We start from the raw sequence: 72,089 nt of genomic DNA on the forward strand, positions 1-72,089 counted from the left end.
CGATCATCACGTGGTGTCTCAGCACGAAGAACTTTCACAACGGTGCATACTCAGGGAGAACACTTTTATCTTGAAATTTTAGTGAGAGATCATCTTATAATGCTACCGTCAATCAAAGCAAGATAAGATGCATAAAAGATAAACATCACATGCAATCATTATAAGTGATATGATATGGCCATCATCATCTTGTGCTTGTGATCTCCATCTCCGAAGCACCGTCATGATCACCATCGTCACCGGCGCGACACCTTGATCTCCATCGTAGCATCATTGTCGTCTCGCCAACTATTGCTTTTACAACTATCGCTACCGCTTAGTGATAAAGTAAAACAATTACATGGTGATTGCATTTCATACAATAAAGCGACAACCATATGGCTCCTGCCAGTTGCCGATAACTCGGTTACAAAACATGATCATCTCATACAATAAAATATAGCATCATGTCTTGACCATATCACATCACAACATGCCCTGCAAAAACAAGTTAGACGTCCTCTACTTTGTTGTTGCAAGTTTTACGTGGCTGCTACGGGCTTAGCAAGAACCGTTCTTACCTAAGCATCAAAACCACAACGATAGTTTGTCAAGTTGGTGCTGTTTTAACCTTCGGAAGGACCGGGCGTAGCCACACTCGGTTCAACTAAAGTGAGAGAGACAGACACCCACCAGTCACCTTTAAGCAACGAGTGCTCGCAACGGTGAAACCAGTCTCGCGTAAGCGTACGCGTAATGTCGGTCCGGGCCGCTTCATCTCACAATACCGCTGAACCAAAGTATGACATGCTGGTAAGCAGTATGACTTATATCGCCCACAACTCACTTGTGTTCTACTCGTGCATAACATCAACGCATAAAACCAGGCTTGGATGCCACTGTTGAGGAACGTAGTAATTTCAAAAAAATTCCTACGAACACGCAAGATCATGGTGATGCATAGCAACGAGAGGGGAGAGTGTTGTCCACGTACCCTCGTAGACCGAAAGCGGAAGCATTAACACAACGCGGTTGATGTAGTCGTACGTCTTCACGATCCGACCGATCAAGTACCGAACGCACGGCACCTCCGAGTTCAGCACACGTTCAACTCGATGACGTCCCTCGGACTCCGATCTAGCTGAGTGTTGAGGGAGAGTTTCGTCAGCACGATGGCGTGGTGACGATGATGATGTTCTACCGACGCAGGGCTTCGTCTAAGCACTGCTACCATATTATCGAGGTGTAATATGGTGGAGGGGGGCACCGCACACGGCTAAGAGATCGTTGATCAATTGTGTGTAGAGAGGTGCCCCCTGCCCCCGTATATAAAGGAGCAAGGGGGAGGCCGCCGCCAAGGAGGAGAGGCGCGCCAGGAGGAGTCCTACTCCTACCGGGAGTAGGACTCCCCACTTTAAATGTTGGACTAGGAGAGGAAGGGGGGAAAGGTGGAGGGGAGGAAGGAAGGGGGGCGCCGCCCCCTCTCCTTGTCCTATTCGGACTGGGGGGGGGGGAGGGGCGCGCGGCCCTTCCCTGGCCTCCTCTCCTCTCTTCCACCTAGGCCCACTAAGGCCCATTAAGTTACTGGGGGGTTCCCGGAACCCCCCGGTACTCCGGAAAAATCCCGATTTCACCCGGAACACTTCCGATGTCCAAACATAGGCTTCCAATATATCAATCTTTATGTCTCGACCATTTCGAGACTCCTCATCATGTCTGTGATCACATCCGGGACTCCGAACGACCTTCGGTACATCAAAACATATAAACTCATAATATAACTGTCATTGTAACGTTAAGCGTGCGGACCCTACGGGTTCGAGAACTATGTAGACATGACCGAGACACCTCTCCGGTCAATAACCAATAGCGGAACCTGGATGCTCATATTGGTTCCCACATATTCTACGAAGATCTTTATCGGTCAGACCGCATAACAACATACATTGTTCCCTTTGTCATCGGTATGTTACTTGCCCGAGATTTGATCGTCGGTATCTCGATACCTAGTTCAATCTCGTTGCAGGCAAGTCTCTTTACTCGTTCCGTAATATATCATCCCGCAACTAACTCATTAGTTGCATTGCTTGCAAGGCTTATAGTGATGTGTATTACTCAGTGGGCCCAGAGATACCTCTCCGACAATCGGAGTGACAAATCCTAATCTCGAAATACGCCAACCCAACAAGTACCTTTGGAGACACCTGTAGAGCACCTTTATAATCACCCAGTTACGTTGTGACATTTGGTAGCACACAAAGTGTTCCTCCGGTAAACGGGAGTTGCATAATCTCTTAGTCATAGGAACATGTATAAGTCATGAAGAAAGCAATAGCAACATACTAAACGATCGAGTGCTAAGCTAACGGAATGGGTCAAGTCAATCACATCATTCTCCTAATGATGTGATCCCGTTAATCAAATGACAACTCATGTCTATGGCTAGGAAACATAACCATCTTTGATCAACGAGCTAGTCAAGTAGAGGCATACTAGTGACACTCTGTTTGTCTATGTATTCACACATGTATTATGTTTCCGGTTAATACAATTCTAGCATGAATAAGAAACTTTTATCATGATATAAGGAAATAAATAATAACTTTATTATTGCCTCTAGGGAATATTTCCTTCAGCTTGCCGATCATCGGGCAAGTCAACCAAAGTCCATACTTTGTTCTCATACATGGATCCTATCTCAGATTTTATGGCCTTAAGACATTTCGCGGAACCTGGGCACATCATCGCTTCCTCATAGTTCGTAGGTTTGTCATGGTCTAGTAACATGATTTCCAGAATAGGATTACCGTACCACTCTGGTGCGGAACGTACTCTGGTTGACCTACGAGGTTCAGTAGTAACTTGATCTAAAGTTTCATGATCATCATCATTAACTTCCTCACTAATTGGTGTAGGCATCACTAGAACTGATTTCTGTGATGAACTACTTTCCAATTCAGGAGAAGGTACAATTACCTCATCAAGTTCTACTTTCCTCCCACTCACTTCTTTCGAGAGAAACTCCTTCTCTAGAAAGGATCCGTTCTTAGCAACAAAGATCTTGCCTTCGGATCTATGATAGAAGGTGTACCCAACATTTTCTTTTGGGTATCCTATGAAGACGCACTTCTCCGATTTGGGTTCGAGCTTATCAGGTTGAAACTTTTTCGCATAAGCATCGCAACCCCAAACTTTAAGAAATGACAGCTTAGGTTTCTTGCCAAACCATAGTTCATACGGTGTCGTCTCAACGGATTTAGATCGTGCCCTATTTAACGTGAATGTAGCTGTCTCTAATGCATAACCCCAAAACCATAGTGGTAAATCGGTAAGAGACATCATAGTTTGCACTATATCCAATAAAGTATGGTTATGACGTTCGGACACACCATTATGTTGTGGTGTTCCAGGTGGCATGAGTTTGTGAAACTATTCCACATTGTTTTAATCGAAGGCCAAACTCGTAACTCAAATATTCGCCTCTGCGATCAGATCGTAGAAACTTTATTTTCTTGTTACGATGATTCTCTACTTCACTCTGAAATTCTTTGAACTTTTCAAATGTTTTAGACTTGTGTTTCATCAAGTAGATATACCCATATCTGCTCAAATCATGTGTGAAGGTCAGAAAACAATGATACCCGCCGTGAGCCTCAACACTCATCGGACCACCGCATACATCGGTATGTATTATTATTCCAATAAGTCAGTGGTTTGCTCCATTGTTCCGGAGAATGGAGTCTTAGTCATCTTGCCCATGATGCATGGTTCGCAAGCATCAAATGATTCATAATCAAGTGATTCCAAAAGTACATCCGCATGGAGTTTCTTCATGCGCTTTACATCAATATGACCTAAACGGCAGTGCCACAAGTATGTTGCACTATCATTATCAACTTTGCATCTTTTGGCATCAATATTATGTGTATCACTACGATTGAGATTCAATAAACCATTTATATTAAGTGTATGACCATAGAAGGTTTTATTCATGTAAACAGTGTTGGGGATCGTAGCAGAAATTTAAAATTTTCTACGCATCACCAAGATCAATCTATGGAGTCATCTAGCAACGAGAGAGAGGAGTGCATCTACATACCCTTGTAGATCGCGAGCGGAAGCGTTCAAGTGAACGGGGTTGATGGAGTCGTACTCGTCGTGATCCAAATCACCGATGACCGAGCGCCGAACGGACGGCACCTCCGCGTTCAACACACGTACGGAGCAGCGACGTCTCCTCCTTCTTGATCCAGCAAGGGGGAAGGAGAGGTTGATGGAGATCCAGCGGCACGACGGCGTGGTGGTGGAAGTAGCGGGGATCTCGGCAGGGCTTCGCCAAGCTCAGCGAGAGGGAGAGGTGTCACGGGAGGGAGAGGGAGGCGCCAGGGGCTGTGGTGCGGCTTCCCTCCCTCCCCTCCACTATATATAGGGGCCCTGGGGGGGCGCCGGCCCCTGGGAGATCCAATATCCAGGGGGGCGGCGGCCAAGGGGGGTGGCTTGCCCCCCAAGCCAAGTGGGGCGCCCCCACCCCTAGGGTTTCCAACCCTAGGCGCAGGGGGAGGCCCAAGGGGGGCACACCAGCCCACTAGGGGCTGGTTCCCCTCCCACTTCAGCCCATGAGGCCCTCCTGGATAGGTGGCCCCACCCGGTGGACCCCCGGGACCCTTCCGGTGGTCCCGGTACAATACCGGTGACCCCCAAAACTTTCTCGGTGGCCGAAACTGGACTTCCTATATATAATTCTTCACCTCCGGACCATTCCGGAACTCCTCGTGATGTCCGGGATCTCATCCGGGACTCTGAACAACTTTCGGATTTCCGCATACTATTATCTCTACATCCCTAGCGTCACCGAACCTTAAGTGTGTAGACCCTACGGGTTCGGGAGACATGCAGACATGACCGAGACGACTCTCCGGTCAATAACCAACAGCGGGATCTGGATACCCATGTTGGCTCCCACATGTTCCATGATGATCTCATCGGATGAACCATGATGTCGAGGATTCAATCAATCCCGTATACAATTCCCTTTGTCAATCGGTACGTTACTTGCCCGAGATTCGATCGTCGGTATCCCAATACCTTGTTCAATCTCGTTACCGGTAAGTCACTTTACTCGTACCGTAATGCATGATCCCGTGACCAAACACTTGGTCACATTGAGCTCATTATGATGATGCATTACCGAGTGGGCCCAGAGATACCTCTCCGTCATACGGAGTGACAAATCCCAGTCTCGATTCGTGCCAACCCAACAGACACTTTCGGAGATACCCGTAGTGCACCTTTATAGCCACCCAGTTACGTTGTGACGTTTGGCACACCCAAAGCACTCCTATGGTATCCGGGAGTTGCACAATCTCATGGTCTAAGGAAATGATACTTGACATTTGGAAAAGCTCTAGCAAACGAACTACACGATCTTGTGCTATGCTTAGGATTGGGTCTTGTCCATCACATCATTCTCCTAATGATGTGATCCCGTTATCAATGACATCCAATGTCCATAGTCAGGAAACCATGACTATCTGTTGATCAATGAGCCAGTCAACTAGAGGCTCACTAGGGACATGTTGTGGTCTATGTATTCACACATGTATTACGATTTCCGGATAACACAATTATAGCATGAACAATAGACAATTATCATGAACAAGGAAATATAATAATAACCATTTTATTATTGCCTCTAGGGCATATTTCCAACAGTCTCCCACTTGCACTAGAGTCAATAATCTAGTTACATTGTGATGAATCGAACACCCATAGAGTTCTGGTGTTGATCATGTTTTGCTCTAGGGAGAGGTTTAGTCAACGGATCTGCTACATTCAGGTCCGTATGTACTTTACAAATATCTATGTCTCCATTTTGAACATTTTCACGAATGGAGTTGAAGTGACGCTTGATATGCCTGGTCTTCCTGTGAAACCTGGGCTCCTTGGCAAGGGCAATAGCTCCAGTGTTGTCACAGAAGAGAGTCATCGGGCCTGACGCATTGGGAATCACCCCTAGGTCGGTAATGAACTCCTTCATCCAGATTGCTTCTTGTGCTGCCTCTGAGGCCGCCATGTACTCCGCTTCACATGTAGATCCCGCCACGACGCTTTGCTTGCAACTGCACCAGCTTACTGCCCCTCCATTCAAAATATACACGTATCCGGTTTGTGACTTAGAGTCATCCAGATCTGTGTCGAAGCTAGCATCGACGTAACCCTTTACGACGAGCTCTTCGTCACCTCCATAAACGAGAAACATATCCTTAGTCCTCTTCAGGTACTTCAGGATATTCTTGACCGCTGTCCAGTGTTCCATGCCGGGATTACTTTGGTACCTTCCTACCAAACTTACGGCAAGGTTTACATCAGGTCTGGTACACAGCATGGCATACATAATAGACCCTATGGCCGAGGCATAGGGGATGACACTCATCTTTTCTCTATCTTCTGCCGTGGTCGGGCATTGAACCGTGCTCAATTGCACACCTTGCAATACAGGCAAGAACCCCTTCTTGGACTGATCCATATTGAACTTCTTCAATATCTTGTCAAGGTACGTACTCTGTGAAAGACCAATGAGGCGTCTTGATCTATCTCTATAGATCTTGATGCCTAATATATAAGCAGCTTCTCCAAGGTCCTTCATTGAAAAACACTTATTCAAATAGGCCTTTATACTTTCCAAGAATTCTATATCATTTCCCATCAACAGTATGTCATCCACATATAATATGAGAAATGCTACAGAGCTCCCACTCACTTTCTTGTAAACACAGGCTTCTCCATAAGTCTGTGTAAACCCAAACGCTTTGATCATCTCATCAAATCGAATGTTCCAACTCCGAGATGCTTGCACCGGCCCATAGATGGAGCGCTGGAGCTTGCATACCTTGTTAGCATTCTTAGGATCGACAAAACCTTCCGGCTGCATCATATACAATTCTTCCTTAAGAAAGCCATTAAGGAATGCCGTCTTGACGTCCATTTGCCATATCTCATAATCATAGAATGCGGCAATTGCTAACATGATTCGGACGGACTTCAACTTCACTACGGGTGAGAAAGTCTCATCGTAGTCAACCCCTTGAACTTGTCGATAACCCTTAGCGACAAGTCGAGCCTTATAGATGGTCACATTACCATCCGCGTCTGTCTTCTTCTTAAAGATCCATTTATTTTCTATGGCTCGCCGATCATCGGGCAAGTCAGTCAAAGTCCATACTTCGTTTTCATACATGGATCCTATCTCGAATTGCATGGCTTCAAGCCATTTGTTGGAATCCGGGCCCGCCATCGCTTCTTCATAGTTCGAAGGTTCACCGTTGTCTAACAACATGATTTCCATGACAGGGTTGCCGTACCACTCTGGTGCGAAACGTGTCCTTGTGGACCTACGAAGTTCAGCAGTAACTTGATCTGAAGCTTCATGATCATCATCATTAACTTCCTCCCCAGTCGGTGCAGGCACCACAGGAACATCTTCCCGCGCTGTGCTACTTTCCGGTTCGGAAGGGGTGACTATCACCTCATCAAGTTCCACTTTCCTCCCACTCACTCCTTTCGAGAGAAACTCTTTCTCCAGAAAGGACCCGTTCTTGGCAACAAAGATTTTGCCTTCGGATCTGAGGTAGAAGGTATACCCAATGGTTTCCTTAGGGTATCCTATGAAGACGCATTTTTCCGACTTGGGTTCGAGCTTTTCAGGTTGAAGTTTCTTGACATAAGCATCGCATCCCCAAACTTTTAGAAATGACAGCTTAGGTTTCTTCCCAAACCATAATTCATACGGTGTCGTCTCAACGGATTTCGATGGAGCCCTATTTAAAGTGAATGCGGCAGTCTCTAAAGCATAGCCCCAAAATGAGAGCGGTAGATCGGTAAGAGACATCATAGATCGCACCATATCCAATAGAGTGCGATTACGACGTTCGGACACACCATTTCGCTGAGGTGTTCCAGGCGGCGTGAGTTGTGAAACTATTCCACATTTCCTTAAGTGTGTACCAAATTCGTGACTCAAATATTCCCCTCCACGATCTGATCGTAAGAATTTTATTTTTCTGTCACGTTGATTCTCAACCTCACTCTGAAATTCCTTGAACTTTTCAAAGGTCTCAGACTTGTGTTTCATTAGGTAGACACACCCATATCTACTCAAGTCATCAGTGAGAGTGAGAACATAACGATAGCCACCGCGAGCCTCAACACTCATTGGACCGCACACATCAGTATGTATGATTTCCAATAAGTTGGTTGCTCGCTCCATTGTTCCGGAGAACGGAGTCTTGGTCATCTTACCCATGAGGCATGGTTCGCACGTGTCAAATGATTCGTAATCAAGAGACTCCAAAAGTCCATCTGCATGGAGCTTCTTCATGCGTTTGACACCAATGTGACCAAGGCGGCAGTGCCACAAGTATGTGGGACTATCGTTATCAACTATACATCTTTTGGTATTCACACTATGAATATGTGTAACATCACGTTCGAGATTCATTAAGAATAAACCATTGACCAGCGGGGCATGACCATAAAACATATCTCTCATATAAATAGAACAACCATTATTCTCGGATTTAAATTAGTAGCCATCTCGCATTAAACGAGATCCAGATACAATGTTCATGCTCAAAGCTGGCACTAAATAACAATTATTGAGGTTTAAAACTAATCCCGTAGGTAAATGTAGAGGTAGCGTGCCGACGGTGATCACATCGACCTTGGAACCATTCCTGACGCGCATCGTCACCTCGTCCTTCGCCAATCTCCGCTTATTCCGCAACTCCTGTTTTGAGTTACAAATATGAGCAACCGCACCGGTATCAAATACCCAGGAGCTACTACGAGTACTGGTAAGGTACACATCAATTACATGTATATCACATATACCTTTGGTGTTGCCGGCCTTCTTGTCCGCTAAGTATTTGGGGCAGTTCCGCTTCCAGTGACCACTTCCCTTGCAATAAAAGCACTCAGTCTCAGGCTTGGGTCCATTCTTTGGCTTCTTCCCGGCAACTGGCTTACCGGGTGCGGCAACTCCCTTGCCGTCCTTCTTGAAGTTCTTCTTACCCTTGCCTTTCTTGAACTTAGTGGTTTTATTCACCATCAACACTTGATGTTCCTTTTTGATCTCCACCTCCGCTGATTTCAACATTGAATATACCTCAGGAATGGTCTTTTCCATCCCCTGCATATTGAAGTTCATCACAAAGCTCTTGTAGCTCGGTGGAAGCGACTGAAGGATTCTGTCAATGACCGCGTCATTCGGGATATTAACTCCCAGCTGAGTCAAGCGGTTGTGCAACCCAGACATTTTGAGTATGTGCTCACTGACAGAACTGTTTTCCTCCATCTTACAACTGAAGAACTTGTCGGAGACTTCATATCTCTCGACCCGGGCATGAGCTTGGAAAACCATTTTCAGCTCTTCGAACATCTCATATGCTCCGTGTTGCTCAAAACGCTTTTGGAGCCCCGGTTCTAAGCTGTAAAGCATGCCGCACTGGACGAGGGAGTAATCATCAGCACGTGACTGCCAAGCGTTCATAACGTCTTGGTTCTTTGGGATGGGTGCGTCACCTAGCGGTGCTTCTAGGACATAATCTTTCTTGGCAGCTATGAGGATGATCCTCAGGTTCCGGACCCAGTCCGTATAGTTGCTGCCATCATCTTTCAGCTTGGTTTTCTCTAGGAACGCGTTGAAGTTGAGGGCAACATGGGCCATTTGATCTACAAGACATATTGTAAAGATTTTAGACTAAGTTCATGATAATTAAGTTCATCTAATAAAATTATACAATGAACTCCCACTCAGATAGACATCCCTCTAGTCATCTAAGTGAAACATGATCCGAGTCAACTAGGCCGTGTCCGATCATCACGTGAGACGGACTAGTCAACATCGGTGAACATCTTCATGTTGATCGTATCTTCTATACGACTCATGCTCGACCTTTCGGTCTTCTGTATTCCGAGGCCATGTCTGTACATGCTAGGCTCGTCAAGTCAACCTAAGTGTATTGCGTGTGTAAATCTGGCTTACACCCGTTGTATTCGAACGTTAGAATCTATCACACCCGATCATCACGTGGTGCTTCGAAACAATGAACCTTCGCAATGGTGCACAGTTAGGGGGAACACTTTCTTGAAATTATTGCGAGGGATCATCTTATTTAAGCTACCGTCGTTCTAAGCAAATAAGATGTAAAACATGATAAACATCACATGCAATCAAATAGTGACATGATATGGCCAATATCATTTTGCTCCTTTGATCTCCATCTTCGGGGCTCCATGATCATCTTCGTCACCGGCATGACACCATGATCTCCATCATCGTGTCTTCATGAAGTTGTCACGCCAACGATTACTTCTACTTCTATGGCTAACGTGTTTAGCAATAAAGTAAAGTAATTTACATGGCGTTATTCAATGACACGCAGGTCATACAAAAATAAAGGCAACTCCTATGGCTCCTGCCAGTTGTCATACTCATCGACATGCAAGTCGTGATTCCTATTACAAGAACATGATCAATCTCATACATCACATATATCATTCATCACATCCTTTTGGCCATATCACATCACAAGGCATATGCTGCAAAAACAAGTTAGACGTCCTCTAATTGTTGTTGCAAGTTTTTACGTGGCTGCTATAGGTTTCTAAGCAAGAACGTTTCTTACCTACGCCAAAACCACAACGTGATATGCCAATTTCTATTTACCCTTCATAAGGACCCTTTTCATCGAATCCGTTCTGACTAAAGTGGGAGAGACAGACACCCGCTAGCCACCTTATGCAACTAGTGCATGTCAGTCGGTGGAACCTGTCTCACGTAAGCGTACGTGTAAGGTCAGTCCGGGCCGCTTCATCCTACAATGCCGCCGAAACAAGATAAGACTAGTAGTGGCAAGAAAAATTGACAACATCTACGCCCACAACAAGTTTGTGTTCTACTCGTGCATAGAAACTACACATAGACCTAGCTCATGATGCCACTGTTGGGGATTGTAGCAGAAATTTAAAGTTTTCTACGCATCACCAAGATCAATCTATGGAGTCATCTAGCAACGAGAGAGAGGAGTGCATCTACATACCCTTGTAAATCGCGAGCGGAAGCGTTCAAGTGAACGGGGTTGATGGAGTCGTACTCGTCGTGATCCAAATCACCGATGACCGAGCGCCGAACGGACGGCACCTCCGCGTTCAACACACGTACGGAGCAGCGACGTCTCCTCCTTCTTGATCCAGCAAGGGGGAAGGAGAGGTTGATGGAGATCCAACAGCACGACGGCGTGGTGGTGGAAGTAGCGGGGATCTCGGCAGGGCTTCGCCAAGCTCAGCGAGAGGGAGAGGTGTCATGGGAGGGAGAGGGAGGCGCCAGGGGCTGTGGTGCGGCTGCCCTCCCTCCCCTCCACTATATATAGGGGCCCTGGGGGGGCGCTGGCCCCTGGGAGATCCAATCTCCAGGGGGGCGGCGGCCAAGGGGGGTGGCTTGCCCCCCAAGCCAAGTGGGGCGCCCCCACCCCTAGGGTTTCCAACCCTAGGCGCAGGGGGAGGCCCAAGGGGGGCGCACCAGCCCACTAGGGGTTGGTTCCCCTCCCACTTCAGCCCATGGGGCCCTCCGGGATAGGTGGCCCCACCCGGTGGACCCCCGGGACCCTTCCGGTGGTCCCGGTACAATACCGGTGACCCCCGAAACTTTCCCGGTGGCCGAAACTGGACTTCCTATATATAATTCTTCACCTCCGGAACTCCTCGTGACATCCGGGATCTCATCCGGGACTCTGAACAACTTTCGGATTTCCGCATACTATTATCTCTACATCCCTAGCGTCACCGAACCTTAAGTGTGTAGACCCTACGGGTTCGGGAGACATGCAGACATGACCGAGACGACTCTCCGGTCAATAACCAACAGCGGGATCTGGATACCCATGTTGGCTCCCACATGTTCCATGATGATCTCATCGGATGAACCACGATGTCGAGGATTCAATCAATCCCGTATACAATTCCCTTTGTCAATCGGTACGTTACTTGCCCGAGATTCGATCGTCGGTATCCCAATACCTTGTTCAATCTCATTACCGGTAAGTCACTTTACTCGTACCGTAATGCATGATCCCATGACCAAACACTTGGTCACATTGAGCTCATTATGATGATGCATTACCGAGTGGGCCCAGAGATACCTCTCCGTCATACGGAGTGACAAATCCCAGTCTCGATTCGTGCCAACCCAACAGACACTTTCGGAGATACCCGTAGTGCACCTTTATAGCCACCCAGTTACGTTGTGACGTTTGGCACACCCAAAGCACTCCTATGGTATCCGGGAGTTGCACAATCTCATGGTCTAAGGAAATGATACTTGACATTTGGAAAAGCTCTAGCAAACAAACTACACGATCTTGTGCTATGCTTAGGATTGGGTCTTGTCCATCACATCATTCTCCTAATGATGTGATCCCGTTATCAATGACATCCAATGTCCATAGTCAGGAAACGATGACTATCTGTTGATCAACGAGCCAGCCAACTAGAGGCTCACTAGGGACATGTTGTGGTCTATGTATTCACACATGTATTACGATTTCCGGATAACACAATTATAGCATGAACAATAGACAATTATCATGAACAAGGAAATATAATAATAACCATTTTATTATTGCCTCTAGGGCATATTTCCAACAAACAGAACAACAATTATTCTTTGACTTAAATGAATAACCGTATTGCAATAAACATGATCCAATCATCAACGCAAACACCAAATAACATTTATTTTAGGTTCAACACTAATCCCGAAGGTAAAAGGAGTGTGCGATGGTGATCTTATCAACCTTGGAATTATTTCCAACACACATCGTCACCTTGTCCTTAACTAGTCTCTGTTCATTTTGCAACTCCTGCTTCGATTTACTACTCTTAGTAACTGAACCAGTATCAAATACCGAGGGGTTGCTATAAATACTAGTAAAGTACACATCAATAACATGTATATCAAATATACCTTTGTTCACTTTGCCATCCTTCTTATCCGCCAAGTATCTAGGGCAGTTCCACTTCTAGTGACCGTTCCCTTTGAAGTAGAAGCACTCAGTTTCAGGCTTAGGTCTAGCTTTGGGCTTCTTCACGGGAGTGGCAACTTGCTTGCCATTCTTCTTGAAGTTTCCTTTCTTTCCATTGCCCTTTTACTTGAAACTAGTGGTCTTGTCAACCATCAACACTTGATGCTTTTTCTTGATTTCTACCGTCGCCGATTTCAGCATCGCGAAGAGCTTGGGAATCATTTCCATTATCCCTTGCATATTACAGTTCATCATGAAGTTCTAGTAACTTGGTGATGGTGACTAGAGAACTCTGTCAATCACTATCTTATTTGGAAGATTAACTCCCACTTGATTCAAGTGATTGCAGTACTCAGACATTCTGAGCACATGCTCACTGGTTGAGCTATTCTCCTCCATCTTGTAGGCAAAATACTTGTCAGAGGTCTCATACCTCTCGACTCGGGCATGAGTCTGAAATACCAATTTCAGCTCTTGGAACATCTTATATGCTCCATGTTATTCAAAACGTTTATGAAGTCCCGATTCTAAGCCGTAAAGCATGGCGCACTAAACTATCAAGTAGTCATCATACCGAGCTTGTCAAACGTTCATAATGTCTGCATCCGCTCTTGCAATAGGTCCGTCACCTAGCGGTGCATCAAGGACATAATTCTTCTGTGCAGCAATGAGGATAATCCTCAGATCACGGACCTAGTCCACATCATTGCTACTATTATCTTTTAACTTAGTTTTCTCTAGGAACATATCAAAAATAAAACAGGGAACTACATCGCGAGCTATTGATATACAACATAATTTGCAAATACTATCAAGACTAAGTTCATGATAAATTAAAGTTCAATTAATCATATTACTTAAGAACTCCCACTTAGATAGACATCCCTCGAGTCATCTAAATGATCACGTGATCCATATCAACAAAACCATGTCCGATCATCACATGAGATGGAGTAGTTTTTCAGTGGTGAACATCACTATGTTGATCATATCTACTATATGATTCACGTTCGATCTTTCGATCTCAGTGTTCCGAGGCCATATCTGCATATGCTAGGATCGTCAAGTTTAACCCGAGTATTCTGCGTGTGCAAAACTGGCTTGCACCCGTTGTATGTGAACGTAGAGCTTATCACACCCGATCATCACGTGGTGTCTCGGCACGACGAACTGTCGCAATGGTGCATACTCAGGGAGAACACTTATACCTTGAAATTTAGTGTAGGATCATCTTATAATGCTAACGCCGTACTAAGCAAAATAAGATGCATAAAAGATAAACATCACATGCAATCAAAATATGTGACATGATATGGCCATCAGCCTTTGATCTCCATCTCCAAAGTACCGTCATGATCTCCATCGTTACCGGCATGACACCATGATCTCCATCATCTTGATCTCTATCAACGTGTCGTCACTTGGTCGTCTCGCCAACTATTGTTTTTGCAACTATTGCTATCGCATAGCGATAAAGTAAAGCAATTACATGGCGCTTGCATCTTATGCAATAAAGAGACAACTAAAAGTGCAACTATCCCTGGGTGGTTTTGGTAATTCCTAACAACATATATCTCATTGAGCTAATGCTACTTCAAGTTAAATATTTCAGGAAAGCTCAATGACTGGCATGGCATGGATGAGAAAAGTGGATCCCTCAAAATACTAAGGACAAAAGGATTGGCTCAAGCTCAAAGCACAAGACTCTACATTTTCTATTTTAGTGATCCAAGATCACATTGTGTCTATAGGAAAAGCCAATACTATCAAGGAGGGATGAGGTGTTGCTTAATGGCTTTCTTGCTCAAAATGCTTAGTGATATGCTCCAAAGCCCTCAACTACTTTCTCATATCCACATATGACCTAAACCAAAAGTCCAACTCGGCCCCACCGATTCTTTCCATCCGGCGCCACCGAGTTCACATGTCATAGCCACTGCCACAAACCCTAGGCAAATCGGTCTCACCGATAGGGATCTCGGTCTCACCGAGATGGGGTTGTAATCTCTCTGTTTCCTCTTCGTTATGTTTCGGTCAAACCGAGATGAGCGATCGGTCCCACCGAGATTGCAATGCAAACTCTATGTTTCCTTTTCGTAACGTTTCAGTCTTACCGAGATGAGCGAATCGGTCCCACCGAGTTTGCCTGACCAACTCTCTGTTTGTCTATTACCAAAATCGGTCTCACCGAGTTTGTGTAATCGGTCTTACCGAGATTACATTATGCCCTAACCCTAACCATATCGGTCCTACCGAGTTGCATGTCGGTCCCACCGAAAATCCTAACGGTCACATGATTTGCTAAATCGGTCCGACCGAGTTTCTCAATTCGGTCCCACCGAGATTGGTAAATTGTGTGTAACGGTTAGATTTTGTGTGGAGGCTATATATACCCCTCCACCCACTCTTCATTCGTGGAGAGAGCCATCAGAACGTACCTACACTTCCAACATACATTTTCTGTGAGAGAACCACCTACACTTGTGTTGAGACCAAGATATTCCATTCCTACCATATGAATCTTGATCTCTAGCCTTCCCAAGTTGCTTTCCACTCAAATCTTCTTTCCACCAAATCCAAATCCTGTGAGAGAGAGTTGAGTGTTGGGGAGACTATCATTTGAAGCACAAGAGCAAGGAGGTCATCATCAACACACCATTTGTTACTTCTTGGAGAGTGGTGTCTCCTAGATTGGCTAGGTGTCACTTGGGAGCCTCCGACAAGATTGTGGAGTTGAACCAAGGAGTTTGTAAGGGCAAGGAGATCGCCTACTTCGTGAAGATCTACCCTAGTGAGGCAAGTCCTTCGTGGGCGACGGCCATGGTGGGATAGACAAGGTTGCTTCTTCGTGGACCTTTCATGGGTGGAGCCCTCCGTGGACTCGCGCAGCCGTTACCCTTCGTGGGTTGAAGTCTCCATCAACATGGATGTACGATAGCACCACCTATCGGAACCACGACAAAAACATCCGTGTATCCTATTGCGTTTGCACTCTCCAAACCCTTCCCTTTACATTATTGCAAGTTACATGCTTTACTTTCCGCTGCTCATATACTCTTTGCATGCTTGCTTGAATTGTGTTAAGATTGCTTGACTTGTGCAAAGTTGCTAAAATCTGCCAAGAACTAAAATTGGGAAAAGGATAGATTTTTATTTGGTCAAGTAGTCTAATCACCCCCCTCTAGACATACTTTCGATCCTACAAGTGGTATCAGAGCTTTGGTCTCCATTTGCTTTGATCTCCATAGCTTTTGGTGGTCATAGCCTTAGTTTCACAACCTAGGAGAGTATGGCGTCTAGCGGGGAAAATTACCACCGTAGAGGTCCTTACTTTGATGGTACTAATTTTGCTAGTTGGAAGCATAAGATGAAAATGCATATTCTTGGACATAACCCCGCCGTTTGGGCTATTGTGTGTATGGGCTTGCAAGGTGAATTCTTTGATGGGAGAGAACCGAACCGTGAAGCTACCGCGGAAGAGTTGAACATGCTGCAATACAACGCTCAAGCTTGTGATATCCTCTTCAACGGATTGTGCCCCGAAGAATTCAACAAAATCAGCCGTCTTGAGAATGCAAAGGAAATTTGGGATACTTTGATTGATATGCATGAAGGTACCGACTCCGTCAAGGAATCCAAGTTGGATGTGCTTCAAAGTCAGCTTGACAAGTTCAAAATGAAGGATGGTGAAGGTGCCGCTGAAATGTACTCTAGGCTTGCTCTTATCACAAATGAGATTGCCGGCTTAGGAAGTGAAGAGATGACCGATAAATTCATCATCAAGAAGATCCTAAGAGCTTTGGACGGAAAATATGATACCGTGTGCACATTGATCCAAATGATGCCCAATTACAAAGATCTCAAGCCAACGGAAGTCATTGGAAGAATTGTTGCTCATGAGATGTCACTCAAGGATAAGGAGGAGCTCCACAACAAGTCAAGTGGTGCTTACAAAGCCTCATGTGAAGCTCCCACATCATCAAGTGAGAAACAAACCTTCAATGAAGAATTGAGCCTAATGGTGAAGAACTTCAACAAGTTCTACAAGAGTAGAAGCAAGGAGAGAAGTTCCAAGTCAAGGTCATACAATGACAAAAGATCTTCTAGTCGTGAGCAAAATTGCTACAATTGTGGAAGACCCGGACACTATTCCAATGAGTGTACGACACCCTATAAAAGAAGAGAAGATTCTCCAAAAAGAAGAAGTAGAAGAGAAGAATCACCATCAAGAGAGAGACGGAGTAGAGATGATCGTTATGAACGAAGAACATCCCGGAGAAGCAAGGATTCGGAAAGGAAGGACAAGTCATCAAGGAGCTACACAAAACGAAGACATCAAGCTCATGTTGGTGAATGGGTATCCGGCTCCGACTCCGACAATCACTCCGAGAGAAGCTATCACTCCGACTCTGAATATACTCAAGATGAAGGTGTTGCCGGTCTACCACTTGTATCAACCAACTCCTACGACATATTTGATTCACCAAATGAAGGACTTGGAAGATGCTTCATGGCTAAAGGCCCAAAGGTATCACACCCCGAGTATGTTGATTTCAATAGTGATGAAGATGACTTGTTAGGTGATGATGATTTACTTGTTGGCAACTCTAGTGATGAATACTATGATGAAACGTCAATTAATCATGCTAACTAAGATAAAACGAATGACAATGATAAGGAGAAGATTGAGCTCCTAACTAAAGAACTAAACACTCTTAAGTTAGCTCATGAAACTATCTTAGGAGATCATCGAGAACTTTTAAGGACTCTTGAGAAGTTACGCTTTGAAAAGCTCAATCTTGAGCAAGAACATGAGTTTTTAAAAGCAATCAATGATGATCTTCGCAAGAAAAGTTCTTCTTACATTGCCAAGCGTTTACTCTTATCTACTTGCATGCCTCAAGTCAAGTCTAGCAACAAGAACAAGAAAGATTCTTCCTCTAGTAGTAACAATAATCATGCTAAATCCAATATTGTCACTTCTAGTAGTTCTCTTGATTCCACTAATGATTCTCTTAGCCAAGTTACACTTGAGCAAGAAAATAGCTTATTGAAGGGAATTATAGATAAAGGTGTTTACAAGAGTCTTGCCGGGAGTAAGAAATTCGAGGAAATTGTACGCAAGCAAGGAAGGCACCGGAAGAACCAAGGTGTTGGTTTTGAACGAAAGTTCAATGCCAATGGCGTTGAGTGGGAAGAAGATCAATACCCCAAGACGAAGTTTGTTCCTCAACAAGAGAAGTATGATCCTACTTCTCTCAAAGGGACACAAGCTCAAGATGATTTTCCACCACAAGACCACAAGCAAAAAGGCAAGGACAAGCTTCAAGAGGAGATTGATGCATTTGAAGAAGCTCCTAAGGCCTTGGTCAAGTGGGTTCCCAAGACTACGTCAAGTTCTACTTCATCAAGTACAACTACAACTCCAAGGATTCCCATCAAGATGATGTGGATCCCGAAGAAGAAGAACTAGAGAGTTCTTGAGGGTGACTCCGCCAACATATTTCACTCTTATCATTTTGGCAAGGACAAGTGCAATCAATTTCCACATCTTGCACTAGTTCAAGGAGTCACAAACCCTCTTGTTGGTAAGACAAGGGACAAAGTAACCTAATGCTTTCATGGACATCATCTTGTGTGTGCATCACTCTATGTCTATGTGTTGGGGAACGTAGTAATTTCAAAATTTCCTACGCACACGCAAGATCATGGTGATGCATAGCAACGAGAGGGGAGAGTGTGTCCACGTACCCTCGTAGACCGAAAGCGGAAGCGTTAGCACAACGCGTTTGATGTAGTCGTACGTCTTCACGATCCGACCGATCCAAGTACCGAATGCACGGCACCTCCGAGTTCAGCACACGTTCAACTCGATGACGTCCCTCGAACTCCGATCCAGCCGAGCTTTGAGGGAGAGTTCCATCAGCACGACGGCGTGGTGACGATGATGATGTTCTACCAACGCAGGGCTTCGCCTAAGCACCGCTACGATATTATCGAGGTGGATTATGGTGGAGGGGGGCACCGCACACGGCTAAGAGATCCAAGGGATCAATTGTTGTGTCTATGGGGTGCCCCCCTCCTCCGTATATAAAAAGGGGAGGAAGAGGGGGCCGACCAAGGGGAGGAGGCGCGCCCAAGGGGGGGCAATCCTACTCCAAGTAGGTTTTGCCCCCCTTTCCTATTCCAACTAGGAGAAGGGGGAAGGAGGAGGTGGAGAGAAGGAAGGAGAAGGGGGGGGGGCCGCCCCCTTCCCTTTCCCAATTCGGATTGGGGCAAGGGGCGGCCGCGCGCCACCTCCTGGCCACCTCTCCTCTTCCACCACTTGCGCCCATGAGGCCCAATAACCTCCGGGGGGGTTCCGGTAACCCCCCGGTACTCCGATATATATCCGATAACCCCCGGAACCATTCCAGTGTCCGAATATAGTCGTCCAATATATCGATCTTTACGTCTTGACCATTTCGAGACTCCTCGTCATGTCCGTGATCACATCCGGGACTCCGAACTACCTTCGGTACATCAAAACACATAAACTCATAATATAACCGTCATCGAACTTTAAGCGTGCGGACCCTACGGGTTCGAGAACTATGTAGACATGACCGAGACACATCTCCGGTCAATAACCAATAGCGGAACCTGGATGCTCATATTGGCTCCCACATATTCTACGAAGATCTTTATCGCTCAAACCGCATAACAACATACGTTGTTCCCTTTGTCATCGGTATGTTACTTGCCCGAGATTCGATCGTCGGTATCTCAATACCTAGTTCAATCTCGTTACTGGCAAGTCTCTTTACTCGTTCCGTAATACATCATCCCGCAACTAACTCATTAGTTGCAATGCTTGCAAGGCTTATAGTGATGTGCATTACCGAGTGGGCCCAGAGATACCTCTCTGACAATCGGAGTGACAAATCCTAATCTCGAAATACGCCAACCCAACAAGTACCTTCGGAGACACCTATAGTGCACCTTTATAATCACCCAGTTATGTTGTGACGTTTGGTAGCACACAAAGTGTTCCTCCGGTAAACGGGAGTTGCATAATCTCATAGTCATAGGAACATGTATAAGTCATGAAGAAAGCAATAGCAGAATACTAAACGATCAAGTGCTAAGCTAACGGAATGGGTCAAGTCAATCATATCATTCTCCTAATGATGTGATCCTGTTAATCAAATGACAACTCTTTGTCTATGGCTAGGAAACATAACCATCTTTGATCAACGAGCTAGTCAAGTAGAGGCATACTAGTGACACTCTGTTTGTCTATGTATTCACACATGTATTATGTTTCCGGTTAATACAATTCTAGAATGAATAATAAACATTTATCATGATATAAGGAAATAAATAATAACTTTATTATTGCCTCTAGGGCATATTTCCTTCACTATGGATATCCTTGTTTGTTCCTTGTGGGACTAACCCGTGTAGGAATTGAAAGTGCAACTCACTCCAAAGGATTGCTCCAAATGATCTACATCAACATTGAGCATCCACATCTTCAACACCTACATGAAGTCATCATCGACAAAACCCAAGGTTAGTTCATCCCTCTTAGGGGGGATCTCACATCTAGGGGGAGCTTTAATCTAAGAATTGAGCTAAAGCAACTCTAATGATGTGAACACAACAATGCTTTATGTAAAAGTGGTAACCCCACTTGTGCTTAAACGATGAGTATGACCTATGATCAAATGTTCTCATTTGACTCCTATGTCAATATACTCATATATAGATGACCTAGTCATCGCCAATTGCTTGATAGATGCTAGAATTGTTTGTGCATGCTTTGTCACAGATTTCATTTGCCATTTTATTGTGTGAGCATGTTGGTTGCATAATTTACTCATTCGAGGACATCCACTTGTAGCTTTGATTGTTTGGTTTCTTTTTCTTTTACCAAGTGGATGGACAAGAATGCCTAAGAACCTTCTCTAGATATCTATGCTCTTCTTGTCTCAAACTCTATTCATGCTACATCACAAAGTTTGATCAAGTCAGATTCGAACCACTCTGTGTGAGGAGCACTCGGAGTCCCCGATTCGTCATAGACTTAAACTTCCAAAACCTCTTTGTGCATTTCGGTCTGACTGATCCAACCATTTCGGTCACGCCGAGATCACTAAGTTGATCTAGGTTTTCAATCTCGGTGCAACCGATTTGAACTTTTAGGTCACACCGAGTTGCAGTAACTGCTTGCAGTTATGCATCTCGGTGCCACCGAATTGTTCCACTCGGTCACACCGACAGGGTCAGGCTATATATACCCCCGGGCCAAAATTTCAAAAAAATTCCAAACCTCTTCGCCCGCGCACTGCCTGCTCTGCCTCCTCGGGTCTCTGGATCGTCCTCCTCGTCGCCAGCGACCTCCCGCCGCTGGTCTCCGCCGCCGTCAACGGGATTCAACTCCGCCGTTGCCGCCGTAGCAAGTCCATCGCCGAACTAGGGTATGGATTTGAATCTTTGTGCTATTCCTCACTCCGATTCCTAGCACATTGCATTGCCATGTATCTTGCCACGATTGAGATCGTCCTATCCAGCGAAAACACTCCGTAGATTAGTTTTGGATTGAAAATTTAGGGTTAGGTTTCCGCCGAACTCATCTCGGACCGACCGAGTTGTAGAAATCGGTCCCACCGATTTGGCTCAGGCCAGTGCACATGATTCTCGGTCTGACCGAGAATTGCAAATCGGTGTGACCGAGTTCAGGACTTTGTGAAACCCTAGCAGTCTCGGTGCCACCAAACTGTGACTCGGTCCGACCGAGTTCACTAGTTTAGGTTCCAAAAGCTGTTTCGATATCACCGAGTTTACAAATCGGTAGCTCCGAAATGCTTTCTGTGGAAAACTAAAACTAAGTTTTTGACTCAATTGTTTTGCAAAAACCTCTGCACTTTGTGATGCTCATCCACTCTACCTCATCTATATCTATTCACAGGGTCTGCTGTCAGAGTTTGCATCATGTCAGATCAGAGTGACAGTCAGAATAAGTCTGAGGAGCAAGTTCAGATGAGTGAGGGCACTAGTCCCTCTAGCAGCTATGATGATGGCAGCAGGAGCACACCCAGCAACTTGCCAAAGGCAGCCACCAGGGCCAGAAAGAAGAAGACCTCAGATTCTGAGGATGAGGACTATGTGGCTGTTGAGGATGAGGCCACCTCAAAGAAGAAAGTGTTGAAGAAGGAATATGGCACAACTGCTACCACTAAGCCAGGAATGAAGACAAAGGTTCCTGCCAAGAGAGTTCCTATGTCAAAGGCCAGAGCATCCACTCAAGAGACTTTGGGATCTGAACAGAAAAGGGCTGCTGTAGAAGGAAAGAAGAAGGAAAGAAAAAGAGGGAGATGGTGCAAGAAAGTTGATCCAATGGCAGAATTTGAGAAGCACTCTTCTGATGAGGAAGATGAAGAGGAAGAGGTTGCTGCACCAGCACCTAAAGCTCAAAAGCTAATGGGAGATGCTATAAGGTCAGGGGCTGCTCCATCTAAGCCCAAAGATGCTCCCAAAGAGGCTGCTCCAAAACCCAAGTCTGCACCCAAGAGGAACACCAGGAGTATTCCAGCTGCAGAGAAGAACAAGGCCCCAGTGCCTGAAGCTGCTGATGAAGAAGATGAAGACTCACTAGTCTTGAGAAAGCTGAAGCCCAAGATCCCAGATCATAATGATGCTCACCCAATTGCAGAAGACATGAAGCTCAGGAAGGATGCAGGTCTGAGACAGTGGAGATTGACTGACCCCTATGCAGTCAGGAGAAGGACTGCTGCGGACAACAGGTTTCACACTAAAGAACAACAAGATTTCTATGAGACAGTGCTACTTGACAAGAAGCCCATAGTTTGTGATATGAGATGGGTTGATTGGGAGTATATCAAGAAGAATGAAGAGCACTATCCAGGAGTTTATGACAGTTTCAAGTCTTGTGGAGTAGAAGACTTTGTTGGGTAGAAGCTCACAAAGTGGAATGATGAGCTCATTATGCAGTTTTACTCCACAGCTCATTTCTACCCAGATGGGAAGATAGTCTGGATGTCTGAGGGTACCAGGTACCAATCAACAGTTGAAGAATGGTCTGAATTGATCAATGCACCAAAAGAGAATGAGGATGACTTGGATGTCTATGCCAAGAAGAAGAAAGATCACAACTCCATGGCTCACATGTACAGAGAGATCCCAGATGCTGCACTTGAGACACACAAGTTTGGATCTGTACATTATCTGTTGTCAGGATTGCCTATAATCAATTGGATTTTAAGGCATACTTTGCTGCCCAAGTCAGGTGATCACAAGATGACCAGAGGCCATGCAATTAACTTGCTTCATATATTTGATGTGCCTCAGAAGTTCAAAGTCATGAGCCTGATTGTGGAAACAATCAAAATGACTGTTGTTGATCAGAAGAGGAGTTGTGGGTATGCTCCACAGATTCAGGAGCTTATAAACTCCAAGATGGGCACTGGCACATATCTCTTGGACAAGGAACACCTGCCCATCTACTCTGATTTTGAGGACAACACTGTTGTGATGGATGAAAATGAACCATCTTCTGTGCAAGCACAAGAGAAGAAGGAGAAGGCAAGGGCTGAGAAGGCTACAAAGATGCCAACTGCTGAAGAGGCATCTTAGATTTTCCTGAAGAGCAAGCAAGATCAGCTTGGCTACTTGATTGCCTCCACCATGAGGATTGATAAGGGCTTGGCCACCCTGATTCAAAACCAGGAGAGCTTGGAGAGAATCATAGAGCAGAAGTTCTATGCTCTTGATGTTAAAGTAACTGAGATCCAAACTGCAGTTGAGCAACTTCAGGAGGATGTGGAGGAGAAGAAGGGCAAGTCAACTACTGATGCTTTTGCTAGATTGCCCAGAGGACAGAGATCTACTACAGTGCCTGTGGCAGACACCAGAGCTACATCATCTGCACTAGCTACAGCTTCTGTGCATCCAGCTCCAGCACCCACTCCACCAGCTCCAGCTACATCAACATAAGTCTTCGTCCAAGGAGCCATCTCTACACCATCCCATGAAGACCAAGCCTGAGAGTCATTTAGCACTATGCATTTTCTATGAACTTTTTGGTAACTTGTTGCCAAAGGGGGAGAAAAATGTATAGATCATAGGCTTCGAGAGAGAGTGTTGCTTTTGGTCTCTCTTGTCTTTTTGATGGTTGAACTTCATTATTTGCTTGTGTGCTTAATACTCTATGCTTTTGTGAGATACTTGGATGATCATGTGTTTGATCATATGCTACCTTAATGCTTGTTGGATGACATTATCCTCTTTTATCCCTATATGATCATTCACTTTGCTTGGTGATGAGTGCATGTATTTAATTGTTATCATTTTGAACGCTCCACCAAGATGTATGTGACATGGAAGAGTAACCCATGATTCTAACTCTTTGTGCATTTGCAGTCCAAAGCAAATTTTCAACGTGGAGAGAGCCATCAGAACGTGCCTACACTTCCAACATACATTTTCTGAGAGAGAACCACCTACACTTGTGTTGAGACCAAGATATTCCATTCCTACCATATGAATCTTGATCTCTAGCCTTCCCAAGTTGCTTTCCACTCAAATCTTCTTTCCACCAAATCCAAATCCTGTGAGAGAGAGTTGAGTGTTGGGGAGACTATCATTTGAAGCACAAGAGCAAGGAGTTCATGATCAACACACCATTTGTTACTTCTTGGAGAGTGGTGTCTCCTAGATTGGCTAGGTGTCACTTGGGAGCCTCCGACAAGATTGTGGAGTTGAACCAAGGAGTTTGTAAGGGCAAGGAGATCGCCTACTTCGTGAAGATATACCCTAGTGAGGCAAGTCCTTCGTGGGCAACGGCCATGGTGGGATAGACAAGGTTGCTTCTTCTTGGACCTTTCATGGGCGGATCCCTCCGTGGACTCGCGCAGCCGTTACCCTTCGTGGGTTGAAGTCTCCATCAATGTGGATGTACGATAGCACCACCTATCGGAACCACGACAAAAACATCCGTGTCTCCTATTGCATTTGCACTCTCCAAACCCTTCCCTTTCCATTCTTGCAAGTTACATGCTTTACTTTCCGCTGCTCATATACTCTTTGCATGCTTGCTTGAATTGTGTTAAGATTGCTTGACTTGTGCAAAGTTGCTAAAATCTGCCAAGAACTAAAATTGGGAAAAGGATAGATTTTTATTTGGTCAAGTAGTCTAATCACCCCCAGACATACTTTCGATCCTACAACAACCATAAGGCTCCTGCCAGTTGCCGATAACTTTTACAAAACATGATCATCTCATACAACAATTTATATATCATCACGTCTTGACCATATCACATCACAACATGCCCTGCAAAAACAAGTTAGACGTCCTCTACGTTGTTGTTGCAAGTTTTACGTGGCTGCTACAGGCTTCTAGCAAGAACCGTTCCTACCTATGTGTCAAAACCACAATGATTTTTCGTCAAGTGTGCTGTTTTAACCTTCAACAAGGACCGGGCGTAGTCAAACTCGATTCAACTAAAGTTGGAGAAACTGACACCTGCTAGCCACCTGTGTGCGAAGCACGTCAGTGGAACCAGTCTCATGAACGCGGTCATGTAATGTCGATCCGGGCCGCTTCATCCAACAATACCGCCGAATCAAAGTAAGACGTTGCTGGTAAGCAGTATGACTATTATCGCCCACAACTCTTTGTGTTCTACTCGTGCATATAACATCTACACATAGACCTGGCTTGGATGCCACTTTTGGGGAACGCAGTAATTTCAAAAAAATTCCTACGAACACGCAAGATCTATCTAGGTGATGCATAGAAACGAACGGGAGAGTGTGTCCACGTACCCTCGTAGACCGAAAGCGGAAGCGTTAAGTAACACGGTTGATGTAGTCGAACGTCTTCGCGATCCAACCGATCAAGTACCGAACGCACGACACCTCCGCGATCTGCACGCGTACAGATCAGTGAAGTCCCTCGAACTCTTGATCCAGCCGAGGCCGAGGGAGAGTTTTGTCAGCATGACGGCGTGGTAACGGTGATGATGAAGTTACCGACGCAGGGCTTCGCCTAAGCACTACTATAATATGACTGAGGTGGAAATCTGTGGAGGGGGGCACCGCACACGGCTAGGAAATCAACTTGTGTGTCTATGGGGTGCCCCCTCCCCCGTATATAAAGGAGTGGAGGAGGGGGCTGGCCGGCCTCATGGGGCGCGCCCCAAGGGGGGGATCCTACTCCTACTAGGAGTAGGTTCCCCCCTTTCCTAGTCCAACTAGGAGGGGAAGGAAAGAGGAAGAGGGAGAGAAGGAAAGGGGGCCGCCGCCCCCAATTCGGATTGGGCTTGGGGGGGCGCGCCTCCACCTGGCCGCCTCCTCCTCTCTTCCACTAAATCCCATGAAGGCCCATTAACCCCCTAGGGGTTCCGATAACCCCCCGGTACTCCGGAAAATGCCCGAACCTATCCAAAACCTTTCCGGTGTCCAAACATAACCTTCCAATATATCAATCTTTATGTCTCGACCATTTCAAGACTCCTCGTCATGTCCGTGATCTCATCCGGGACTCCGAACTACCTTCGGTACATCAAAACACATAAACTCATAATACCGATCGTCATCGAACGTTAAGCGTGCGGACCCTACGGGTTCGAGAACTATGTAGACATGACCGAGACTCATCTCCAGTTAATAACCAATAGCGGAACCTGGATGCTCATATTGGCTCCCACATATTCTATGAAGATCTTTATCGGTCAAACCGCATAACAACATACGTTGTTCCCTTTGTCATCGGTATGTTACTTGCCCGAGATTCGATCGTCGGTATCATCATACCTAGTTCAATCTCGTTACCGGCAAGCCTCTTTACTCGTTCCGCAATGCATCATCCCGCAACTAACTCATTAGTCACATTTCTTGCAAGGCTTATAGTGATGTGCATTACCGAGAGGGCCCAGAGATACCTCTCCGACAATCGGAGTGCAAAATCCTAATCTCGATCTATGCCAACTCAACAAACACCATCGAAGACACCTGTAGAGCATCTTTATAATCACCCAGTTACGTTGTGACATTTGATAACACACAAGGTGTTCCTCCGGCATTCAGGAGTTGCATAATCTCATAGTCAAAGGAATATGTATAAGTCATGAAGAAAGCAATAGCAATAAAACTTAACGATCATTATGCTAAGCTAACGGATGGGTCGTGTCCATCACATCATTCTCCTAATGATGTGATCCCGTTCATCAAATGACAACACATGTCTATGGTTAGGAAACTTAACCATCTTTGATTAACGAGCTAGTTAAGTAGAGGCATACTAGGGACACTTTGTTTTGTCTATGTATTCACACATGTATCAAGTTTCCGGTTTAATACAATTCTAGCATGAATGACAAACATTTATCATGGTATAAGGAAATATAAAATAACAACTTTATTATTGCCTCTAGGGCATATTTCCTTCACCCATTTCGAGAGGAGCTTTCCTGCAAAGAATATGAAATGAGAGTTGTACAAAAGAACATATTCTCCAACTTTAAACTCACACTTTTGAATTATTTTGTCATGCCATCTTTTAACTTTTTCTTTGAATAACTTTGCATTTTCATAAGCTTGGGTTCTCCATTCATCTAATGAGCTTATATCAAATAACCTCTTTTCACCAGCAAGTTTGAAATCATAGTTGAGTTCCTTAACTGCCCAGTATGCTTTATGTTCTAACTCAAGAGGTAAATGACAAGCTTTTCCATAAACCATTTTATAAGGAGACATACCCATAGGATTTTTATATGCTGTTCTATAAGCCCAAAGTGCATCATCTAGTTTCTTAGACCAATTCTTCCTGGACCTATTGACAGTCTTTTGCAAAATTAATTTTATTTCTCTATTGCTAAGCTCAACTTGACCACTAGACTGAGGATGATAAGGTGATGCAATTCTATGGTTAACATCATACTTGGCAAGCATTTTACGGAAAGCACCATGAATAAAGTGTGAACCACCATCAGTCATTAAATATCTAGGGACTCCAAACCTTGGGAAAATAACTTCCTTAAGCATTTTAATAGAGGTGTTGTGATCAGCACTACTAGTTGGAATAGCTTCTACCCATTTAGTAACATAATCAACATCAACCAAAATATGTGTATACCCATTAGAGGAAGGAAAAGGTCCCATGTAATCAAATCCCCAAACATCAAATAGTTCAACAGCAAGTGAGTAATTCATAGGCATTTCTTGACGCTTACCAATATTACCTATTCTTTGGCATTCATCACAAGACGAGACATACTTACGAGCATCCTTGAAGAGAGTAGGCCAATAAAATCCAGACTACAATACCTTATGAGTAGTTCTATCTCCAGCATGATGTCCTCCATATGGTTCGGAGTGGCATTTCTGTAGGATTTGTCCCTGTTCATGCTCAGGTACACAACGTCTAATAATACCATCTACTCCTTCTTTATAAAGATGTGGGTCATCCCAAAAGTAATGTCTTACATCATAGAAGAATTTTTTTGTTGGTAAGTAAAGCTAGGTGGCAAATATTTAGCAACAATGTAATTAGCATAGTCAGCATACCAAGGAGTACTATTAGCAACATTTATTGTAGCTAACTGCTCATCAGGAAAACTATCATCAATAAGAAGTGGGTCATCAAGCACATTTTCAAGCGTAGACAAGTTATCAGCTACGGGGTTCTCAGCTCCTTTTCTATCGATAATATGCAAATCAAATTCTTGTAACAAGAGAACCCAACGAATAAGTCTAGGTTTAGCATCTTTCTTTGCCATAAGATATTTAATAGCAGCATGGCCTATGTGAACAGTTACTTTAGAATCAACAATATAAGGTCTAAACTTATCACAAGCAAACACCACTGCTAAGAATTCTTTTTCAGTAGTAGCATAATTTCTTTCAGCACTGTCTAGAGTTTTACTAGCATAATGAATAACATTCAACTTCTTATCAACTCTTTGTCCTAGAACAGCACCAACAGCATAATCACTAGCATCACACATAATTTCAAAAGGCAAGTTCCAATCAGGTGGTTGAACAATAGGTGCAGAGATTAAAGCTTTCTTGAGTGTTTCAAAGGCTTCTAAACAATCATCATCAAAAACAAAAGGAATATCCTTTTGCAAGAGATTAGTGAGAGGCCTAGAAATTTTAGAAAAGTCTTTAATAAACCTCCTATAGAAACCAGCATGACCTAGGAAACTACGAATACCTTTTATGTCCTTAGGACATGGCATTTTCTCAATTGCATCAACCTTAGCTTGGTCCACTTCGATACCTCTTTCAGAAATTTTATGACCCAAGACAATGCCTTCATTAACCATAAAGTGGCACTTCTCCCAATTCAAGACGAGATTAGTTTGTTCACATCTCTGCAAAACTCGATCAAGATTGCTTAAACAATCATCAAAAGACTTCCCATAAACAGAAAAGTCATCCATGTAAACCTCAACAATCTTTTCACAAAAGTCAGAGAATATAGCCATCATGCATCTTTGAAAGGTAGCAGGTGCATTACATAAACCAAAAGGCATACGTCTATAAGCATAAGTTCCAAAAGGACAAGTAAAAGTGGTCTTTTCTTGATCAGGTTGAGAAACAGGTATTTGTGAAAAGCCAGAATATCCATCAAGGAAGCAAAAGTGTGTGTGCTTAGATAATCTTTCAAGCATTTGATCAATAAAAGGCAAAGGGTAATGATCTTTTCTAGTTGCTTTATTTAATTTTCTAAAACCAATTACCATTCTATAGCCTGTAACAATTCTTTGTGGAATAAGTTCATTCTTATCATTAGGAACAACAATTATACCTCCTTACTTAGGGACACAATGAACATGACTTACCCATCTACTATCAGCTATGGGATAGATTATACCTGCTTCCAGAAGTTTTAGTATTTCCGTTCTTACCACCTCTTCCATCTTCGGATTTAACCAACGTTGGTGATCAACAACTGGTTTAGCATCAGGTTCCATATTAATTTTGTGCTGACATAGAGTGGGACTAATGCCCTTTAAATCATCAAGAGTATATCCAATAGCAGCTCGGTGCTTCCTTAGAACTTTCAATAATCTTTCTTCTTCATGTTCTGAAAGGTTAGCATTGATAATAACATGATATATTTTCTTTTCATCAAGATAAGCATATTTCAAAGTGTCTGGCAATTGTTTTAATTCAAACACAGGATCACCTTTAGGTGGAGGAGGACCTCCTAGAGTTTTAATAGGCAAATTGTGTTTAAGCAGAGGACGTTGTTCAAAGAAAATCTTATCTATTTCATTTCTTTCATGCATATGAGAATCATTTTCATGGTCTAGCAAGTATTGTTCTAAAGGATCAGTAGGTGGCACAACAATAGAAGCAAGACCAATTAATTCATCCTTACTAGGCAATTCCTTTTCATGATGATTTCTACTAAACTTAGAAAAATTAAATTCATGAGACTCATCACCAAAGCTAACACCCACAGTTTGTTTCTTACAATCTATGTTAGCATTAGCTGTGTTCAAGAAAGGTCTATCAAAGATAATGGGACAGAAGTCATCTTGTGGGGAACCAAGAACAAGAAAATCAATAGGATATTTTATTTTCCCACACAAGACTTCAACATCTCTAATAATCCCACAAGGTGATATGGTGTCTCTATTAGCAAGTTTAATAGTAACATCTATGTCTTCTATCTCTGCAGGTGCTATGTCTTTCTTAACTTCTTGATATAAAGTGTAAGTAATAGCACTCACATTAGCACCCATGTCACATAAACCATGATAACAGTGATCTCCTATTTTAACTGAAATGACAGGCATGCCAACAACTGGTCTATGTTTATCCCTTTTATCGGGTTTAGCAATTCTAGCAGCTTCTGCACAGAAGTAAATAACATGCCCATCTATATCTTCTTCTAAGAGATCTTTAACCATATCAACATTAGGTTCAAGTCTAATTTGTTCATCTGGTTTAGGTGTTCTAACATAACTTTTGTTAACCACAGTTGAAACTTTAGCATGTTCCTTTATCCTAACAGGAAAAGGGGGTTTCTCAATATAAGCAGTAGGAACAACTGGATCAACATTATAGACTATAGTTTCTTCTTTAACTGGTACTGGTTCTTTAATTCTTCTTTAATAGGTGGGTGATATTTAAACCATTTATCTTTAGGAAGTTCAACATGAGTAGCAAATGATTCACAAAAAGAGGCTACTATCTCAGAGCCAAGTCCATATTTAGTGCTAAACTTTTGAAAAACATCTGTATCCATAAAAGATTTAACACAATCATATTTAAGTTTTATACCTGACTCTTTACCTTCGTCGAGTTCCCAATCTTCAGAGTTGCATTTAATTCTTTCCAAAAGATCCCACCGGAATTCAATAGTTTTCTTCATAAAAGAACCAGCACAAGAAGTATCCAGCATGGTTTGACTATTACGAGAAAACCGAGCATAAAAGTTCTGAATAATAATTTTTCTTGAGAGCTCATGATTGGGGCATGAATATAACATTGACTTAAGCCTCCCCCAAGCTAGAGCGATACTTTCTCCTTCACGAGGCCAAAAATTATATAATTCCGATCACGATGAACTAGATGCATAGGATAATTTTTTTGGTGGAACTCCAATTTTAAACGATTCCAATTCCATGGTCCAATATCATCGCATAGCTATACCATGCCAATGCTTTTCCCTTCAAAGATAAAGGGAAAACCTTTTTCATCACCTCATGTCCAGGTAAACCTGCAAGCTTGAACAATCCACAAATTTGTTCTACATATATCAAGTGCATATCAGGATGTTCGGTTACATCTCCTGCATAAGGATTAGCTAGCAGTTGTTCTATCATACCTGAAGTAATTTCATATTCAATATTTTCAGTAGGTGCAGTAGGTTGAGGGGCAATTAATTATGGTTCCGGACGAGGTGAAGATACCCCGAACAAATCCCTCAAAGGATTGTTTTCCATAGTAGCAAGTGACAATAAATTTCAGCACACTATATAAATGTTTCCTTACCGAATTCTACTTACCAAAGGCGCTTCACTCCCCGGCAACGGCGCCAGAAAATAGCCTTGATGACCCACAAGTATAAGGGATCAATTCTAGCTCTTTTCGATAAGTAAGAGTGTCAAACCCAACGAGGAGCAGAAGGAAATGGCAAGTAGTTTTCAGTAAGGTAATGTCTGCAAGTGCTGAAACTGTAAGTAACGAGTAGTTTGATAGCAAGATAATTTGTAACGAGCAAGTAACGATAATTGTAACAAGTATGAAGCAAGGTAGCCCAATCCTTTTGAGGCAAAGGATAGGCCAAAACGGTCTCTTATAATAAGCAAAGCGTTCTTGAGGGTACACGGGAATTTCATCTAGTCACTTTCATCATGTTGGTTTTATTTGTGTTCGCTACTTTGATAATTTGATATGTGGGTGGACCGGTGCTTAGGTGATGTTCTTACTTGAACAAACCTCCTACTTATGATTAACCCTCTCACAAGCAACCGCAACTACGAGAAAAGTATTAAGAATAAATTCTAACCATAGCATTAAACTCTAGGATCCAATCGGTCCCTTACGGAATAGTGCATAAACTGGGGCTTAAGTTTCTGTCACTCTCGCAACCCACCATCTATTTACTACTCCACAATGCATTCCCTTAGGCCCAAATATGGTGAAGTGTCACGTAGTCGACGTTCACATGACACCACTAAGAGAGTCACAACATACATACTATCAAAATATCGAACACATATCAAGTTCACATGTTTACTTGCAACATGGTTTCTCCCGTGACCTCAAGAACAAAAGTAACTACTCACAAATAATCAACATGCTCATGATCAGAGGGGTATTAATATGCATAATGAATCTGAACATATAATCTTCCACCAAATAAACCATATAGTAATCAACTACAAGATGTAATCAACACTACTAGTCACCCCCTAGCAACAATCTATAGTTCCGGTAACAAGATTGAATACAAGAGATAAACTAGGGTTTGAGATGAGATGGTGCTGGTGAAGATGTTGATGGAGATTGCCCTCCCCAAGATGGGAGAGTTGTTGGTGATGATGATGACGATGATTTCCCCCTCCGGGAGGGAAGTTCCCCCGGCAGAATCGCTCCGCCGGAGGGCAAAAGTGCTCCTGCCCAAGTTCCGCCTCGAGACGGCGCGCTCCGTCCCGAAAGTCTTCCCTTTATTTTTTATAGGTCAAAATGACTTACATACCAGAAGATGGGCACCGGAGGTGGGCCGAGGAGGCCACAACCCACCAGGGCGCCGGGGGGCCTGGCGCGCCCAGGTGGGTTGTGCCCACCTGGTGGCCCATCTCTGGTAGTTATTGGCTCCAATATTTCTTAAATATTCATAAAAATTCTCCGTGAAGTTTCAGCTTGTTTGGAGTTGTGCAGAATAGGTGGCCTGACGTAGCTTTTTCAGGTCCAGATTTCCAGCTGCCGGAATTCTCCCTCTTGGTGTGTACCTTGCAAATTATGTGAGAAAAGATATTAGAATTACTCCAAAAAACATTATTATGGATAAAAGCATTACAAATAACAGTAAGAAAACATGATGCAAAATGGACGTATCATGAATCAGCTTCGCCACTAAAGTACACTTTGAGGTGCTTCAGAAAATTGCACTAAAAATGGCCCAAAAACAGATTCAGCTTCATTGGTAAAGCTGATTCCAAATAGCTGTTTGTTTCGGATTCTAGATTCGGCTTCACTGGCAAAACTGAATCTGGTCTCAGAATCCGAAACAAAGAGGACGTTAGAGTTTCATCCTACCAGAATTAAGGATAAAGTTCAAATCGACTCGTTGCCACCTTGGCAAAACAAGATAAAAAATCCTTGGCTGGTTGGTAAAGCCAAAATTGTGTTAAATTTTGCAAGAAATTTGACCAACCATCCATCCAAAGTTCCAAACCATCCCCACCCGTCCACCCCCCTCGCCTATTCCGCCGCCACGCCCTTCCCGCCGTCGCGAGGCGTATCTTTCGGCGACATACGCAGAGCTGCCACACGCCATGGAGAAGACCGAGGCTAAGAAACCCACGCCCGCATCCCCCCTCTTCTCCTTCTCCAACCCCAGCGCCTCCTTCGGCTTCGGGTTCGGCGCCGCGCCCGGCCCTCCCCCTCCGCCTCTGCCGCCAGCTGTCGAGGTCCTCCTCTCCGAGGTATTTCCCCTCCGCTTTATCCCTTCTTGCTCTTCTGCGTGCTCTTCTTGGCGCTAGGTTTGATCTCTCCTTTGTTTTCCTTGCAGGAATCACCCGTCGCGGCCGGCAACTTGGAGCCTGTGGTGGTTGACGACTCCCTATCGATTTACAAGGTGCGATTTAGAAATGCCTACCCTGTGTTTGCGGAAATGCCTCTGTCGCTCTGTAGTCCAGCAAAAGCTGTAGAGTATGCTACAATTCCGGTGTGCAAGAGAAAGACGGGTCATAATGTATGCAATTACTTGATCACTCTGCAACCCGCGTATGACGAATGCCACGATGATCAGTTGATCATTGAGCATGCAATGCAAGCATTAGGGCGGCTTTATGTTTTGGCAGCCTCGGTGCTTATTTTACTTCTGCACTAGTTCTCATTTGCATGCCAGTTGAACTGCAAACACTTGAGAAATGCTTAAATACCACTGCATCCATTGTGGCATACGTGCTTTATGCTACATTGAAAGCGTAGAGCTATTACAAGTGCGAACTGAAGTGAGGATGGTTGGATCAAGATTGAGCATACCAAATGAGTTTCTTTGGCTGTTGCAGAACTGTTAGGGGAGCTTGCAGTAGTTACCACTTGTGCTACTGCTAATAAAAACAGCCTGCTGTTATGCGATGTTCGATTGTATTTAAAATTAGGACTGAAATTCTGCTAGTAAACAACAGTCAACAACATTTGATAAAAAAACAGCATAGTATTTTGAGACTATTGGTTCTTAAATTGTCAGGTACATTTGTTTCTTAGCTATCATATATGCCTTTTGATGTAATGGTTTGATTATCCCCATTGAAATTGTAGGTGAATTACACTGATAAATACAGATCAATACTTGAAAACACCTGATTATAAATTTGTATAGTGGTTACGGATGTATTCTCTAGTCCTGTTTAATTTGTATAGTTTGTAGTCTTTTCCAGTTAGTTGGTTCTGTGACTATGAACGAATTGTATAGAATAATCATTTGTATTTTTGTTCTGGACTTCTATTACATTATTGTTGGTAAATTTTACCCTTTTCCCCCTGTTTTATTGGTTATGCAAATATCTTCCCAGAGTTCAGGGAATGAGGAAGCTTGCAACAACATTTTGTGTGACTTGAAATTGGAATATATATATATATATATATATATATATATATATATATATATATATATATATATATATATATATATATATAGGGAAAATCCATCCTACCACCCGGTGGTAGTTACCCCACATATCTCATATACTACCATGTGGTACTATATGTACTATTTTATTATTTTAAATGTGTTCATATACTATATCTAAGATATTTCAAAGCAAGTTACATGAAAAAATTGCATATGAGCCCATAGTTTTTGTTATATTTGTGAAATACGTACATATTTGTATGTAAAAAAGAGCATACTCAAAACATGGTACATACTACCCAAAAAGTAGTATATATACTACCTAATCATATGAGCCCTCAGGACAAATGTTTCCTACAAGCAGTGGTAGTTACCACCACTTGCGTTTTGTATGTTGTATGTAGTATCTGTCGAAACCAAGAGTATGTACGTGTAGTATGTAGTATATAACAATGATTAGGTAGTATATATACTAATTTTTAGGTAGTATGTACCATGTTTTGAGTATGCTCTTTTTTACGTACAAATATGTACGTATTTCACAAATATAACAAAAATTATGGACTCATATGCAATTTTTTCATGAACTTGCTTTGAAATATCTTAGATATAGTATATGAACATATTTAAAATAATAAAATAGTATATATAGTACCACATGGTAGTATATGAGATATGTGGGGTAACTACCACCGGATGGTAGGATGGATTTTCCCTATATATATATATATATATGTTCTATTTTGGTAAGCTGTGTTTGTTAGTCACCGTTGTTTTAGATTAGCCTTAGTTGAGTTACCAGGATTTCTTTCGCTAAGATTAGGGTCAGCTATCCTGCGTATACTGCATACATATACCTCATCCCATAACAGTGGCGTACACTGCACACTGTTCACGCATGCCAGGTAGCCCTAATCTCAGCCAACAGAATAAAGAGGTAGGAATAGTGTTTGTCATGATGTTAGAGGTGGAATAAGATGGCAATACCTCAACGACAGGAAGTAATGATTTAATTAGAATCCGAGCAATCATAGATGGAAGTAGTCTTTTTCAGTCAGATCATATCGGCTATATAAGGACTAAAAGGAGACATAGTTTAGCATTATTAATCAAGAAATAAGCAAAATTCTTATTCCACCTTGTTTCTCAGTAGGGCCTCACAACCTCGCTGTGCTGTGTGGCTGACTGTTCAAGGGCGGGCACCCCATGTCGCCCCTCGGAGCTGTACCTTTTCCCAACGGAAGTTTTCTTTGTATGATTAGGCTGCTGCTACAGATTGAATTCACGTTGAATAGCCTTATTTTATTCTTCACTCATCATGATCTTTGTTGGGCATAGATCTGTAAGTATGGAGAAAAAGCGAGACACTTTTATACTATTTGGTGTTTCTATGTTTTAAGGATAAGGGTTATGATTGATCAAGAAACGATGAACTTATGAATATTGTGAGTCTGTTTGTTCATGCTCACCACATGCTTGATGCTTTACCAAGGGAAGCAAGAACCTAGGAGACTTCATGAAACATTGCAGAATCTTGAATACGCTAATCTTCCCACCTTTTCTCTCCCCCGACCCCAAATAAAGAAAAGGAAAACATATTGCTTCTTTAGCCATGAAATAGTTTTCTAGGCCACGCATTGACTCTCTTCTTGTGAAATTTGGGCCAAAATGACATTGCACCCATCCACATTTGGAGCAAATATGTCACCAGGTCAACTACCGCTATTCCAAACTTATATGGAGTAGTTTTATATAAAAGCTTTTCCTGTTCTTTCACCATATTCCACACGTAGTTGTTAGATCCTTATGCTGGCGTAAACTAACCTATTCTCCTCCTTCAACCTATTTATCAGGGGAGAGTTAACACCTCTGATGTTTTCGGGGTAAAAAACTCTGATTTGGTTCCAGGAAAATATGAAGGTGAAGACTGAATGCATATTGTTATTTGCAGCATGTTTTGTCGTATTTGTGAACCTAACAATTTCCATGGGTCCTAGGTGGGTTGAAGCTGTGGGAAGGATCATTGGACTTGGTGAAAACCCTAAATTCAGACATCAAAGATGATCGATTGCTTATGGAAGGCAAACACGTACTAGAGGTGGGATACTTTCTCTAAGATTATATGTATTGTCAACATTTTGTGTACACTTGGAAGTTCTATTAAATATTTATTAGATCTTGTTTCTTCCGAATGTATTTGGCCTATATTTTCTTGGTGCAGTTTCTCTCTTCTCTCTCCAGCTAATCATGTACTCTACTAGGATATCTAGCTTACAAAGTACTGTACTACTTAAAGTCTTCCACGAATTGTTGATATAGATAATTATAAGCTGAGAAAATGGTACATTCAGATAGTTGCTTACATCATCTATCTCTCTGATTCTTCAGTTAGGATGTGGACATGGCCTCCCTGGCATCTATGCAGGTCTGAAGGTATATTAATCTGTTTCCCCCTTTGTCATTTTGAAATTATTCCTCAACTATATAAATTTCTTAAAACTTCAAACTTTCAGGGTGCTGGTCTAGTTCACTTCCAAGATTTCAATGCTGAGGTCCTTAGGTGCCTTACCATCCCAAATGTAAAAGCTAATCTGTTGAAGAAATCATCTCAAGGAACATCCACATCTAGGAGTATTGGTTTTTATGCTGGTGATTGGAGTGAAATCGACAAGTTACTTCTTTGCGGAGATGCTGTCCAGGATAAAATAACCAATCTTCGCACAGAAAATGAAGGGTATAGAGGCTATGATATCATCCTGATGGCTGAGACTGTTTATGCATTGGATTCACTTCCTAGTCTCTACAGGCTCGTCAAGAAGGTCAACATCCGAGATCTTCCTTTACTATTCTTTCTTCCATTACTCTAGTTTGCTAAATATTAATTGTTGCTCACATCTCTAAAACCTTTTGCAGTGCTTACACTACCCTAGTGGTGTAGTTTATATGGCAGGGAAAAAGCATTACTTTGGTGTAGGTGGCGGCACAAGGCAATTTCTACGCTTGGTTAGAGAAGATGGTAAGAATTTATTAGCCATCTGATATTTATTCATGTACCCATATTTTTCTCTGTAGTGGCATGCATATTTTGCACTTTGATATGATGAATGGTTGGAGAAAAACGTCAATACTTTTGTACAGTAGTGGTCACAGATTTTTTCTTGTTTTTCCTCTATCAAACTACATGTTGTTTATAATGAATTTGCATGTCAAGATCTGTGCATTATTGCTTTGAAGCTGAGTCTCAAGCACATGTGTTTTATAAGATAGGAAAGGAACCTGCATCCTGCATGTGGAGGAGAGGATTAAACTATCCTTCGTTAAATGCATCACATGACAAAACCATAGGCCAGCTGTTTAACACTCAGATGCACGACTTTGGATTCATGATGTGAATTTGGTGTTAAGAGTTGCATGTGTTGTGGTGTCCATGCATTGGCTTTACTGGTTCTTTTCTTGTCCTTTAGGTGCGATGCAGTCGGACCTGCTTGCTGAAGTTACTGACGGATCATCCAATGTTAGGGAGGTTTGGAAATTCTCATTCAAGTAGACTAGCATGGCCTCTGTGGTTGTTGTATCAGATACAAGCGTGTACTGGGCTCCATAGTGGTAGAGTGTGAGCCTTGGTTTAGCGGTATCATGGTGTTTTAATGCACTGTTAGTTTCAAGTTGATTGTCCATGAGCTCTTGAGAAGTCATACAAGTACTTGAGTCCTATCTCTGAATTACGACTCTTAAAACCGGTGTACCCTTTCCTCTGAGATGTGAATTCTCCATGATGCCCGCTTGTACCATCTCACAACTTTGACAAAAGCAGCACTTTCTATTGCCCATGGTAGCAAAGATTCTTGGGAATTCCAGTGGCAGACAGAACTGATTGAGTAGCGATAGCAACTGACAAGTCATCAAAAAGAGTAACAAGAAACAAAATTTGTGCCCCCATACTTTACCTCCTTTGTCCAGATGCCATGATACACTCCATGCTTTCCTGGCAACCAGGAAACTCTCCAACGTACCCCCACAAGATAATTTTGGGAGAGGTGCGAGTGAGGAAGGGACATGGATGTGAGAGGGTGGCTAGGCCCATGTGGCACAAGGAATCAAACATTAGGGCGACCTTTGTCCTCTTGTTCATGTGTCAATGTTTCTAATTATCGGCGCCGTACCACTTTGGTCGGGGTCACTCCATGTGCAAGCTACTGCTGTGTTGTCCGTCGTCAAGATGATCTGCATCTTCCTTCCTTGTAGAGTCTACTATATCTTGGCCTTGCAGGTTGCAGCCTTTCCCCTTGAGCTGCAATGATGGGGCTGCAGGACACGGGCAGCAGCCGGAGGGGCAGCTTCTTCCAGTACCAGAGGCTGGAATGCCGGGACGACGGGGCCACCCCGCGGCCCAGGCAGCGGCGGTGGCTGCCCTCTCTGAACGGTAAGGCGGCGTGCTCCTGTTTCTTCCATCTCAAGAAGCTCAGGTGGAGCAGGATCAGTTCGGTCCTCCTGCCAAGGAAGGTCTCCGACCCCTCCTCCTCCTCCTCCAAGATCCGCCATGCAAGCGTGGCGCACGCCGAGGATGCCTGCCCGAGCATCGTCTTCTTGTCGCAGTGGGGGCTGCCGGTGCTCTCCGGCCCGTCGGTGGCTGGTAACAGGGGCAAGCATCCCCGTGGGAAGGGCTACTGAGAGGCAGCAGGCTTCTGCACATTTTTCAGGTGTCGTCTCTGTTCCTAGCGATATATGCGTGTGTATGATGTGGTCTATGGTAGTATATATCTAGTTGATCCTGTAAATCGAATTGTGTTCGTTGCTCTGTGCCGGGATGGATCTGAGATTGCTGATCGATCGTGCCCGGATCTTGTGCGAAAAAATGTAGGCCGATTTTAAGTTGATGCCGGGCAGAAAAACTGCAAGATTCACTCACAGCTGTGCCGTGTGAGTTGTGATGTGAAGATCGCCCTTCTCCCATGAACCACCTTACGTTCTGAAACGGGGGTTAGATTGAGATAGGCAGCGTCTGCAACGCATGAACCTTTGCATGTTGCCGTGGAAAACGAACTGATTTTCGTGAAATTCCTTTTGGCTCCAAAACAAGAAGCTCGAAATGGGGTGAAAAGAATGGCACCAACGGAATGCTGTGCTTTGCAGCTTGCTTCCACGGCGGCTCTACTGCTGTTGGCCTAGGAGCGAGAAACGGTGTCCTGATTTGTGCGACCTTGAGCCGTCAACTAGATGATAAACGGTCTCCTTTCCTCCACGACACCACACCTCCCCCGTTCTTTTCTCTCGATGAGACGCACAACTGGTGCTCGTGCTCTTAAAAAGCTACTTCCTCCGTCCCACAATATAAGAGAATACCCTCCCATAATATAAGGGAGTACTGTACTAATACTATGGATACAACCACGTCAAAAAAGAGTACTATCGATACAACGGATGTCTCGTTTCGCTGCATTTCGGGTGCTCTTGGAACATACCAAGGTCATCTTCGACGTTGGGCGCTTGTTTAGGCGCTTGAGCAATAAACGGAATATAATTTTCACTTGTTTAGGAGTGAGGGACTCCTAGTGAGCTACTTCCTCTTTTGCTTAAGGATGTAGGCATTATTACAAGTTAATAAATAAGGGAAACATTATCTGGTGAATGTTCTCTGGGAGCGTTTTTCCAGCAAACGCTTCAAACTTGCCATGCCATACCAACTAAAGTTGCCATAGCAACTTTAGTAAATTGCCATGATTGAAGGTGAAAGATGTCATGTAGCACCTCATATTCTTCCTAAACCCTAAACCCTTAACCCTTAACTCAAATTTGAAGAAGTTTTCCTTCTATCCGCCTCAACAGCTAGGGCAAACTCTCATCTCCAAGCTTCGTCGACAAGTTTGTGGATTTACCTCCCCTCTGCCTATCACTTCGATGGCCAGTGGCGGGGAGGGAATGTTCGTGCCTCCGCTCCGGGTAGTAGTTTAGGTTAGGGTTTTTTAGCCTTGACTCTATGGATGGCGGCGCTTCTTCTTTGAGATTGTCTGTCGAGCTCCGATCCCCAACGAGTCTTTGGGGAGACAAGGTTATGGTTTCTCGTCGTGCGTGCGCAATCACGAGATTTGGTGTCAGGTGCTTCAGATCTATTCAAGGGTTCAACAACGACGATGACTGCGACTCTAGGACGTTGGTCCTTAGTGACGCATGCACGAAGACTTCTCGTCTGTCATTGACAAGGTCAAACCGGCTCCGGTAGGGAAGTGACGACAACGACACAGAGGCAGGTTGTTCTCGCGCCGGTAGTGGTCATTCGGTGATTTAGGAACCTTGATCAGATCGTTTCCACAAAAAAGAGCTAGCAAAATACAGGCACACATGATAAGTCTAGTACTCTAACCACCACCTAATCATCCTCTAGGCCGGGCTAGGGTCGGGCCAAGCTTGACAAAGCCTGGAGTCAAAATGTTGGGAAACGTAGTAATTTAAAAAATTTCCCTACGCACACGCAAGATCATGGTGATGCATAGCAACGAGAGGGGAGAGTGTCTTCCACGTGCCCTCATAGACCGTAAGCGGAAGCGTTATCAGAACGCGGTTGATGTAGTCGTACGTCTTCACGATCCGACTGATCCAAGTACCGAACGCACGGCACCTCCGAGTTCAGCACACGTTTAGCTCGGTGACGTCCCACGAACTCCGATCCAGCAGAGCTTCGAGGGAGAGTTCCGTCAGCACGACGGCGTGATGACGGTGATGATGATGCTACCGACGCAGGGCTTCGCCTAAGCACCGCTACGATATGACCGAGGTGGATTATGGTGGAGGGGGGCACTGCACACGGCTAAAAGATCAATGATCAATTTTTGTGTATCCAAGGGGTCCTCCCTCCCCGTATATAAAGGAGTAGAGGAGGGGGAGGGGGCCGGCCTCCTATGGCGCGCCCCATGAGGATTCCTACTCCCACCGGGAGTAGGACTCCCCCCTTCCAAGTAGGAGTAGGAGAGGGGAAGGAAGGGAGAGAAGGAAAGGGGGGCGCTGCCCCCTCCTTGTCCAATTCGGACTACAGGGAAGGGGGTGCGCGGCTGCCCTGGCCGCCCCTCCTCTTCTCCCACCAAGGCCCATTAGGCCCAATATACTCCCCGGGGGGTTCCGGTAACCCCCCGGTACTCCGGTATATGTCTGAAACCTCCCGAAACACTTCCGGTGTTCGAACATAGTCGTCCAATATATCGATCTTTACGTCTCGACCATTTCGAGACTCCTCGTCATGTCCGTGATCATATCCGGGACTCCGAATCACCTTTGGTACATCAAAACACAAAAACTCATAATACCGATCGTCACCGAACGTTAAGCGTGCGGACCCTACGGGTTCGAGAACTATGTAGACATGACCGAGACACGTCTCCGGTCAATAACCAATAGCGGAACCTTGATGTTCATATTGGCTCCTACATATTCTACGAAGATCTTTATCGGTCAAACCGCATAACAACATACGTTGTTCCCTTTGTTATCGGTATGTTACTTGCCCGAGATTCGATCGTCGGTATCTTAATACCTAGTTCAATCTCGTTACCGGCAAGTCTCTTTACTCGTTCCGTAATACATCATCCCGCAACTAACTCATTAGTTGCATTGCTTGCAAGGCTTATAGTGATGTGTATTACCGAGAGGGCCCAGAGATACCTCTCCAACAATCGGAGTGACAAATCCTAATCTCGATCTAGATTGACTCATATCATGATAAATGTTTATTATTCATGCTAGAATTGTATTAACCGGAAACATAATACATGTGTGAATACATAGACAAACATAGTGTCGCTAGTATGCCTCTACTTGACTAGCTCGTTAATCGAAGATGGTTGAGTTTCCTAACCATGGACATGAGTTGTCATTTGATTAACGGGATCACATCATTAGGAGAATGATGTGATTAACTTGACCCATTCCGTTAGCTTAACACTTGATCGTTTAGTATGTTGCTGTTGCTTTCTTCATGACTTATACATGTTCCTATGACTATGAGATTATGCAACTCCCGTTTACCGGAGGAACACTTTGTGTGCTACCAAACGTCACAATGTAAGTGGGTGATTATAAAGGTGCTTTACAGGTGTTTCCGAAGGTACTTGTTGAGTTGGCGTATATCGAGATTAGGATTTGTCACTCCGATTATCGGAGAGGTATCTCTGGGCCCACTCGGTAATACACATCACTATAAGCCTTGTAAGCATTGTAACTAATGAGTTAGTTGCGGGATGATGTATTACGGAACGAGTAAAGAGACTTGCCGGTAACGAGATTGAACTAGGTATTGAGATACCGACGATCGAATCTCGGGCAAGTAACATACCGATGACAAAGGGAACAACGTATGTTGTTATGCGGTTTGACCGATAAAGATCTTCGTAGAATATGTGGGAGCCAATATGAGCATCCAGGTTCCGCTATTGGTTATTGACCGGAGACGTGTCTCGGTCATGTCTACATAGTTCCCGAACCCGTAGGGTCCGCACGCTAAAAGTTTGGTGACGATCGATATTATGAGTTTTTGTGTTTTGATGTACAGAAGGTAGTTCGGAGTTCCGGATATGATCACAAACATGACGAGGAGTCTCGAAATGGTCGAGACGTAAAGATCGATATATTGGATGACTATGTTCGGACACCGGAAGTGTTTCGGGAAGTTTCGGACATTTACTGGAGTACCGAGGGGTTACCGGAACCCCCCGGGGAGTATATTGGGCCTAATGGGCCTTAGTGGGAGAAGAGGAGGGGTGGCCAGGGCAGCCGCGCCCCCCCTCCCCCTCTAGTCCGAATTGGACAAGGAAGGGGCGCGGCGCCCCCCTTTTTCCTTCTCCTCCCCTCTCCCTTCCTTCCCTTCTCCTACTCCAACAAGGAAAGGAGGAGTCCTACTCCCGGTGGGAGTAGGACTCCCCCCTTGGCGCGCCCTCCTTGGCCGGCCGCCTCTCCCCCTTGCTCCTTTATATACGGGGGCAGGGGGCACCTCTAGACACACAAGTTGATCTGTTGATCTCTCCCAGCCGTGTGCGGTGCCCCCCTCCACCATAATCCACCTCGGTCATATCGTAGTGGTGCTTAGGCGAAGCCCTTCGTCGGTAGCAACATCATCACCGTCATCACGCCGTCGTGCTGATGGAACTCTCCCGTAAAGCTCTGCTGGATCGGAGTTCGCGGGACGTCATCGAGCTGAACATGTGCTGAACTCGGAGGTGCCGTACGTTCGGTACTTGGATTGGTCGAATCGTGAAGACGTACGACTACATCAACCGCGTTGTGCTAACGCTTTCGCTTTCGGTCTATGAGGGTATGTGGACAACACTCTCCCCTCTCGTTGCTATGCATCATCATGATCTTGCGTGTGCGTAGGAATTTTTTTGAAATTACTACGTTGCCCAACTGTGGTATCAGAGCCAGGTTTATGCGTAGATGTTATATGCACGAGTAGAACACAAGTGAGTTGTGGGCGATACAAGTCATGCTGCTTACCAGCATGTCATACTTTGGTTCGGCGGTATTGTTGGATGAAGCGGCCGGACCGACATTACGCGTACGCTTACGCGAGACTGGTTCTACCGACATGCTTTGCACACATGTGGCTGGCGGGTGTCAGTTTCTCCAACTTTAGTTGAACCGAGTGTGGCTACGCCCGGTCCTTGAGAAGGTTAAAACAGCACTAACTTGACGAACTATCGTTGTGGTTTTGATGCGTAGGTAAGAACGGTTCTTGCTTAGCCCGTAGCAGCCACGTAAAACTTGCAACAACAAAGTGGAGGATGTCTAACTTGTTTTTGCAGGCATGTTCTAATGTGATATGGTCAAAGCATGATGCTATATTTTATTGTATGAGATGATCATGTTTTGTAACCGAGTTATCGGCAACTGGTAGGAGCCATATGGTTGTCGCTTTATTGTATGCAATGCAATCGCCCTGTAATTGCTTTACTTTATCACTAAGCGGTAGCGATAGTCGTAGAAGCAATAGTTGGCAAGACGACAACGATGCTACGATGGAGATCAAGGTGTCGCGCCGGTGACGATGGTGATCATGATGGTGCTTCGGAGATGGAGATCACAAGCACAAGATGATGATGGCCATATCATATCACTTATATTGATTGCATGTGATGTTTATCTTTTATGCATCTTATTTTGCTTTGATTGATGGTAGCATTATAATATGATCTCTCACTAAATTTCAAGATAAAAGTGTTCTCCCTGAGTATGCACCGTTGCCAAAGTTTGTCGTGCCGAGACACCACGTGATGATCGGGTGTGATAAGCTCTACGTTCATCTACAACGGGTGCAAGCCAGTTTTGCACACGTAGAATACTCAGGTTAAACTTGACGAGCCTAGCATGTGCAGATATGGCCTCGGAACACTGAGATCGAAAGGTCGAGCGTGAATCATATAGTAGATATGATCAACATAGTGATGTTCACCATTGAATACTACTCCATCTCACGTGATGATCGGACATGGTTTAGTTGATTTGGATCACGTGATCACTTAGATGATTAGAGGGATGTCTATCTAAGTGGGAGTTCTTAAGTAATATGATTAATTGAACTTAAATTTATCATGAACTTATGTAACACCCTGAGAATCATGCTACAGTAACCCCCTGTGATTAAGCTAATCATATTGCTAAACAGGGCTAGATCACATTTGAACCACACCCTTGTCAGACTCCTAGTTCAAACTTCAAATATAATTAAAGTGGAAAATAAAAGTTTTCAAAAATTCAAACAGAAATGTTCAGTGGGTTCTAAATAATACACTGGTAATTATGGTGGAGAAAACACATTTTTATAAAATGTCTAAATACTTTTAAATGAAATAAAACAGAGAAGGAAATAAACAAAAACAGAAAACAGAAAACAAAACAGAAAAAGAAAACAGGGGGGGAAAGGGCCCGCTTCCCCCCCCACTAGACCCGCGGCCCAAACCCCCCCGGCCCAAGCTGGGCTGCCACCCGCGCCCCGCGCCCCGGCCCAGCCCACCTCCCCCCCCCCGCGTCCCCTTCCTGTTCCCCCGACCGGGTCGGAACAGGGGAGCGTCGCCGCCGCACCCCCTCGCCGGCGACGGGGAGGATAAGGGCGCCAGCTCCCCCGCCTCCTCGGGCCTCTCTCCCACTCGCCCCCCTCTCCCTCGGCCTCTGCGCCTTCTCCCCCGCCAGATCCCCCTCCCTCTCCCCTCCGTTCCCCTCTGCCCGCGCGTGCTCGCCGCCGTTCACCGTCGAACTCGCGGTCACCTTGCCCCGATCGCCTCGACGACGTGCCCGAACGACTCCCCGCCGTCGACTACGCCGACTGCGCCCTCGGGAACGAGCCGAGCGCCTCTGCACCGGCCTCCCCGAGCTCGTCTTCAACCTACGGCCGCCGTCGTTCGTCGCCGATTCCGGCTGCCCCGCGCCCTCCCCGAGCTCACTGCCACTCCCTACAGCCGCGCGGTGAGCTCCTCTACCTCCTCCCCCTCTCCGCTAGCTCGCTCGCGCTCCGTAGCTGCTTCCCCGCGCGTGCCCGAACGCCACGCCGCGGAGCTCGCCGCCGGCGTGTCTCCGGTGACCAAATGGTCACGGGCGTTGGCCCGCTAGCCCGACCGCACCGTGCCGCACCCACCTAGCTAGCTAGTTCGGCCGTTCGCGCGCTCTAGCGTAGCTTCCGTCGGGCACCCGTAGCACCTCGCCGCCGGCGAGCTTGTAGCGGTCGCCCCCGGCCGTCCCAGCCCCTCCGACCACCGCCGTTGGACGCGCGACGTCGAGCCGCGTCGAACGCGCCCAGCCCCGCCTCCGCAAACCCACTGTGGGTGAAACCCGCGCCCCTCCCGCGCGCGCCGCCGTGCGTTTTGGTCGCCGGCGATACTCCGGCGCCGGCCGCCGACGTGGCACACCTGGGGCCACCCCTGGGTCACTGCCAGTGGCCCCCACGGGCCCAGTTGACTGGGTTGACCCAGTCAACTGCTGACTGGGCAGGCCCAGTCACTGACATGCGGGCCCCGCCGCAAAAATTAAAAAAAAAGAAAGAAAAGAAAATGTTTTTATAAATAAAAATAATTAGTTTAATTAATCTCTCACTGACAGGTGGGCCCAGTAGCTAATTAACTAAAGATTAATTAGTTTAATCCTCTGTTAACCCACTGTCTATGACAGGTGGGTCCCCCTTGTCAGTTTGACCAGTCAACCCGGGCTGTCGACCGCTGACGTCACTCCTACGTCACGCTGACGTCATATCCCTTTTTCTGTTAAATTAAGTAATTCCAGAAATTCAAATAAACTTTGAAAATTCATATCTTTTAAACCGTAACTCGGATGAAAATGTTTCCTATATGAAAGTTGCTCAGAACGACGAGACGAATCCGAATACGCAGTCCGTTCGTCCACCACACCTCCCTAACCTATCGATCTAGCAACTTTCCCCCTCCGGTCCGTCTGTCCGAAAACGCGAAACATCGGGAATACCTCCCGGATGTCCTCCCCCTTCACCGGTACCACCTACTGTCGCGTTAGGACACCCCTAGCACCGCTCACTGTCATGTCACGCATCGTCATGCTTATGTTTGCATTGTATTTACTATTTCCTCCCCCTCTTCTCTCCGGTAGACTACGAGACCGACACTGCTGCTGCCCAGTTCGACTACGGAGTCGACGACCCCTCCTACTTGCCAGAGCAACCAGGCAAGCCCCCCCCCCTTGATCACCAGATATCGCCTATTCTTCTCTATACTGCTTGCATTAGAGTAGTGTAGCATGTTACTGCTTTTCGATATCCTATCCTGATGCATAGCCTATCCTTGCTACTACTGTTGATACCTTTACCTGCAATCCTACATGCTTAGTATAGGATGCTAGATTTCCATCAGTGGCCCTACATTCTTGTCCGTCTGCTGTGCTATACTATCGGGTCGTGATCACCTGGGCGGTGATCACGGGTATATACTTATATACTACATACATGACACATGTGATGGCTAAAGTCGGGTCGGCTCGTAGGAGTACCCGCAAGTGGATCTTTGTGGCGGAGCGACAGGGCAGGTTGAGACCGCCTAGGTGAGAGGTGGGCCTGGCCCTGGTCGGCGTTCGCGGATACTTAACACGCTTAACGAGATCTTGGTATTTGATCTGAGTCTGGCCATTTGGTCTATACGCACTAACCATCTACGCGGGAGTAGTTATGGGTATCCCGGCGTCGTGGTATCAGCCGAAGCCTTCTTGACGTCAGCGACTGAGTGGCGCGCGCCGGATTGGACTGGAACGCCACTAGGCTAGGTCTGCTTCCGGCCGCGTACGCAACGTGCAGGTGTGCATAGGGCGATGGGCCCAGACCCCTGCGCGCATAGGGTTAGACCGGCGTGCTGACCGCTCTGTTGTGCTTAGGTGGGGCTGCGACGCGTTGATCTTACAAGGCCGGGCATGACCCAGGAAAGTGTGTCCGGCCAAATGGGATCGAGCGTGTTGGGTTATGTGGTGCACCCCTGCAGGGAAGTTTATCTATTCGAATAGCCGTGTCCCTCGGTAAAAGGACGACCCGGAGTTGTACCTTGACCTTATGACAACTAGAACTGGATACTGAATAAAATACACCCTTCCAAGTGCCAGATACATCCCGGTGATCCCTCTCTAACAGGGCGACGAGGAGGGGATTGCCGGGTAGGATTATGCTATGCGATGCTACTTGGAGGACTTCAATCTACTCTCTTCTACATGCTGCAAGATGGAGATGTCCAGAAGCGTAGTCTTCGACAGGACTAGCTATCCCCCTCTTATTCCGGCATTCTGCAGTTCAGTCCACTGATATGCCTCTTTACACATATACCCATGCATATGTAGTGTAGCTCCTTGCTTGCGAGTACTTTGGATGAGTACTCACGGTTGCTTTTCTCCCTCTTTCCCCTTTCTATATCGGATTGTCGCAATCAGATGTTGGAGTTCAGGAGCCAGACGCCACCGTCGACGACGACTCCCACGGCACTGGAGGTGCCTACTACTACGTGCAGGCCGCTGACGACGACCAGGAGTAGTTAGGAGGTCCCAGGCAGGAGGCCTTGCCTCTTCGATCGTTGCTACTTTTGTGCTAGCCTTCTTAAGGCAAACTTGTTTAACTTATGTCTGTACTCAGATATTGTTGCTTTCGCTGACTCGTCTATGATCGAGCACTTGTATTCGAGCCCTCGAGGCCCCTGGCTTGTATTATAATGCTTGTATGACTTATTTATGTTTTAGAGTTGTGTTGTGATATCTTCCCGTGAGTCCCTGATCGTGATCGTACACATTTGCGTGCATGATTAGTGTACGGTCAAATCGGGGGCGTCACAACTTAGTACCTGATAGTATTTTGCTTGTCTATGTTGTTGTAGATAGATGACCCGTGCTGTTGTTCCGTTGAATTTTAATGCGTTCCTTGAAAAAGCAAAGTTGAAAGATGATGGTAGCAATTACACGGACTGGGTCCGTAACTTGAGGATTATCCTCATTGCTGCATAGAAGAATTACATCCTGGAAGCACCGCTAGGTGCCAGACCTGCTGCAGGAGCAACACCAGATGTTATGAACGTCTGACAGAGCAAAGCTGATGACTACTCGAAAGTTCAGTGTGCCATGCTTTACGGCTTAGAACCGGGACTTCAACGACGTTTTGCACGTGATGGAGCATATGAGATGTTCCAAGAGTTGAAGTTAATATTTCAAACAAATGCCCGGATTGATAGATATGAAGTCTCCAATAAGTTCTACAGCTGCAAGATGGAGGAGAATAGTTCTGTCAGTGAGCATATACTCAGAATGTCTGGGTATAACAATCACTTGATTCAATTGGCAGTTAATCTTCCATATGATAGTGTCATTGACAGAATTCTTCAATCACTGCCACCAAGCTACAAGAGCTTCGTGATGAACTATAATATGCAAGGGATGGATAAGACAATTCCCGAGCTCTTCGCGATGCTAAAGGCTGCGGAGGTAGAAATCAAGAAGGAGCATCAAGTGTTGATGGTCAACATGACCACCAGTTTCAAGAAAAAGGGTAAAGGGAAGAAGAAGGGGAACTTCAAGAAGAACGGCAAACAAGTTGCTGCTCAGGAGAAGAAACCCAAGTTCGGACCTAAGCCTGAGACTGAGTGCTTCTACTGCAAACAGACTGGTCACTGGAAGCGGAACTGCCCCAAGTATTTGGCGGATAAGAAGGATGGCAAGGTGAACAAAGGTATATGTGATATACATGTTATTGATGTGTACCTTACTAGAGCTCACAGTAGCACCTGGGTATTTGATACTGGTTCTGTTACTAATATTTGCAAATCGAAACAGGGACTGCGGATTAAGCGAAGACTGGCTAAGGACGAGGTGACGATGCGCGTGGGAAATGGTTCCAAAGTCGATGTGATCGCCATCGGCACGCTACCTCTACATCTACCTTCGGGATTAGTTTTAGACCTAAATAATTGTTATTTGGTGGCAACGTTGAGCATGAACATTATATCTGGATCTTGTTTGATGCGAGACGGTTATTCATTTAAATCTGAGAATAATGGTTGTTATATTTATATGAGTAATATCTTTTATGGTCATGCACCCTTGGAGAGTGGTCTATTTTTGTTGAATCTCGATAGTAGTGATACACATATTCATAATGTTGAAGCCAAAAGATGCAGAGTTGATAATGATAGTGCAACTTATTTGTGGCACTGCCGTTTGGGTCATATCGGTGTAAAGCGCATGAAGAAACTCCATACTGATGGACTTTCGGAATCACTTGATTATGAATCACTTGGTACTTGCGAACCATGCCTTATGGGCAAGATGACTAAAACGCCGTTCTCCGGAACAATGGAGCGAGCAACAGATCTGTTGGAGATCATACATACTAATGTATGTGGTCCGATGAATATTGAGGCTCGCGGTGGGTATCGTTATTTTCTCACCTTCACAGATGATTTGAGTAGATATGGGTATATCTACTTAATGAAACATAAATCTGAAACATTTGAAAAGTTCAGAGAATTTCAGAGTGAAGTGGAAAATCATCGTAACAAGAAAATAATGTTTCTACGATCTGATCGTGGAGGAGAATATTTGAGTTATGAGTTTGGTCTACATTTGAAACAATGCGGAATAGTTTCGCAACTCACGCCACCCGGAACACCACAGCATAATGGTGTGTCCGAACGTCGTAATCGTACTTTACTAGATATGGTGCAATCTATGATGTCTCTTACTGATTTACCGCTATCGTTTTGGGGTTATGCTCTTGAGACGGCTGCATTCACGTTAAATAGGGCACCATCTAAATCCGTTGAGACGACGCCTTATGAACTGTGGTTTGGCAAGAAACCAAAGTTATCGTTTCTTAAAGTTTGGGGCTGCGATGCTTATGTGAAAAAGCTTCAACCTGATAAGCTCGAACCCAAATCGGATAAATGTGTCTTCATAGGATACCCAAAAGAAACTGTTGGGTACACCTTCTATCACAGATCCGAAGGCAAGACATTCATTGCTAAGAATGGATCCTTTCTAGAGAAGGAGTTTCTCTCGAAAGAAGTGAGTGGGAGGAAAGTAGAACTTGATGAGGTAACTGTACCTGCTCCCTTGTTGGAAAGTAGTTCATCACAAAAACCGGTTCCTGTGACCTCTAAACCAATTAGTGAGGAAGCTAATGATGATGATCATGAAACTTCAGATCAAGTTACTACCGAACCTTGTAGGTCAACCAGAGTAAGATCCGCACCAGAGTGGTACGGTAATCTTGTTCGGGAAGTCATGTTACTAGACCATGACGAACCTACGAACTATGAGGAAGCGATGATGAGCGCAGATTCCGCAAAATGGCTTGAAGCCATGAAATCTGAGATGGGATCCATGTATGAGAACAAAGTGTGGACTTTGGTTGACTTGCCCGATGATCGACAAGCCATCAAGAATAAATGGATCTTCAAGAAGAAGACAGACGCTGACGGTAATATTACTGTCTACAAAGCTCGACTTGTTGCGAAAGGTTTTCGACAAGTTCAAGGAGTTGACTACGATGAGACCTTCTCACCCGTAGCGATGCTTAAGTCCGTCCGAATCATGTTAGCTATTGCCACATTTTATGATTATGAAATTTGGCAAATGGATGTAAAGACTGCATTCCTGAATGGATTTCTGGAAGAAGAGTTGTATATGATGCAACCTGAAGGTTTTATCGATCCAAAAGGTGCTAACAAAGTGTGCAAGCTCCAGCGATCCATTTATGGACTGGTGCAAGCCTCTCGGAGTTGGAATAAACGTTTTAATAGTGTGATTAAAGCATATGCTTTTATACAGACTTTTGGAGAAGCCTGTATTTACAAGAAAGTGAGTGGGAGCTCTGTAGCATTTCTAATATTATATGTGGATGACATATTGTTGATTGGAAATGATATAGAATTTCTGGATAGCATAAAAGGATACTTGAATAAGAGTTTTTCAATGAAGGACCTCGGAGAAGCTGCTTACATATTGGGCATCAAGATCTATAGAGATAGATCAAGACGCTTGATAGGACTTTCACAAAGCACATACCTTGACAAAGTTTTGAAGTTCAAAATGGATCAAGCAAATAAAGGGTTCTTGCCTGTGTTACAAGGTGTGAAGTTGAGTCAGACTCAATGCTTGACCACTGCAGAAGATAGAGAGAAAATGAAAGATGTTCCCTGTGCTTCAGCCATAGGCTCTATCATGTATGCAATGCTGTGTACCAGACCTGATGTGTGCCTTGCTATTAGTTTAGCAGGGAGGTACCAAAGTAATCCAGGAGTGGATCACTGGACAGCGGTCAAGAACATCCTGAAATACCTGAAAATGACTAAGGATATGTTTCTCGTTTATGGAGGTGACAAAGAGCTCGTCGTAAAAGGTTACGTCGATGCAAGCTTTGACACTGATCCGGACGATTCTAAATCGCAAACCAGATACGTGTTTATATTGAACGGTGGAGCTGCCAGTTGGAGCAGTTCTAAACAAAGCATTGTGGCGGGATCTACGTGTGAAGCGGAGTACATTGCTGCTTTGGAAGCAACAAATGAAGGAGTCTGGATGAAGGAGTTCGTATCCGATCTAGGTGTCATACCTAGTGCATCGGGTCCAATGAAAATCTTTCGTGACAATACTAGTGCAATTGCCTTGGCAAAGGAATCCAGATTTCACAAGAGAACCAAGCACATCAAGAGACGCTTCAACTCCATCCGGGATCAAGTCCAGGTGGGAGACATAGAGATTTGCAAGATACATACGGATCTGAATGTTGCAGACCCGTTGGCTAAGCCTCTTCCACGAGCAAAACATAATCAGCACCAAGGCTCCATGGGTGTTAGAATCATTACCGTGTAATCCAGATTATTGACTCTAGTGCAAGTGGGAGACTGAAGGAAATATGCCCTAGAGGCAATAATAAAGTTATTATTTATTTCCTCATATCATGATAAATGTTTATTATTCATGCTAGAATTGTATTAACCGGAAACATAATACATGTGTGAATACATAGACAAACATACCGATGACAAAGGGAACAACATATGTTGTTATGCGGTTTGACCGATAAAGATCTTCGTAGAATATGTGGGAGCCAATATGAGCATCCAGGTTCCGCTATTGGTTATTGACCGGAGACGTGTCTCGGTCATGTCTACATAGTTCTCGAACCCGTAGGGTCCGCACGCTTAAAGTTTGGTGACGATCGATATTATGAGTTTTTGTGTTTTGATGTACAGAAGGTAGTTCGGAGTTCCGGATATGATCACGGACATGACGAGGAGTCTCGAAATGGTCGAGACGTAAAGATCGATATATTGGATGACTATGTTCGGACACCGGAAGTGTTTCGGGAGGTTTCGGACATTTACTGGAGTACCGGGGGGTTACCGGAACCCCCCGGGGAGTATATTGGGCCTAATGGGCCTTAGTGGGAGAAGAGGAGGGGCGGCCAGGGCAGCCGCGCGCCCCCTCGCCCTCTAGTCCGAATTGGATAAGGAAGGGGGGCGGCGCCCCCCTTTTTTCCTTCTCCTCCTCTCTCCCTTCCTTCCCTTCTCCTACTCCAACAAGGAAAGGAGGAGTCCTACTCCCGTTGGGAGGAGGACTCCTCCCTTGGCGCGCCGTCCTTGGTCGGCCGCCTCTCCCCCCTTGCTCCTTTATATACGGGGGCAGGGGGGCACCTCTAGACACAAAGTTGATCTGTTGATCTCTCCCAGCCGTGTGCGGTGCCCCCCTCCACCATAATCCACCTCGGTCATATCATAGTGGTGCTTAGGTGAAGCCCTGCGTCGGTAGTAACATCATCACCGTCATCACGCCTTCGTGCTGACGGTACTCTCCCGTAAAGCTCTACTGGATCGGAGTTTGTGGTACGTCATCGAGCTGAACGTGTGCTGAACTCGGAGGTGCCGTACGTTCGGTACTTGGATCGGTCGGATCGTGAAGACGTATGACTACATCAACCGCGTTGTGCTAACGCTTCCGCTTTCGGTCTACGAGGGTACGTGGACAACACTCTCCCCTCTCGTTGCAATGCATCACCATGATCTTGCGTGTGCGTAGGAATTTTTTTGAAATTACTACGTTCCCCAACAGTATCTAGGGCAGTTCCACTTCCAGTGACCATTTCCTTTACAGTAGAAGCACTCAGTTTCAGGATTGGGTCTAGCTTTGGGCTTCTTCACGGGAGCAGCAACTTGCTTGCCATTCTTTTTGAAGTTCCCCTTCTTCCCTTTGCCCTTTTCTTGAAACTAGTGGTCTTGTCAACCATCAACACTTGATGCTTTTCTTGATTTCTACCTTCGTCGATTTCAGGATCACGAAGAGCTTGGGAATCGTTTCCGTTATCCCTTGCATATTATAGTTCATCACGAAGTTCTAGTAACTTGGTGATAGTGACTAGAGAACTCTGTCAATCACTATCTTATCTGGAAGATTAACTCCCACTTGATTCAAGTGATTGTAGTACTCAGACATTCTGAGCACATGCTCACTAGCTGAGCTATTCTCCTCCATCTTGTAGGCAAAGTACTTGTCAAAGGTCTCATACCTTTCGACATGGGCATGAGTCTGAAATACTAATTCCAACTCTTGGAACATCTCATATGCTCCTTGGGGTTTCAAAAACGTATTTGAAGCCTCGATTCTAAGCCGTAAAGTACGGTGCACTAAATTATCAAGTAGTCATCATATAGAGCTTGCCAAACGTTCATAACGTCTGCATTTGCTCCTGCAATCAGTCTGTCACCTAGCGGTGCATCAGGGACACAATTCTTCCGTGTAGCAATGAGGATAATCCTCAAGTTATGGACCCAGTCCGTGTAATTGCTACCATCATCTTTCAACTTTGCTTTCTCAAGGAACGCATTAAAATTCAACGGAACAACAGCACAGGCCATCTATCTACAACAACATTGACATGCAAAATACTATCAGGTACTAAGTTCATGATAAATTAAAGTTCAATTTAATCAAATTACTTTAAGAACTCCCGCTTAGATAGACATCCCTCTAATCATCTAAGTGATCACGTGATCCATATCAACTAAACCATGTCCGATCATCACGTGAGATGGAGTAGTTTTCAATGGTGAACATCACTATGTTGATCATATCTACTATATGATTCACGCTCGACCTTTTGGTCTCAGTGTTCCGAGGCCATATCTGCATATGCTAGGCTCGTCAAGTTTAACCCGAGTATTCTGCGTGTGCAAAACTGGCTTGCACCCGTTGTATGTGAACGTAGAGCTTATCACACCCGATCATCACGTGGTGTCTCGGCACGACGAACTTTCGCAACGGTGCATACTCAGGGAGAACACTTATACCTTGAAATTTAGTGAGAGATCATCTTATAATGCTACCGTCGATCTAAGCAAAATAAGATGCATAAAAGATAAACATCACATGCAATCAATATAAGTGATATGATATGGCCATCATCATCTTGTGCCTTTGAACTCCATCTCCAAAGCACCGTCATGATCACCATCGTCACCGGCGCGACACCTTGATCTCCATCGTAGCATCGTTGTCGTCTCGCCAACTATTGCTTCTACGACTATCGCTACCGCTTAGTGATAAAGTAAAGCAATTACAGGGCGTTTGCATTGCATACAATAAACACTACAAAAGAAATACACTTCCGTGATGATACGTGTTTGTCACAGTTGGTCACGTTTTCTGTCATGCATGTACATCCATGACAAATTTATGACAGAATCAAGATAGTCATACCTGTGCTGTCGTAGAAGTGTTCCATGACATTACCAAAATTATCATCACGGAAGTGTCCATTTCCATGACGATAAATCGCACGTCACAGAAGTGATTTCGTCAAGGGTGACCGATACGTGGCATCCACCGTAACGGAACGCCGTTAAGCTATCGGGTCCGGTTTTGGATCCGATAACCCGTTAACAGCCCCGACCAATGGGGATTTTCCACGTGTAAAATCATCATTGGCTGAAGGAAACACGTGTCAGCTCCGTGTTGGCACAGGTGTCACTCATCCAATGGGCGAGATGCGCCTATGATATGTTAACACGTGGATGATAACCCACAAGTATAGGGGATCGCAACAGTTTTCGAGGGTAGAGTATTCAACCCAAATTTATTGATTCGACACAAGGGGAGCCAAAGAATATTCTCAAGTATTAGCAGTTGAGTTGTCAGTTCAACCACACCTGGATAACTTAGTATCTGCAGCAAAGTATTTAGTAGCAAAGTAATATGATAGTAGTGGTAACGGTAACAAAAGTAACGGTAGCAAAAGTAATATTTTTGGTGTTTTGTAGTGATTGTAACAGTAGCAACCGGAAAGTAAATAAGCGAAGAACAATATGTGAAAAGCTCGTAGGCATTGTATCGGTGATGGAAAATTATGCCGGGTGCGGTTCATCATGTAACAATCATAACCTAGGGTGACACAGAACTAGCTCCAATTCATCAATGTAATGTAGGCATGTATTCTGAATATAGTCATACGTGCTTATGGAAAAGAACTTGCATGACATCTTTTGTCCTACCCTCCCGTGGCAGCGGGGTCCTAATGGAAACTAAGGGATGTTAAGGCCTACTTTTAATAGAGTACCGGAACAAAGCATTAGCACATAGTGAATACATGAACTCCTCAAACTATGGTCATCACCGGGAGTGGTCCCGATTATTGTCACTTCGGGGTTGCCGGATCATAACACATAGTAGGTGACTATAGACTTGCAAGATAGGATCAAGAACTCACATATATTCATGAAAACATAATAGGTCCAGATCTGAAATCATGGCACTCGGGCCCTAGTGACAAGCATTAAGCATACCAAAGTCATAGCAACATCAATCTCAGAACATAGTGGATACTAGGGATCAAACCCTAACAAAACTAACTCGATTACATGATAGATCTCATCCAACCCATCACCGTCTAGCAAGCCTACGATGGAATTACTCACGCACGGCAGTGAGCATCATGAAATTGGTGATGGAGGATGGTTGATGATGACGACGGCGACGAATCCCCCTCTCCGGAGCCCTGAACGGACTCCAGATCAGCCCTCCCGAGAGGTTTTAGGGCTTGGCGGCGGCTCCGTATCGTAAAACGTGATGAATCCTTCCCTCTGATTTTTTTCTCCCCGAAAGTGAATATATGGAGTTGGAGTTGAGGTCGGTGGAGCGTCAGGGGGCCCACGAGGTAGGGGGCGCGCCCTCCACCCTCGTGGACAGGGTGTGGGCCCCCTGACGTGGATTTTTATTCCGGTATTTTTCTTATTTTCCAAATAGATGTTCCGTGGAGTTTCAGGTCATTCCGAGAACTTTTGTTTCTGCACATAAATAACACCATGGAAAGTCTGCTGAAAACAGCGTCAGTCCGGGTTAGTTCCATTCAAATCATGCAAGTTAGAGTCCAAAACACGGGCAAAAGTGTTTGGAAAAGTAGATACGACGGAGACGTATCAACTCCCCCAAGCTTAAACCTTTGCTTGTCCTCAAGCAATTCAGTTGATAAACTGAAAGTGATAAGGAAAAACTTATAGAAACTCTGTTTGCTCTTGTTGTTGTAAATATGTAAAGCCAGCATTCAAGTTTTCAGCAAAGATTATGACAAACCACATTTGCAATAACTCTCAGGTCTCATGTTTACTCATATCAATGGCATAATCAACTAGCAAGCGATAATAATAAATCTCGGATGGCAACACTTTCTCAAAACAATCATAATATGATATAACAGGATGGTATCTCACTAGCCCTTTCTGAGACCGCAAAACATAAATGCAGAGCACCTTTAAAGATCAAGGACTGACTAGAAATTGTAATTCATGGTAAAAGAGATCCAGTCATAGTCATACCCAATATAAATTAATAGTAATGGATGCAAATGACAGCAGCGCTCTCCAGCTAGTGCTTTTTAGTAAGAGGGTGATGACTCAACATAAAAGTAAATAGATAGGCCCTTCGCAGAGGGAAGCAGGGATTTGTAGAGGTGCCAGAGCTCGGTTTTGAAATAGAGATAAATAATTTTTTGAGCGGCATACTTTCATTGTCAACATAACAACCAAGAGATGGTGATATCTTCCATGCTACACACATTATAGGCGGTTCCCAAACAGAATGGTAAAGTTTATACTCCCCCTCCACCAACAAGCATCAATCCATGGCTTGCTCGAAACAACGAGTGCCTCCAACTAGTAACAGTCCTAGGGGGAGTTTTGTTTGCAATTATTTTGATTTAGTTTGCATAAAGCATGGGACTGGGCATCCCGGTGACCAGCCATTTTCTCGTGAATGAGGAGCGGAGTCCACTCCTCTTGAGAATAACCAGCCTAGCATGGAAGATAAGGGCAGCCCTAGTTGATACATGAGCTATTCGAGCATACAAAATAGAATGTTTATTTGAAGGTTTAGAGTTTGGCACATACAAATTTACTTGGAACGGCAGGTAGATAGCGCATATAGGAAGGTATAGTGGACTCATATGGCATAACTTTGGGGTTTAAGGGATTGGATGCACAAGCAGTATTCCCGCTTAGTACAAGTGAAGGCTAGCAAAAGACTGGGAAGCGACCAACTAGAGAGCGGCAACAGTCATGAACATGCATTAAAATTAATAAACATTGAGTGCAAGCATGAGTAGGATATAATCCACCATGAACATAAATATCGTGAAGGCTATGTTGATTTGTTTCAACTACATGTGTGAACATGTGCCAAGTCGAGTCACTTAAATCATTCAAAGGAGGATACCACCCCACTATACCACATCACAACCATTTTAATAGCATGTTGGCACGCAAGGTAAACCATTATAACTCATAGCTAATCAAGCATGGCACAAGCAACTATGATCTCCAATTGTCATTGCAAGCATGTTTATTCATAATAGGCTGAATCAGGAACGATAAACTCATCATATTTACAAAAACAAGAGAGGTCGAGTTCATACCAGCTTCTCTCATCTCAGTCAGTCCATCATATATCGTCATAATTGCCTTTCACTTGCATGACCGAACGATGTAAAAATAATAAGAGTGCACGTGCATTGGACTAAGCTGGAATCTGCGAGCATTCAATAAACAGGAGAAGACAAGGCAATATGGGCTCTTGGTTAAATCAACAATAATGCATATAAGAGCCACTTCAACAATTTAATTATGGTCTTTTCCTATCGACCCCCAAAGAAAAGAAAATAAATAAAACTATTTACACGGGAAAGCTCCCAACAAGCAAAAGAAGAACAAGAAATCTTTTTGGGTTTTCTTTTTAATTATTACTACTACAGCAAGAAATAAACTAACTAAAAGCTATTACTAATCTTTTTGTTTTTCTTAAGATTTATCAAACACACAAGAAGAAAGCAAGAAAAAGAAAATAAACTAGCATGGATATTACAGTGAAAGAGTATGAGCACCGACATCTAGCAATGAGTGTGTGTGACCATAAATGTAATGTCGGTGGGAAATACGTACTCCCCCAAGCTTAGGCTTTTGGCCTAAGTTGGTTCATTGCCACGGATGGCCTGGCGGATAGCCGTAGTTGTAGCCGGGGTCGTACTGAGCTGCGGCAGTTATTGCCTCCTGAGCTGCAGCGTGGCGGCGAGCTGCCTCCGCCCTCCTCTCGTACTCATCTGCCTCCTCTCTGGTAATAACATATCTTCCTTTTGCCTGATAATCAAAGAAGGCAGGAGCAGGGAGAGTAATACGGATAGCACGACGTTTGTCAAAGATTAAGCGATACCGAAGAGGTGATTCATTCCTCTCGATAAACTTGTGGTGGACCATAGCATTATAGTCTAAATAAGTAGGAGGCAACTCAATATCATCCTCACGAATGTCCACACCAAGAAAATCAGCTAAGCGGGTTGCATAAATTCCTCCAAAGAAATCTCCATTAAATCTATTATGATGCAACCTACGTGCAACAATGGCTCCCAAGTTATAAGTTTTGTCTCCTAACACAGCACTCCTAAGAATACTAAGATCAGGGACACACATGTGACATGCTTCATCTTTACCATTTATGCACCTACCTATGAAGAGATCAAAATAATGTATAGCAGGAAAATGAATGCTCCCTATGGTAGCTTGTGCTATATCTCTAGATTCCCCCACAGTTATACTAGCAAGAAAATTTCTAAATTCAGATTTGCGAGGTTCACTAGCACTACCCCATTGTGGAAGTTTGCAAGCAGTGGTAAAATCCTCTAAGTCCATAGTATAAGATTTTTCATAGAGATCAAACAGGACAGTTGGAGAATTACGTGAAGATGAAAATTCAAACCTCCTCACAAATAAACTAGTGAGATAGTGGTATTGGCGGCACTTCTCTGCTTCGAAGCTCACAAGATCAGCGTTACGCAAATATGCATTAAATTCTTCCTTGATTCCCGTTCGATCCATAAAGTTTTCTGAAGGCCATTCACAAGGCCGCACTGGAGCGTCCCTTGGTGGCTCATCGTCAGCATCACGCATTGCAAGCCGGGGTCCTTGCTTCCTTGAAGAACCACCTTGGAACATTTTCCTAAGCATATTTCTTCCTCTAAAAAATTTCTGAATTTTTTAGTAACTTCAAATGAAAGTGAGCCAAACTCAATAAAATTGATAGCAACTACTCCTACAAGTGCCTAGAGCCTATATCATGCATTAGAACTACTTGGAACCATATAAATTTGACATGCAAGCTCAAGAACATGGTCACCTAGGCAGCACAAATTTGCAATGAATAAAGCACTAGAACAAAAACTAATTGGACCAATGGAGGAGTCACATACCAAGGAACAATCTCCCCAATCAGTTTTTTGAGAGGTGCTTTGAGCAAGGAGATCGAAAATCACAGCAAAACGAGCTAGAACTCGTGCTTGAGCTGGATGGTGATTTTTTTGGGAGGAAGAAGTGTGTGGGTGCAGGAATAAGTGGAGGGGGCCACCATGGGCCCACGAGGCAGGGGGCGCGCCCTGGGGGGTAGGGCGCTCCCTCCACCCTCGTGGCCAGGTGCTTGCCCCTCCTGCTGTGTTCTCAGTGCCAGATATTCTCAAAAATTCTAGAAAAAATCATATTCCATTTTCAGGGCATTTGGAGAACTTTTATTTTCGGGGTATTTTTATATTGCACGGATAAATCAGGAAACAGATAGGAAAATACTATTTTTACTTTATTTCAACTAAATAACAGAAAGCAGAAAGAGGGTACAGAAGGTTGTGCCTTCTTGTTTCATCCATCTCATGCTCATCAAAAGGAATCCACTAACAAGGTTGATCAAGTCTTGTTAATAAACTCATTCCGAATAACATGGAACCGGAGAAATTTTGAATAACACTATGTTACCTCAACGGGGATATGCACATCCCCAATAATAATAATATCATATTTCTTCTTGACAGTAGGAAGAGGAAATTCAAAACCTCCAAAAGTAATTGATGGAATTTTTCCAATATAATTGATACCGTGGACTTGAGGTTGTTTCCTCGGAAAGTGTACCATATGCTCATTACCATTAACATGAAAAGTGACATTGCCTTTGTTGCAATCAATAACAGCCCCTACAGTATTCAAAAAAGGTCTTCCAAGAATAATAGACATACTATCGTCCTCGGGAATATCAAGAATAACAAAGTCCGTTAAAATAGTAACGTTTGCAACTACAACAGGCACATCCTCACAAATACCAACAGGTATAGCAGTTGATTTATCGGCCATTTGCAAAGATATTTCAATAGGTGTCAACTTATTCAAATCAAGTCTACGATCTAAAGAGAGAGGCATAACACTAACACCGGCTCCAAGGTCACATAAAGCAGTTTTAACATAGTTTCTTTTAATGGAGCATGGTATAGTAGGTACTCCTGGATCTCCAAGTTTCTTTGGTATTCCACCCTTAAAAGTATAATTAGCAAGCATGGTGGAAATTTCAGCTTCCGGTATCTTTCTTTTATTAGTGACAATTTCTTTCATGTACTTAGCATAAGGATTCATTTTGAGCATATCAGTTAATCGCATACGCAAAAAGATACGTCTAATCATTTCAGCAAAGCGCTCAAAATCCTCATCATCCTTTTTCTTGGATGGTTTGGGAGGAAAAGGCATGGGTTTCTGAACCCAAGGTTCTCTTTCTTTACCATGTTTCCTAGCAACAAAGTCTCTCTTATCATAACGTTGATTCTTTGATTGTGGGTTATCAAGATCAACAGCAGGTTCAATTTCTACATCATTATCATTACTAGGTTGAGCATCATCATGAACATCATCATTAGTATTTTCACTAGGATCATGTTCATTACCAGATTGTGTTTCAGCATCAGAAATAGATATATCATTTGGATTCTCAGGTGGTTCAGCAATAGGTTCACTAGAAGCATGCAAAGTCCTATCATTTTTCTTTTTCTTCTTTTTAGAAGGACTAGGTGCATTAATATTATTTCTCTGAGAATCTTGCTCAATTCTCTTAGGGTGGCCTTCAGGATACAAAGGTTCCTGAGTCATTTTACCAGTTCTAGCAGCCACTCTAACAGCATAATCATTTTTCTTACTATTCAATTCATTGAGCAAATCATTTTGAGCCTTAAGTACTTGTTCTACTTGAGTGGTAACCATAGAAGCATGTTTACTAATGAGTTTAAGTTCACCTTTAACATTAGCCATGTAATTACTCAAGTGCTCAAGCGTATCGGAATTGTATTTCAATTGTCTACCAAAATAAGCATTGAACTTTTCTTGTTTGACAATAAAATTATCAAACTCTTCTAAGCATTGTCTAGCAGACTTATAGTGAGGAATATCACCTTCATCAGATCTATAGAGAGAATTTACCTTTACTACCTGTGTCGGGTTATCAAGACCATGAGTTTCTTCAATAGGTAATGGATTAAGATCATATGTTTCTTCAACAGGCGGTAGATTTAGGCCATGTATTTCTTCAATAGGAGGTAAATTCTTAACATCTTCAGCTTTAATACCCTTTTCTTTCATAGATTTCTTTGCCTCTTGCATATCTTCAGGACTGAGAAATAGAACACCCCTCTTCTTCGGAGTTGGTTTAGGAATAGGCTCAGGAATAGGCTCAGGAGCTGGCTTAGGAAGTGTCCAATTATTTTCATTTGTCAACATATTATTCAATAGAATTTCAGCTTCATCCGGTGTTCTTTCCCTGAAAATAGAACTAGCACAACTATCCAGGTGGTCTCTGGAAGCATCGGTTAGTCCATTATAAAAGATATCAAGTATTTCATTTTTCTTAAGAGGATGATCAGGCAAAGCATTAAGTAATTGGAGGAGCCTCCCCCAAGCTTGTGGGAGACTCTCTTCTTCAATTTGCACAAAATTATATATTTCCCTTAAGGCAGCTTGTTTCTTATGAGCGGGGAAATATTTAGCAGAGAAGTAATAAATCATATCCTGGGGACTACGCACACAACCAAGATCAAGAGAATTAAACCATATCTTAGCATCATCCTTTAATGAGAACGGAAATATTTGAAGGATATAAAAGTAGCGGGTTCTCTCATCATTAGTGAACAGGGTGGCTATATCATCTAATTTAGTAAGATGTGCCACAACAGTTTCAGATTCATAGCCATAAAAAGGATCAGATTCAACCAAAGTAATTATATCAGGATCAACAGAGAATTCATAATCCTTATCAGTAACACAGATAAGTGAAGTAGCAAAAGCAGGGTCAGGTTTCATTCTAGCATTAAGAGATTGCTGCTTCCATTTAACTAATAACCTCTTGAGCTCATATCTCTCTTTGCAAGCTAAAATAGCTAAAGCAGCTTCTTTTTAAAAAACATAACCCTCAGGAATAACAGGCAAGTCTTCATCATCACTTTCATCTATATAATCAGTTTCAATAATTTCTTTCTCTCTAGCCCTAGCAATTTGTTCATCAAGAAATTCACTAAGTGGCACAGTAGTATCAAGCATAGAAGTAGTTTCATCATAAGTATCATGCATAGCAGAAGTGGCATCATCAATAACATGCGACATATCAGAACGAATAGCAGAAGCAGGTTTAGGTGTCGCAAACTTTCTCAAAACAGAGGGTGAATCAAGTGCAGAGCTAGATGGCAGTTCCTTACCTCCCCTCGTAGTTGAGGGATAAATTGTTGTCTTAGCCTCTTTCAAGTTCTTCATAGTGACCAGCAGATATAAGTCCCAAGTGACTCAAAGAATAGAGCTATGCTCCCCGGCAACGGCGCCAGAAAATAGTCTTGATAACCCACAAGTATAGGGGATCGCAACAGTTTTCGAGGGTAGAGTATTCAACCCAAATTTATTGATTCGACACAAGGGGAGCCAAAGAATATTCTCAAGTATCAGCAGTTGAGTTGTCAATTCAACCACACCTGGATAACTTAGTATCTGCAGCAAAGTATTTAGTAGCAAAGTAATATGATAGTAGTGGTAACGGTAACAAAAGTAACGGTAGCAAAAGTAATATTTTTGGTGTTTTGTAGTGATTGTAACAGTAGCAACGGGAAAGTAAATAAGCGAAGAACAATATGTGAAAAGCTCATAGACATTGGATCGGTGATGGAAAATTATGCCGGATGCGGTTCATCATGTAACAATCATAACCTAGGGTGACACAGAACTAGCTCCAATTCATCAATGTAATGTAGGCATGTATTCCGAATATAGTCATACGTGCTTATGGAAAAGAACTTGCATGACATCTTTTGTCCTACCCTCCCATGGCAGCGGGGTCCTAATGGAAACTAAGGGATATTAAGGCCTCCTTTTAATAGAGTACTGGAACAAAGCATTAGCACATAGTGAATACATGAACTCCTCAAACTATGGTCATCACCGGGAGTGGTCCCGATTATTGTCACTTCGGGGTTGCCGGATCATAACACATAGTAGGTGACTATAGACTTGCAAGATAGGATCAAGAACTCACATATATTCATGAAAACATAATAGATTCAGATCTGAAATCATGGCACTCGGGCCCTAGTGACAAGCATTAAGCATAGCAAAGTCATAGCAACATCAATCTCAGAACATAGTGGATACTAGGGATCAAACCCTAACAAAACTAACTCGATTACATGATAGATATCATCCAACCCATCACCGTCCAGCAAGCCTACGATGGAATTGCTCACGCACGGCGGTGAGCATCATGAAATTGGTGATGGAGGATGGTTGATGATGACGACGGCGACGAATCCCCCTCTCCGGAGCCCCTAACGGACTCCAGATCAGCCCTCCCGAGAGGTTTTAGGGCTTGGCGGCGGCTCCGTATCGTAAAACGCGATGAATCCTTCTCTCTGATTTTTTTCTCCCCGAAAGTGAATATATGGAGTTGGAGTTGAGGTCGGTGGAGCGTCAGGCGGCCCACAAGGTAGGGGGGTGCGCCCTAGGGGGGCAGGCGCGCCCTCCACCCTTGTGGACAGGGTGTGGGCCCCCTGACGTGGATTTTTCTTCCGGTATTTTTCTTATTTTCCAAATAGATGTTCCGTGGAGTTTCAGGTCATTCCGAGAACTTTTGTTTCTGCACATAAATAACGCCATGGAAAGTCTGCTAAAATCAGCGTCAGTCCGGGTTAGTTCCATTAAAATCATGCAAGTTAGAGTCCAAAACAAGGGCAAAAGAGTTTGGAAAAGTAGATATGACGGAGACGTATCAGTGGACCGGCCCAAAAGTGGCCCATAAAGTTTAAATGGGCCGGCCCAACTAAAGGCCCACAAGATTTTGTGGACCATAATGGGATGGCCCAGCTAAAGGCCCACAAGATGTTGCAAGCCATAATGGGCCGGTCCAGGTAAAGGCCCATAAGATGTTTGCGGGCCATAATGGGCCGGCCCAGGTGAAGGCCCACAAGATTTTTGTGGACCATAATGGGCCGGCCCAGCTAAAGGCCCACGAGATTTCGCCAACATTAATGGGCCGGCCCAGCTGTAGGCCCATAAGATTTTTGAGGGCCCTAGTAGGCCGGCCCATTAACTGGCTGCCATGTTTTGGGCCAAATGCCGGCCCATATTTGATCTGGTCCATTAATGGCCTGCCACGTTCCGGGCCTAATAATGGCCCATATGAGATCCAGCCCGTTAAAAGCCTACCACGTTCTGGGCCAAATTACGGCCCATATCAGGTCCGGCCCTTTAAGAGGCTTTGGGCTAAATTATGGCCCATATCAGATTCGGCCCGTCAACTGGACGCTACGTGCTACCTCTTGAGCAGTGCGTTGGTTTTCCCTTGAAGAGGAAAGGGTGATGCAGCAAAGTAGCGTAAGTATTTCCCTCAGTTTTTGAGAACCAAGGTATCAATCCAGTAGGAGGTCACGCACGAGTCCCTCGCACCTACACAAACAAATAAATCCTCGCAACCAACGCGATAAGGGGTTGTCAATCCCTACACGGTCACTTACGAGAGTGAGATCTGATAGATATGATAAGATAATATTTTTGGTATTTTTATGATAAAGATGCAAAGTAAAATAAAAGGCAATAAAAATAACTAAGTGTTGGAAGATTAATATGATGGCAAATAGACCCGGGGGCCATAGGTTTCACTAGTGGCTTCTCTCAAGAGCATAAGTATTTATGGTGGGTGAACAAATTACTGTTGAGCAATTGACAGAATTGAGCATAGTTATGAGAATATCTAGGTATGATCATGTATATAGGCATCACGTCCGAGACAAGTAGACCGACTCCTTCCTGCATCTACTACTATTACTCCACACATCGACCGCTATCCAGCATGCATCTAGAGTATTAAGTTCATAAGAACAGAGTAACGCTTTAAGCAAGATGACATGATGTAGAGGGATAAACTCATGCAATATGATGTAAACCCCATCTTGTTATCCTCGATGGCAACAATACAATACGTGCCTTGCTGCCCCTACTGTCACTGGGAAAGGACACCGCAAGATTGAACCCAAAGCTAAGCACTTCTCCCATTGCAAGAAAGATCAATCTAGTAGGCCAAACCAAACTGATAATTCGAAGAGACTTGCAAAGATAACCAATCATACATAAAAGAATTCAGAGAAGATTCGAATATTGTTCATAGATAATCTTGATCATAAACCCACAATTCATCTGTCTCAACAAACACACCGCAAAAGAAGATTACATCGAATAGATCTCCACGAGAGAGGGGGAGAACATTGTATTGAGATCCAAAAAGAGAGAAGAAGCCATCTAGCTAATAACTATGGACCCGAAGGTCTGAGGTAAACTACTCACACATCATCGGAGAGGCTATGGTGTTGATGTAGAAGCCCTCCGTGATCGATGCCCCTCCGGCGGAGCTCCGGAACAGGCCCCAAGATGGGATCTCACAAGTACAGAAGGTTGCGGCGGTGGAATTAGGTTTTTGGCTCTGTATCTGGTAGTTTGGGGGTACGTAGGGATATATAGGAGGAAGGAGTACGTCGGTGGAGCAACAGGGGGCCCACGAGGGTGGAGGGCGCGCCCCCTACCTTGTGCCCTCCTGGTTGATGTCTTGATGTAGGGTCCATGTCCTCTGGACCACGTTCGTTCCGAAAATCACGTTCCCGAAGGTTTCATTCCGTTTGGTCTCCGTTTGATATTCTTTTTCTGCGAAACTCTGAAACAGGCAAAAGACAGCAATTCTAGGCTGGGCCTCTGGTTAATAGGTTAGTCCAAAAAATAATATAAAAGTGTATAATAAAGCCCAATAATGTCCAAAACAGAATATAATATAGCATGGAACAATAAAAAATTATAGATACGTTGGAGACGTATCAAGCATCCCCAAGCTTAATTCCTGCTTGTCCTCGAGTAGGTAAATGATAAAAACAGAATTTTTGATGTGGAATGCTACTTGGCATAATTTCAATGTAATTCTTCTTAATTGTGGTATGAATATTCAGATCCGAAAGATTCAAGTTAAAAGTTCAATATTGACATAGAAATAATAATACTTCAAGCATACTAACTAAGCAATTATGTCCTCTCAAAATAACATGGCCGAAGAAAGTTCATCCCTACAAAATCATATAGTTTAGTCATGCTCCATTTTCGTCACACAAGAATGCTCTCATCATGCACAACCCAGATGACAAGCCAAGCAATTGTTTCATACTTTAGTAATCTCAAACTTTTTCAACCTTCACGCAATACATGAGCGTGAGCCATGGATATAGCACTATGGGTGGAATAGAATATAATGATGGGGGTTATGTGGTGAAGACAAAAAAGGAGAAAGTCTAACAACAACGAGGCTAATCAATGAGCTATGGAGATGCCCATCAATTGATGTTAATGCAAGGAGTAGGGATTGCCATGCAACGGATGCACTAGAGCTATAAATGCATGAAAGCTCAATAAAAGAAACTAAGTGGGTGTGCATCCAACTTGCTTGCTCACGAAGACCTAGGGCATTTGAGGAAGCCCATTGTTGGAATATACAAGCCAAGTTCTATAATGAAAAGTTCCCACTAGTATATGAAAGTGACAAAACAAAGGACTATCTATCATGAAAATTATGGTGCTACTTTGAAGCACAAGTGTGGTAAAAGGATAGTAACATTGTCCGTTCTCTCTTTTTCTCTCATTTTTTGGGCCTTCTCTTTTTTTATTGCCTTTCTCTCTTTTTTTTCCTCACTTGGGACAATGCTCTAGAAAATGATGATCATCACACTTCTATTTATTTACAACTCAATGATTACAACTCGATACTAGAACAAAGTATGACTCTATATGAATGCCTCCGGCGGTGTACCGGGATATGCAATGAACCAAGAGTGACATGTATGAAAGAATTATGAATGGTGGCTTTGCCACAAATACTATGTCAACTACATGATTATGCAAAGCAATATGACAATGATGAACGTGTCATGATAAACGAAACAGTGGAAAGTTGCATGGCAATATATCTTGGAATGGCTATGGAAATGCCATAATAGGTATGGTGGCTGTTTTGAGGAAGATATAAGGAGGTTTATGTGTGAAAGAGCGTATCATATCACGGGGTTTGTATGCACCGGCGAAGTTTGCACCAACTCTCAATGTGAGAAAGGGCAATGCACGGTACCGAAGAGGCTAGCAATGATGGAAGGGTAAGAGTGCGTATAATCCATGGACTCAACATTAGTCATAAAGAACTGACATACTTATTGCAAAAATCTACAAGTCATCAAAAACCAAGCACTACGCGCATGCTCCTAGGGGGATAGATTGGTAGGAAAAGACCATCGCTCGTCCCCGTCCGCCACTCATAAGGAGGACAATCAAAGAACACCTCATGTTTCAAATTTGTTACATAACGTTTACCATACGTGCATGCTACGGGACTTGCAAACTTCAACACAAGTATTTCTCAAATTCACAACTACTCAACTAGCACAACTTTGATATCACTACCTCCATATCTCAAAACAATCATCAAGCATCAAACTTCTCTTAGTATTCAACACACTCATAAGAAAGTTTTTACTAGTAATGAATACCTAGCATATTAGGATTATTTAAGTAAATTACCATGCTATTTAAGACTCTCAAAATAATATAAGTGAAGCATGAGATAATAATAGTTTCTATAAAACAAAACCACCACCGTGCTCTAAAAAATATAAGTGAAGTACTAGAGCAAAAACTATATAACTCAAAAGATATAAGTGAAGCACATAGAGTATTCTAATAATTTCCGAATCATGTGTGTCTCTCTAAAAAGGTGTGTACAGAAAGGATGATTGTGGTAAACTAAAAAGCAAAGACTCAAATCATACAAGACGCTCCAAGCAAAACACATATCATGTGGTGAATAAAAATATAGCTCCAAGTAAAGTTACCGATGGAAGTAGACGAAAGAGGGGATGCCTTCCGGGGCATCCCCAAGCTTTGGCTTTTAGGTGTCCTTAGATTATCTTGGGGGTGCCATGGGCATCCCCAAGCTTAGGCTCTTGCCACTCCTTGTTCCATAATCCATCAAATCTTTCACCCAAAACTTGAAAACTTCACAACACAAAACTTAACAGAAAATCTCGTGAGCTCCGTTAGCGAAAGAAAAGAAAACACCACTTCAAGGTACTGTAATGAACTCATTCTTTATTTATATTGGTGTTAAACCTACTGTATTCCAACTTCTCTATGGTTTATAAACTATTGTACTAGCCATAGATTCATCAAAATAAGCAAACAACAGACGAAAAACAGAATCTGTCAAAAACAGAACAATCTGTAGTAATCTGTAACTAACGCAAACTTCTGGAACTCCAAAAATTCAGCCAAAATAGGAAGACCTAGAAAATTTGTTTATTGATCAGAAGAAATTGGAATAAATATTTTATCACGTTCTGGTGATTTGTAAAAATTATTTTCGTGAACAGAAAGTTTCTGGAATTTTCAGCAAGATCAAATAACTATAATCCAAGAAGATCCTATCGGTTTAACTTGGCACAAACACTAATTAAAACATAAAAAGACATCTAACCAGAGGCTAGATCAAATATTTATTCCTAAACAGAAGCAAAAAGGAAAAAAATAAAAATAAAATTGGGTTGCCTCCCAACAAGCGCTATCGTTTAACGCCCCTAGCTAGGCATAAAAAGCAAGGATAGATCTAGGTATTGCCATCTTTGGTAGGCAATCCATAAGTGGCTCTCATGATAGATTCATATGGTAATTTTATTTTCTTTCTAGGGAAGTGTTCCATGCCTTTCCTTAATGGAAATTGGAATCTAATATTCCCTTCCTTCATATCAATAATTGCACCAATCGTTCTAAGGAAAGGTCTACCAAGAATAATAGGACATGAAGGATTGCAATCTATATCAAGAACAATAATGTCTACGGGCACATAGTTCATATTTGCAACAATAAGAACATCATTAATTCTTCCCATAGGTTTTTAATAGTGGAATCCGCAAGGTGCAAGTTTAGAGAGCAATCATCAAAATCACAGAAACCTAGCAAATCGCACAAAGTCTTTGGAATCGTAGAAACACTAGCACCCAAATCACACAAAGCATAGCATTCATGATCTTTAATTTTAATTTTAATAGTAGGTTCCCATTCATCATAAAGTTTTCTAGGTATAGAAACTTCCAACTCAAGTTTTTCTTCATAAGATTGCATCAAAGCATCAACGATATGTTTGGTAAAGGCTTTCTTTTGACTATAAGCATGAGGAGAATTTAGCACGGATTGCAACAAGGAAATACAATCTATCAAAGAGCAATTATCATAATTAAATTCCTTGAAATCCAAAATAGTGGGTTCATTAATATCTAATGTTTTGATCTC

The 72,089-nt window shown here is 43.8% G+C and overlaps 2 protein-coding genes across 2 annotated transcripts; both read left to right on the forward strand.

Annotated features, from left to right (window-relative positions):
- The first annotated feature begins 33,968 nt into the window (after window positions 1-33,968).
- On the forward strand, window positions 33,969-39,179 carry LOC109741271 (uncharacterized). Its single transcript, XM_020300347.4, has 8 exons — window positions 33,969-34,234; window positions 34,321-34,386; window positions 37,242-37,308; window positions 37,386-37,486; window positions 37,777-37,821; window positions 37,902-38,207; window positions 38,302-38,404; window positions 38,853-39,179. The coding sequence occupies exons 1-8, from the start codon at window positions 34,085-34,087 to the stop codon at window positions 38,933-38,935; spliced, it is 921 nt and encodes a 306-aa protein (XP_020155936.1). The 5' UTR covers window positions 33,969-34,084; the 3' UTR covers window positions 38,936-39,179.
- A 295-nt stretch (window positions 39,180-39,474) lies between these two features.
- Window positions 39,475-40,265, forward strand: LOC109741272 (uncharacterized). The gene has a single exon (XM_020300348.4). The coding sequence runs from the start codon at window positions 39,685-39,687 to the stop codon at window positions 40,057-40,059; it is 375 nt and encodes a 124-aa protein (XP_020155937.1). The 5' UTR covers window positions 39,475-39,684; the 3' UTR covers window positions 40,060-40,265.
- Window positions 40,266-72,089: the final 31,824 nt, after the last annotated feature.

The sequence above is a fragment of the Aegilops tauschii genome, chromosome 5, assembly GCF_002575655.3.
Source record: "Aegilops tauschii subsp. strangulata cultivar AL8/78 chromosome 5, Aet v6.0, whole genome shotgun sequence".
Lineage (NCBI taxonomy): Eukaryota > Viridiplantae > Streptophyta > Magnoliopsida > Poales > Poaceae > Aegilops > Aegilops tauschii.

Excerpts from the sequence above, each read along its gene's own strand:
- LOC109741271 (XM_020300347.4), top strand. The coding sequence starts at position 34,085 with ATGGAGAAGACCGAGGCTAAGAAACCCACGCCCGCATCCCCCCTCTTC. Across the intron at positions 37,309-37,385 it reads GGTTCCAGGAAAATATGAAG|GTGGGTTGAAGCTGTGGGAA; the intron begins GTGAAGACTGAA and ends CATGGGTCCTAG. Across the intron at positions 38,405-38,852 it reads ACGCTTGGTTAGAGAAGATG|GTGCGATGCAGTCGGACCTG; the intron begins GTAAGAATTTAT and ends CTTGTCCTTTAG.
- LOC109741272 (XM_020300348.4), top strand. The coding sequence starts at position 39,685 with ATGATGGGGCTGCAGGACACGGGCAGCAGCCGGAGGGGCAGCTTCTTC.